The following is a 72089-nucleotide window of genomic DNA, read 5'->3' as shown; positions in this document are numbered from 1 at the left end:
AAATGAACAAAAAAAACCCTCTTTATTTCTTTGTAAGTCCTCCAGCCATTTTCTTAAAATGGTATTTATTGTAAACAGAAGAGTAACTTTGTTTTTGTTTTTAAATGTCCAATAACAGGTTTTAAAATATCTGATACTTAGGTTTTACTGGAAGTTTTCTCAATGACATTTTCCACTGAAGTCAGTGGAGTATTCGTGCAAGTGTCTATCTTCATATGTTAGGTTGGTCTCATAAAGTTTGTTCTGGGCAACTGAACATGTATGTGAACTTCCCTTGAGAAGAGTAGAAGCTGAAACATCTGGAACACAAAACTGATTAGCTCAGAATGGAAAGATGCAACTAGAAGACGTAAGTTCTGTAAAACTATGAATTGGAAAAAAAAACCAAAAACTTAGTTAAATCCTGTGATCTTTGACTATCCTAAGAACAGTATATGCTTCTGATACCTTGGAAGTCTGTCACAGGAATATGGATACAGTAGCTAAATTAAACACTGTAAACTTAAAATTTCTACTTTATTTAGAATAATATACCCTGAAAGTTTATAATTAAGATAAATCAACTTGGTAAGTTTCTGCTGTCAACAGGGATAACTCACATAACCTCATTCTTAAATTCATAATTTAATAATGTACAAATCACTTTAACAAATTATTTCACCTGTTAAGAGAAATTAAAAAGATAGTTGGTTATTAACCTTCAAAATTTTATGAGAGTAAAATAAATGTGCATAAAATTTTACCGTTTCTACTTTTTGAGTATCCAGATCAGTGGCTGTTCTAAGAATGTATACGTGTATGTTGAATGTGGTTTGGTAGAGTTGGGGTGGCCACAGGAGGAGATGAGAAGCAGGGCCGGAAGGAACAAGTTGATGAATACCAGGTTGCAGAGTTACCACATCCCTCCTGGGGTCACAGGGCAAAGTACTGCTGTGGTCAGGAGGTAGAAGACAGGAGTGAAGGGAAAGTCTAACTGAAGCCATGCCTTGATTGGGGTTCCTGTGGAAAAGACAATGCTAGTAACAAGTTCTTTGCTTGATCAAACTTTAGTCTGACTCTCGAACCCTCTCCTAGGGTCCTTTATGTACTTTCTTGTCAAATCCAATTTTGTCAAGAATCCTGATAAGCAGTTTAGAAAGATTCCCTCATCTTCCCTCTCTGAGCATTCTCAATATTTCATCAGGTTCCTCCTTTTCCACCATCCTAGAGGTGATGTCTGATCACCCTTGTCTGTCTTCAAGAATTCTGGTAGGTCAGGTTAGCAGGAACATCCCTGAGCCTGGATATTTCCTCTTAGTGATTTTTCATTCACTACCCCACCCTGTTCCTTGGCTATAAATGCCCACTTGCCCATGCTGCATTCGGGGTTGAGTCTAGTCTCTCTCTCCCACTGTAAAATCCCATTTTGGTGGTCCCAGTCCCTATTGTGATGATCCTGAATAAAGTCTGCTTTATGGTACTTTAATGAGTTTCACTGAATAATTTTTTTCTTTACCATTGGACAAGATAAACAGTTTGAAATTTGCTAGCTGTAATAATTTTGGTGGGCTTTGGAGTATAACAATAGTCTCCAATTTTCTGGTACCTGGCTTTAGGATGATTGAGACAGATAGAGAAGGTTATCTTTCTGCACTGGTTAGTTTACATATAAAAGACGGGCTTCCCCCTGAGCCTTTTGTTATCTCTAGAATTGGCTAGTCCTGGAAGGGGTAGGCTCTCACAGAGAGGCTCTCCCCACATGACAGAGCATATAAATAAAGAAAATAGAAAACCTAGTTAATAAAATTGGCCCTGTGCTGAATGGTTGTCAAATAAGACAATTACACAATAAGAAAATACAGAACAATGGCATTTAGTACATTGACAGCGTGCAACACTCAATACTGTCCATCCCCAGGCCTTTCATCTTCCTAAACTGGAGCTCCAGACCCATTAAACAATAACTCTCCATTCTCTACTCCCCCGAGGCCCTGGCAACTACCTTCCTACGCTGTATTAATGTGACTACTCTAGCTACCACATATAAGGGAAATCATATATTCTTTTGGCACTGGCTTACTTCACTTTAGATAATGTTTTCAAAGTTGACCCATGTTGCAGCATGTGTCAAAATCTTCTTCTTCTTCTTCTTTTTCTTTTTTTTTTTTTTTATAAGATTTTGTTTATTTATTTGAGAGAGAGAGAACACAAGTAGGCAGAGAGTCGGGCAGAGAGAGGGGGAAGCAGGCTCCCCGCCGAGCAGAGAGCCCCATGTGGGGCTCGATCTCAGGACCCTGAGATCATGACCTGAGCTGAAGGCAGAGGCTTAACCCACTGAGCCACCCAGGCACCCCCCCAAACCTTTTTAATGACTTTACATATATATCACATTTCGTTTATCCCCACTTTCATAAATGGACACTTAGAATGCTTCTACCTTTTGGCTGTTGTGAATAATGTTGCTCTGAAGATGGGTGTGCAAATATATCTCCTTGAGACTCTGCCTTCAACTGTTCTAGATGCATGCACAGAAGTGGAATTGCTGGATTTTATGGTAATTCTAGGTTTTTGTTTTTGTTTTTAAAGATTTTATTTATTTATTTGAGAGAGAGACAGTGAAAGAGAGCATGAGTGAGGAGAAGGTCAGAGGGAGAAGCAGACTCCCCGTGGAGCTGGGAGCCTGATGCGAGACTCGATACCGGACTCCGGGATCATGACCTGAGCCAAAGGCAGTTGTCCAACCAACTGAGCCACCCAGGAGTCCCATAGGTTTTTGTTTTTAAAGATTTTATTAGAGTGAGAAAGCATGCACACAAGTCGGGGTGGGGGTGGTTGAAGGGCAGAGGTAGAGGGAGAAGTAGGCTTCCTACTGAGCAGGGAGCCAGCCTGATTCAGGATTTGATCCTAGGACACAGGGATCATCTAACCAACTGAGTCACCAGGGCACCCTATGTTTAATTTTTTGAGGAACCAATAGTGAAGTGTTGTATTTCATTGAGGTTTTAATTTTCATTTCCTTACTGATCAGTGATATTGAGCATCTCTTTATGTGCATACTGGTGATTTGTATATCTTCTTTTAAGAAATGTCTAAGCCTTTGCCCATCTTTTAACGGGGTTGGGTTTTGTTTTGTTGTATAATTGTTAGGTATTTTTACATATTCTAGATATTAGTCCTTTATTGGATAAATGATTTGCAAATATATATACCATTTTCATTTTGGGGGTTGCCTTTACACTTTTTTGATTGTGTCCTTTTTTTAAAAAATATTTTATTTATTTATTTGACAGACAGAGATCACAAGTAGGCAGAGAGGCAGGCAGAGAGAGAGGAGGAAGCAGGCTCCCCACTGAGCAGAGACCCCCAGTACCAGGCTCTCTCCCCGGACCCTGGGATCATGACCTGAGCCGAAGGCAGAAGCTTTAACTCACTGAACCACCCAGGTGCCCCTACCTTTGTGTCCTTTGATTTTAATGAGCACCAATTTATTTTTGTTACTATTATCATATGCAAGAAATCATTACCACATCCAATGTCATGAATCTTAACCCCGTGTTTTCTTCTAAGAGTTTTATAGTTTTATGGAGGCACCATGATTCCAGATTTCAAGCTCTATTACAAAGCTGTAGTCATTAGCATAATATGATAGGGGCACAAAAAACAGACACATAGATCAGTGGAAAAGAATAGAGAACCCAGATGGACCCACAGCTATATAGTCAAGTAATCCTCAACAAAGCAGGAAAGAAGAGGCTGTGGAAACAGACAGTGTCTTTAACAAATGGTGTTGGGAAAACTGGACAGCCACATGTGGAAGAATGAAACTGGACCATTTCCTTACACCACACACAAAAATAAATTCAAAATGCATGAAAGACCTAAAACTTTGAGTCTTGAAATTATGTGTCCCAAATTGGTAAAATTTCTTAACAGATAATTGATGGAACCATGATATTTGAATAAGATTTCTATTTCTCACCCTCTTCTTCTTCTTCTCTCTCTCTCTCTATTTTCTTGTCTGTGCTTTCTCCATAAGACAAAAGTTCAAGTTAACAGCAACAGCCTTGGAATATATAAACTCCTACTTTCCACTTTTAGCATCTTATGCCCATTTCTTTACATAATAACTCTCCTTGAGCCTAATTGTAATAATTATCTTTTGGAATTTTACTATATGAAAACTTTTTATTACAAAAATGTAAGACTATTTCCCATCTGCTGATGCTAGATTGTTTTCTTCCTTGGGTTCTGATAATCTTCACTGCAACAATTCCTTTCTAGCTACGTACTTAACAAAAAGTCTCCCCAGATCTTAGTAAGTAACTTTTAGAGAGACTCTTGGGTAACTTCCATTGTAAGGTTGAGTAGGAGATTAGAAGAACTCCCTTAAGGCAGGCAGAGATGCCATTCTTTGGAAGGAAGGAAAACTTCAGAAAAATTCTGTGTGTATGAAAGGACTCTTTCACCAAACTACTGGCTCTAAAAAGGTGAATTTCTAAATAGTAACTCATGGTAATTCTGAGTCAGAGATCATGAAGAATCCAGTCACAGCAGTTTGGCCTTTACCCTGAGGGAACTGAGAAACCACTTGAGGGCTCTGAGTTAAGGTGGGACATAAATGACTTGAGTTTAAAAATCAGATCCCTCTTGCTGCTGTGTTGACAAGAGCAGGAAGAAAAGCACCTGTTAGAAATCTAGACTAGTAATCTAGGTAAGAAATTTTCATGGCTTAGACCAGGGATGTTGAGAGAAGGTGGTGAAAATTGACCAGATGCTACACATATGTCGAAGGCAAAGCCAGAAAGATTATTTTTGGTGAGGGGTGGGAAGAGAAGCTGGTTTGGGAAACAAAACACGTTAAAGTTGACTGTGATGTTTCTGCCTTGAAGGCTTGGAAGGAAAGGCTTGGCATCATTTGAAATGGACAAGACTGGGTAGATCAAGTTTGGAGGAGGAAAGCTAGGAGTCCAGTTTGGGACGTGTTAAGATTTAGATACCTGTTAGTCACCACAGTGGAAACGTCAAGTTTCAACATTAGGAAATATGAATCAGGGTTTCAGAAAAGAGGCTAGCAGTGTATATAGAAGTTTGGGACTCACACACACACACACACACACACACACACACACACACACACACAAGAAAGTAAAAGGAGCATATGGAATTGGATAAAAGGAAAAAGATTGAGTCCTGAGGTAACCTAACATTAAAAGTTCTAGGAAAAAATAGAATCCATTAAGGTTACTGAGAAGACACAACAATGTAAGTAAGAGGAAAACAACGAGGATATGTCACTTTGAAAGCTAAGTGAAGAAAGCATATTTGGGAGATAGCATTGATTGACATTTTCAAATATTGAGAGGTCAAAAAGGATGTGAACTAAGAATTACTTGCTGCACTTAGCAATGAGGGGTAATTGGTGACCTTGGCAAGAGAAATTTTATGATGCTGGAGGTTAAATCCAGATTGTGTGGAGAATAGGAATTGAAAAGAAGTGCAGACAACACTTCTTAAAGTATTTTGCTGCAAAGAGGAACCAAAAAACCCAAAAATTAGATAGGAAGGTAGTTTAGAAAAACAGAACCAAAAGAATGTATTGAAGTAAATATCCATGTATTTGGATGTTGATGATGTAGTAGAGCAAAACTGCCACCCCAAAATGCGTCTCTTTGGCATAAAATTATTTTAAAGTGTTATTTTTAAGAAAGAGAAGACTCAAGAATTTTTTTAAACTTTCTCCTTCACTGCCCCCCAAAATTTAGATAGGGTGACTGCACCAAGAAGGCAGCTCTCACCAAAGGTACCTTTGTTTTCAGACTTTTCCCTAAAGAATAACAAATATTTTTTACTAAACAGTTGCTTTTCCTATCTCCTTGTGAATTGTTTTCCTCCTCTTTGAAGTGCCAACCTCCTACTCCCTTCTTAGCGGAGGGTAGCGTGTAAGCCTCATTTGCCTGACTGCCTAAGTCTCGTCTTATGAGCGCTCATATGTAAGTAATACAATTTGTTTTTCTCCTGCTAATCTGTCCTATGTCAATTTGATTGTTAGATCAGCCAGAAGTACCTAGAAAAACAGTAATATTTTTACCTCCCTGAAAAGTAGGATTGTAGTGTGAGGAAGAAGTTGATGCAGAAAGTAGAAAACAATTACTGAAGTTGTATCCTTAAGTGAGAAGTTGTTCGTGAAGTCAAGGGATAGGTTTTAGATATGAAGAGAGAATTCACCTATACTAGCAGGAAGTATGCTCAGAGTATAGAAGTACAGATGCTGGTATGTGCATTGATGTAGAGGCGGGCTTCCCTTTGCTGCATATTTTCAAAGAATTAGGAAACAGGGTAATAAACTTACATTAAGAGCAGGGGAGGAAATATTTGAGAAGTAAAAGGTACACTATAATAGCCCAGGAAAGTAAATGGACTAGAGAAATGGAGAATAGCAGTAAGATATTTCACTGGTCTCCAAAACATCCTCTAGATTTCATGATTTGCAGAAGACTGACAGGACTCAGCAAATAGCTGTGCTTAACACTGATTTATTATAGCAAAAGGTACAAAGCAAAATCAGCAGGGGAAAAGACAAATGAGGCCAAGTCCATAGGTGACCAGGTATAAACTTCTATGAGCATGTTCTTGGTATAGTTATATAGGACATGTTCATTTGTGGAGCAACCAGTTGTGACAACACATGTGAAATGCTCTCCACCAAGGAAGCTCACTAGAGTCTCATTGGCCATGGTTTTATTGTGGGCTGGTCATATAGGCATCCTCTGTGTAGCACATACTAAAATTTCAGACTTCCAGAAGGAAACTAGCTAGTTCAGGATAAACTATATTCCTTGCACAAATACTTGAAGCCCAATGAACCATTCTTACCAGGGAATGGTTAGAACTTCCGAAATTCAGGTACTCAGATACAAGCCAAGGACTAGCTTTGCCAGCAGGCCTTTCTAAGGACAGCAGTGTCAGGTCTGCTATGTTGACTCTCCTGTACACCAATGTTGTAATCATCATTTTAATGAGAGATGATAGCTGAAAGACCAGCACAGATGTGGTTTTCTCCAGCCACTGTCAGACATAGAAAACGAGAGCTGGCCTTAACCTTCATATCCGTGTCACAAGTGAGCACAATGAATCGATAGAAATGCAAGGGAGTTAAGAGTGTGTAAAAGGAAATAGTTATAAATCTGCTATGAAATGTAGGCTTGAGGAGGAGAACAAGAACGTTGGTAAGTTGAACAGTGAGGGGATAGAAAAATCGAGCATGCGGTCAAAGGATGGCTGAAGAATGGAGACCTACGACGTCAGAAAGAAGATTGTGGGGTGATCAGAAATAAGGCATGGCACTAAGATTGTGAAGGAGGTGTAGCTGTTGACGAAGACCAGGTCTGGGGTTGACCCACTGGCAGTAGTGACTGAGGTAGTGTGAATCGCAGGATCAGTGGAGGAGAAGAGGTCAAGAAACTTACAAGGCAAGGTATGGAAAGCTGACCCATGTAGATATCACAATCCACCAAGAATTAACACAGGAGTCATATTGGAGAGAATGATAATGAGCAGGGAACTGACACCACTGAGAAATGTAACACAAAGAATTGGAAATAAGTTGATAAATGAACAAATGAGTATAGGGAGTAAATACATCTGATAACATGCAATTAAAAAGTGGGGCTTGAAAGAATGAGCCAGGGAGGAGAAGAGCAAGGAGGATACATGTCCCACTTAGAAGTGCAATCCAGCAAAGCTGAAAATAAATAAATTTAATTAATAAAAGAAGTGCAATCCAGGAGAGAGAGACAACCATAGTTTACAGAGCTGGGTGGGAACCAGAGTCTTCAGGGAAAGGCAGACTTTAGATCTAGGGAGCCAGAAAGTGAACTAAATGCTAACAGAAGGTATTGAGAATAGACTTGTGCAGGTGGTAGGCTTTGATTCCAGGAAGCTCAAAGGAGAAGTTTTGCAGGTAGGTTTAGGTTGCCTGAAGATAGGAGACGATGAAAAGAAATCATTGGATAGCCTTATGATAGTTAAATTATGGGAAATGAGTAGTGACCTGAGCCTCTGAGGGTTCTCGTGTTTACTGGTATAAATAGGGAAAAATGACATGATGAGATTGGTTCTGGCAGACTGAAGGAAGATGTGAGCTGTGGCCAGTATAGGTTAATGAGGGGTTGTTATCTAGCCTTTTCTTGAGGCCCTTCAACAGAACTGATGAAATCTGCTATAGCCTTGAGCTGACAACCTGGTTGATAATGGAGGCAGAAAGCTTGGAGTGGGAGAGATCATTGTCTTGGGTGAGGTGTTCATTTCATTCTTGACCTTTCTTGGTGACAAGGTGACCTTAAATGGATGAGATGATCTTTGATGAGTCTCCCAGTCTGGGAATACTAAGTTGTAACTTGGATCGTTATTATTTGTTCCTTAAACCTTTTTTTTTTTTTTTTTTTTGGGAATTAAGATAGAATGTATTATTTGATTCAGGGGTATAGACCTGTGATTCATCAGTCTTACATAATTCACAACATTCACCATTGCACATACCCTCCCCAGTGTCGAGCACCCAACCACCCCATCCCTCCCACCCCTTCCACTCCAGCAGCTCTCAGTTTGTTTCCTGAGATAGAGTCTCTTACGGTTTGTCTCCCTCTCTGGTTTTGTCTTGTTTCATTTTCCCCCTCCTTCCCCTATGATTCTGTCTTGTTTCTCAAATTCCTCATATAAGTGAGATCATATGATAATTGCCTTTCTCTGATTGACTTGTTTCACTTAGCAAAATACCCTCAAGTTCCATCCACTTCATTGCAAAAGGAAAGATTTCATTTACTGCTGGCTGAATAGTATTAAATTGTATGTATGTATGTATGTGTGTGTGTGTGTGTGTGTGTGTATGTGTATATATATGTATATATACACATATATTTATATATTACATCTTCTTTATTCATTCTTCTGTTGGTGGACATCTAGGCTCTTTCCACAGTTTAGCTATTGTGGACATTGCTTCTATAAACATTGCGGTGTATGTGCCCCTTTGGATCACTACATTTGTATCTTCAGGGTAAGTACCCAGTAGTGCAGGGTTGTATGGTAGCTCCAATTTCAACAGTTTGAGGAACTTCCATACTGTTTCTCCAGAGTGGCTGCACCAGCTTGCACTCCTACCAGCAATGTAGGAGGGTTCCCCTTTCTCTGCATCGTTGCCAACATCTGTCATTTCCTGATGGGTTAATTTTAGCTTTTCTGACTGGTGTGAGCTGATATCTCATTGTGGTTTTGATTTGTTATTTCCCTGATGCCAAGTGATTGTTGGGCACTTCTTCATGTGTCTGTTGGCCATTTTGATGTCTTTGGAGAAGTATCTATTCATGTCTTCTGTGCATTTCTTGATTGGATTCTTTGTTCTTTGGGTGTTGAGTTTGATAAGTTTTTTATAGATTTTGAATACTAGCCCTTTATTTGATATGTCATTTGCAAATATCTTCTACCTTTCTGCTCTTTGTCTTTTGGTTTTGTTGACTGCATCCTTTGGTGTGAAAAAGCTTTTTATGCCAATGAGGTCTCAATAATTCATTTTTGCCCTTGTTTCCCTTGTCTTGGGCAGTGTTTCTAGGAAAAATTTGCTGTGGCTAAGGTCGAGGAGGTTGCTGCCTGTGTTCTTCTCAAGCATTTTAATAGATTCCTGTCTCACATTGAGGTCTTTCATCCATTTTGAGTCTATTTTTATGTGTGATATAAATAAATGGTCCAGTTTCATTCTGTGTGTAGCTATCCAATTTTCCCAACACCTTGTGGCTGTCCAATTTTCCCAACACTTTGTTGAAGAGACTTTTTTTTTTCCCCCCATTGGACATTCTTTCCTGTCTTGTTAAAGATTAGTTGATCATAGAGTTAAGGGTCCATTTCTGGGTTCTCTATTCTGTTCCATTTATCTATGTGTCTGTTTTTGTGCCAGTACCCTACTGTCTTGATGATTATAGCTTTGTAAAAAGCTATAAGTCTGGAATTGTGATGCCACCAGGTTTGGTTTTCTTTTTCAACATTCCTTTGGCTATTTGGGGTCTTTTCTGGTTCTATACAAATTTTAGGATGATTTGTTCTAGCTCTGTGAAAAAAGTTGATGGTATTTTTGATAGGGATTGGATTAAATGTGTAGATTTAGGTAACATAGACATTTTTGTGGTATTTGTTCTTCCAACCCATGAGTATGGAAAATTTTCCCATTTCTTTGTATCTTCCTCAATTTCTTTATCAGGATTTTATAGTTTTCTGAGTACAGATTCTTTGACTCTTTGGTTAGATTTATTCCTAGATATCTTATGGTTTTGGGTATAATTGTAGATGGGATCAACTCTTTAATTTCTCTTTCTTCTGTCTTATTGTTGGTGTATAAAAATGCAACTGATTTCTGTGCATTGATTTTATAACCTAACACTTTATTGAATTCTTGTATGAGTTCTAGCAGTTTGGAGATTGGCAAAGAGTGAGAGTTTGACTTCTTCTTTGCTGATTCAGGTGCATTTTATTTCTTTTTGTTGTTTGATTGCTGAAGCTAAGACTTCTGGTATTATGTTGAATAGCAGTGGTGATAGTGGACATCCCTGCCATGTTCCTGACTTTAGGGGAAAAGGTCTCAGTTTTCCCCATTGAGAATAATATTGGCTGTGTGTTTTTCATAGATGGCTTTATGATATTAAGGTATGTGCCCTCTATCCCTACAGTGTGAAGAGTTTTGATCAAAAAAGGATGCTGTACTTTGTCAAATGCTTTTTCTGCATCTATTTAGAGTATCATATGGTTCTTGTTATTTGTTTTATTAATGTATTGTATCACATTGATTGATTTGCAGATTTTGAACCAACCTTGCAGCCCAGGAATAAATCCCACTTGGTCATGGTGAATAATCCTTTTAATGAACTGTTGGATCCTATTGGTTAGTATTTTGCTGAGAAATTTTGCATTTGTGTTCATCAGGGATATTGGTCTGTGATTCTCCTTTTTGATGGGGTCTTGTCTGGTTGGGGGATCCAGGTAATGCTGGCCTCATAAGATGAGTTTGGGAGTTTTCCTTCTGTTTCTATTTTTGGAATAGTTTCAGGTGAATAGGTATTAATTTTTCTTTAAATGTTTGGTAGAATTCCTCTGGGAAGCCTTCTGGCCCTGGGCTCTTGTTTGTTGGGAGATTTTTGATTACTGCTTCAATTTCCTTACTGGTCTGTTTTCTGTTTCTTCCTGGTTCAATTTTCATAGTTTATACATCTCTAGGAATGCATTGATTTCTTCCAGATTGTCTAATTTGCTGGCATATAGTTGCTCATAATATGTTCTTATAATTGTTTGTATTCTTTGGTGATGGTTGTTATCTCTCCTCTTTCATTCATGATTTTATTAATTTGGGCCCTTTCTCTTTTCTTTTTGATAAGTCTGGCCATGGGTTTATGAATCTTATTAATTCTTTCAAAGAACCAGGTCCTAGTTTCGTTGATGTCTTCTACTATTCTTTTGGTTCCTATTTTGTTGATTTCTGCTCTGATCTTTATTACTTCTCTTCTCCTGCTGGGTTTAGGATTTCTTTGCTGTTCCTTTTCCAGCTCCTTTAGATGTAGGGTTAGGTTATGTATTTGAGACCTTTCCTGTTTCTTGAGAAAGTCTTATATTGCTTTATACTTTCCTCTTAGGACCACCTTTGCTGTGTCCCAAAGATTTTGAACAGTTGTGTTTTCATTTGTTTCCATGAATTTTTAAACTTCTTTAATTTTCTGGTTGACACGTTCATTTTTAGTGGGATGCTCTTTAGCTTCCAGGTATTTGAGTTCTTTCCAACTTTCCTCTTATGATTGAGTTCTCGTTTCAAAGCACTGTGGTCTGAAAATATGCAGGGAATGATCCCAATCTTTTGGTACTGGTTGAGACCTGATTTGTGACCCAGAATGTGATCTATTCTGGAGAATGTTCCATGTGCCTTAGAGAAGCACATGTATTCTGTTGCTTTGGAATGGAATGTTCTGAATATATCTGTGATGTCCATCTGGTCCAGTGTGTCATTGAAAGCCTCTATTTCCTTGTTCTTCTTGTGTTTAGATGATCTGTCCATTTCAGTGAGGGGGGGTGTTAAAGTCCCCCACTTTTATATTATTGTCTATGTGTTTCTTTGATTTTATTATTATTATTATTATTATTTTAAGATTTTATTTATTTATTTGATAGACAGAGATCACAAGTGGGCAGAGAGGCAGGCAGAGACAGAGAGAGGGGGAAGCAGGCTCCTCGCTAAGCAGAGAGCCCAATGCAGGGCTCTATCCCAGGACCCTGGGATCATGACCTGAGCCGAAGGCAGAGGCTTTAACCCACTGAGCCACCCAGGCGCCCCTCTTTGATTTTATTATTAATTGGCTTATATAATTGGCTGCTCCCATGTTAGGGGCATAGATATTTAAAACTGTTAGATATTCTTGTTGGACAGATCCTATAAGTATGATGTAGGGTCAGTCTTTCCTCATATCTTATTGCAGTCTTTGGTTTAAAATCTAATTTGTCCGATAAAAGGATTGCCACGCCAGCTTTCTTTTGATGTCCATTAGCATGGTAAATTGTTTTCCATGGTAAATTGTTTTCCATGCCCTCACTTTAAATCTGGAGGTATCTTTGGATCTAAAATGGGTCTCTTGCAGACAGCATATTGGTGGGTCTTATTTTTTTATCCATTCTGACACCCTGTGTATTTTAATTTGGGCATTTAGGCCATTTACATTCAGGGTAACAATTGAAAGATTTGAATTTAGTGCCATGTATTGCCTGTGAGGTGACTCTTATTGTTCTTTGTTACTGACTCTTACTGTCTCTGTTCCTTTCTGGTCTATGTTACTTTAAGGCTGTCTTTGCTGAGAAGACCCCTTTCAATATTTTGGTTTGGTTTGCTTTGGTGTTCATAAATTCTTTAAGTTTCTGTTTGTCCTGGAAGTGACAGCCTAGCTGGGTATAGTGTTCTTGGGGATATATTTTTCTCATTTAGTACCCTGAATGTATTATGCCAGTCCTTTCTGGCCTGGCAAGGCTTTGCTACCAATCTAATATTTCTACCATTATAAGTTAAAGACTTCTTGTTCTGAGCTGTTTTCAGGATTTTCTCTTTGTCTCTGATATTTGTAAGTTTTACTATTAAGTTATGGGGTGTTAACCTATTTTCATTGATCTTGAGGGGGGTTCTCTGTGCCACCTGGATTTTGATGCCTGTTTCTTTCCCCAAAGTAGGAAAATTCTCTGCTATTATTTCCTTCAGTATACCCTCCACTCCTGTCTGTCTTTTTTCTTCTGGGATCTTAATTATTCTAATATTGTTTCATGTTATGGTATTACTTATCTGTTGAATTCTCCCCCTCATGATCCACTGGTTGTTTATCTATCTTTTTCTCAGCTTCTTTATTCTCCATCATTTGGTCTTCTGTATCACTAATTCTCTCTTCTGCCTCACTTATCCTAACAGTAAGAGCCTCCATTTCTTAATTGCACCTCATTAATAGCCTTTTTTTATTTCAACTTGGTCAGATTTTAGTTCTTTTGTTTCTCCAGAAAGGAATTCTCTAGTATCTTCTATGCTTTTTTTCAAGCCCAGCTAGTATCTTTATTATTGTCATTCTGAACTCTAGTTCCCACATCTTACTAATGTCTGTATTGATTAGGTCCCTGGAAGTCAGTAATGCCTCTTGTTCTTTTTTTTTTTTTGAGGTGAGTTTTCCATTTTGTAATTTTGTCCAGAGAAGAATAGATGAATGAGAGAATAAAATGCTAAAAGGATAGCAACAACCCAAGAAAAATGTGCATTAAACAAATCAGAAGAGACCCATAACCCAGGGGAAAAAAAAGAAAGAAAGAAAGAAAGGAAGAAAGAAAGAAAAAAAAGAATATAATCAGGCTGGTGAATAGGAAGAACAGAACCACACCAGATTTTGCATTTATTTTGGTCTGTTAGAGGAAACTGCCTCCCAAATTTTTAAAGAAAGAAAAACTTAAACACACACACACACACACACACACACACACACACAATAAGGGTAAATATGATGAAGGAATAGAATATGACTGTAAAGATGAAAATTAAGAAAGATTTTTAAAAAGGAATTGATAAGTTGGTTGAAAAAAGAAAAAAATTTTTAAAGAGAGAGGATATGATCAGGCTGGAGACTAGAACAAAACCATATACTAGATTAAGGGTATATTTTGGTTTGTTACAAGAAACTATATCAAAAATTTTAAAGAAAGAAAGAAAAAAAAATATATATACACAAAAATAAGATTAAATACAATGAAGGGATAGTATATGACTGTAAAAATGAAAATTAAAAAAGATTTTTAAACAATATTGATAAGATGGTTAAAATAGGAAAGAGGAAAAATATAAAAACAATAGAAAAAGAAAAAATAAAGAAAATTAAAAAAATTTAACTTTGAAAGACTAAAGAATCATGGGGAAAGGGCCATGAATTCTGTATATTCCCCTAGCATGGTAAACTTGGTCTTTGATGGATGTTCTTGCAAATCTTCTGTGGGAGGGGCTTGTTGCAGTGATTCTCAAAAGTCTTTGTCAGAGCTAGAATTGCACTGCCCTTGCCAGGAGCCAAATTTAGTAATCTTCTCAGGTTTGTTCTCAATAGCTTTAGTCCCATGAGAGATTTCCATACAGCTTTGGAGGTTGAGAATGAAAATGGCCATCTCCCAATCTCTGGCCCAAGAGGAGTCAAGAACTCACCCCCGGCCCCCACACTTCAGTAAGCCATCACAGAAAAGCAGTCAATCTCTCCTGTCTCCCTGGTCTCTGGCCACACTTTGTGCTCACCCAGCCTGTGATTGAGCATTTCTATATCTGGCACATGACCCTGTCTGGAGTTTCCAAACCCAGCAGATTCCTGTGGTGTGCTTCCATGCCACTCCTCCCAGGGGGAGAAGGGCCGTCTCCGTGGGTATGATGCTTGGTGGGTCCCTGCTCGAAGAGGGCCCAACTACCATGGACCACAGTTCATGGCAACTCCAAGCTGAGAGACCACTCCTTGGCTCTATCTCTGCAGCTGGCTTCCCTTCTCTGATACCTGGGAGGCTCTACCCCCCTCAGGCATCCTCAGTCTTTCTGTGACCCTGAGGATGCCGAGACCACACTGTCCCTGTGAGGGTTCCACCCCTGCTTAGCCGCTGGAGCAATATCCCTCAGTGGAGCAGACTTCTAAAAGTTCCGATTTTGTGCTCCATTGCTCTGTCACTTGCCAGGAGCCGGCTCCCCCCACCCAAACCCTGCAGTCTATCTTCCCATATATCACCTTGGATTCACTTCCCTGCAAGACCTACTTTCCAGAAAGTGGTCACTTTTCTGTTCATAGAATTACTGCTATTCTTCTCTTCAATCTCCTGTTGAGTTTGTAGGTGTTCAAAATGTCCGGATAATTACCTAGCTGAATTCCTGAGACCAGACAAAATTTAGATCTTGTACTCCCCTGCCATCTTATTCCTCCTCTACCACCTTTTTATTTTCTTTAATTACAATACCTGATTTAGAAAACAGTGACAGTTCAGGTCTGTGTCATAAGTAGTTTTAGAGCTGATTTTGAAAGCCTGAAATACAGAAGGTGGACAGCAAATGAGAAAGAGAACCGTGTCTGTTTTCCTGTTTTCAGCTCCTTGATTTTATTGGAGAAACAGAATCATGAAAGAAATGTAAAAGCTTGAAAGGAAAAGAGGAAAAAAGTTACTTCCTCAGAGTAACTTGGTAGAGAGATTTTATGTTCAATTGTAAGGTGTTCATATATAATTGAAAGAGAAGATATAATGACTGCAGTGACCAGACCAGGTAAAATAATTATATGAGAGTTATAAACAATTAAAGCAATATAAGTGGGCTTTTGGATTTTTCTTTTTGTGGTCAGTCTTACACATTCTCTTCAGAGAAAAAGGAAGTTGACATTATTTGGTAGATGAAGATATTTTTCTCAAGTTTTAACTAAATCTCCACTATAAAACATATGTTTCTGTATTAAGATTTGTTTATATTTTGTATCTACATATATTAGTCTGCCATAAAGTTTGGTGTATCTTCAGCATATCCCATTCTATTTTACATGCCATGGAAATGGGATCTCAATGCAACTTCCAGATGAGGTAAACCTTTTATTTCATACAAGGCAACCTGTATATTACTCCTCTATCCTATAATAGCTTCATGTTATACCCAGTCATAGAAATACTAAAAGAACCCTTTTTAGGAAACAAAAAATAATGTTGACCCTGTTCATTTGGTCTGTCTCCAAATGTATTTTCTTCCCACTGGAAAACTCATTCCTGAGTAACTTTGAGCATTTTCCTGTGGAGAGTTGTGTGGCTTTGCAGTTGGTCAGCTCTACTGGAGGGTATGGACTGGCTTCTTAATTAAAATGGAATATATAGTTGGTCCTTTGGCATTGGTGCTATGGTTTGCTTTCCCCATAAATTACTTCACAGTTGCTTTTGAGAATTCCCTTTGGCCCAAGACTCCAGAAGACACTTGGATCTGAGGTTCAAAGGTACTAAGAAAATACAGGATGCTTGAGAAAGAATGCTAGACTGAGAAGCTGAACAATGGGATTGGACATTCATTAGATACACTTGGATTTAAATTCTGGCTCTGCCTCTTACTAGCTGTGTGATCATGGGCATATTACTTACTGATTCTGAGCCTCAGTTTACATGCTATCACATAGTTGGGAGAATTAGAGATATTTCTTAAGAGATTCTAGCTCTACAGTTAAGTATATATAACATTCGACAGTGTACCAAATTTCTTCTCAAGCTGTGAAATTTTCCTGTTCCATTTTCCTTTTTTTCCTTAAGAAAAAAAGCACTAATCTCTCTTCTCTGTTTAAACCTTGAGCATAGACAATTATATCCTCTAGAGTATACCTTGCTTGTGCAATTGGCCGACTTTGGATTCAAGCCCCTGTTTTGGATGCATCTGAGCTTCTTTCCTGTTTGTGGTTATCACCTGGAGGTTAGTCAGCGTGGCTGCCCTAATATGATATAGCAATCTGTTTGGTTTAAAGCCAAAGCTGTCATTTGATGGCAGTGCCACATTTATGAACACTCTCATTTCTTCTCTGGTCAAGACATGTGATAGTTAATTTCATGTTTATTCATCTTAAAAAAATTGTTTACAGTTTGTAATGAACTGACCTTAAGTTTCTATCTAAAGTAAAAACTGGATGCTATTAGTTTTGAGATTTATTTTTTTTCAAGTTGCATATGTAAAAGGATCAAAAATAGTGATTTTTTTTTAACTACAAAAGTACAGTAATTTCATTGTCCTTTTTTTTTTTTTTTTTTTTTTTTAAATTTCATTGTCCTTTTGTGAGAAATGTAGAGAAAGGTTGCCAGGAGACTAAACGGATCTCAAGGTACTCAAGGAAAAAAAAAATCTCTCACTAACTGCAAAAACAAAACCTGCAAATAGAAAATATTCACAGCAGCATTCCCCAATGGCTGGAGCTTTTCACTTGGTTGGACACACCAATAAAACCTGTCGAGAAAATAAAGCTAGATATTTTATGCCCACACATATTTTGAGGATAAAGGACAGTGAAGCTCCATCTTTCAAACTTAGTTTAAACCAAAAAAAGAAAATCTTCAGATTATTTAAAACTGCAGCTTAACTATCTAGGTTGTTTGACATCTCGAAGTTTTTATTTTGCCTTTGGGTATCCTTACTGTTTATTGTTTATATTTCCTTGTTTTTCTTTGTGACTACTGATGCTCTTTGACGATGGATTGAGGGGCTGGTTAACAATCCTGTTCACAGCTGGAGTCTTCATTCTGCTGATGATTTCCTATTGTTCTTAATTTCCCTTGGTCTATACATGGACTGTAGTGTGGTAGCTGCCACTTCATCAATCTTGTTTATTTTTTTTTCTTTTTCACAGAACTTAATAAATTCTGAGTAATGCTTCAAGTCTTTCTCTGCATATGAAAAGAAACTGTTCCTTCGCAAAAAATACATTGGTTTTCAAGGAAATTTTACCTTCATGTTCACTAAAGACAACATATGTATTGAATATTTTTCAGGAATCAAACCCAAATGCCTTCATGGATTAGACACATAAAAAATACACGAAGGAAGGGGAAGGCAAGAATATAGAGGAGAATAAAGAGTAGAATCTGAGGTAACAAAATACTATAACTTCTGTAAATGTATGCAAGTTAATTTTTCTCAAACATTGTCTAACCTAACCGTTGTCATCTCCATACTGTCAGATTGTTGATGATATGTGTTGTTTCCACTGAATTCTTATAGTATCTAATTGGAAAAAAAAAATTTATTTCCATTTTACAGATTAGAAAACCGAGGCTCAGAGAATTTAGACAATTTAAGGCCACAGTGAAGTTTAGAAGGCTGAGATTTGAAATCCTATCCCTGGAATCAAATTTAAGATTAATTCTTACTGAATGGTGTTCCTTCTATAGCCTTGAATACACCCAGAAGTTGATAAAACAATTTATTCATCCAAAAATTATGTGTCTGGGAATATTTTAAGCATTGGAAAGGAAGCACAAAATCAAGCACAGAAACTTCTGCCTTCATGGAGCTTATATCTAAGCAAGGGGGAAATCAAGAAATAAAATGTCAGTGTGCAATATTATCTTTCACTATTAAATGATACAGAGAAAAATAAAACCAGGAAAGAGAATGGAGAATGATGGGGGAGTCAACTTTTATTTTATTTATTTATTTTTAAATATTTTATTTTTATTTATTTGACAGAGAAATCACAAGTAGGCAGAGAGGCAGGCAAAGAGAGGGGGAAGCAGAGAGCAGAGAGCCCGATGCAGGGCTCGATCCCAGGGCCCTGAGATCATGAACTGAGCCGAACGCAGAGGCTTAACCCACTGAGCCACCCAGGCTCCCCAGGAGTCAACTTTTTTTTTTTTTTTTTGCATTTTTTTAAAATTTATTTTTTATTTTCAGCATAACAGTATTCATTATTTTTGAACCGCACCCAGAGCTCCATGCAATCCGTGCCTCTATAATACCCACCACCTGGTACCCCGAACTCCCACCCCCAGCCCCTTCAAAACCCTCAGATTGTTTTTCAGAGTCCACAGTCTCTCATGGTTCGTCTCCCCTTCCAATTTCCCCCAACTCCCTTCTCCTCTCTATCTCCCCATGTCCTCCATGCTATTTGTTATGCTCCACAAATAAGTGAAACTAAATGATAATTGACTCTCTCTGCTTGACTTATTTCACTCAGCATAATCTCTTCCAGTCCTGCCCATGTTGCTACAAAAGTTGGGTATTCATCCTTTCTGATGGAGGCATAATACTCCATAGTGTATATGGACCACATCTTCCTTATCCATTCGTCCGTTGAAGGGCATCTTGGTTCTTTCCACAGTTTGGCGACCGTGGCCATTGCTGCTATAAACATTGGGGTATAGATGGCCCTTCTTTTCACTACATCTGTATCTTTGGGGTAAATACCCAGGAGTGCAATGGCAGAGTCATAGGGAAGCTCTATTTTTAATTTCTTGAGGAATCTCCACACTGTTCTCCAAAGAGGCTGCACCAACTTGCATTCCCACCAACAGTGTAAGAGGGTTCCCCTTTCTCCACATCCCCTCCAACACATGTTGTTTCCTGTCTTGCTAATTTTGGCCATTCTAACTGGTGTAAGGACCAGTTAGGAGTCAACTTTTAAAAGGTGGGTTGGGAATGGCCTCCTTGAGAATGTGACATTTGAGAAAAGGCCTGAAGAAGATGAGGGAACGAGTCCTATGAATGTCTGTGGTTGGTGTGTTCCAGGCTGAGGGAACAAGTGCAAAGGTCCTGAGGTAAAAATGTGACAGTTATGTATTTGAATCCTGGAAATGGAGGGAAATCAGAGGATAATAAATATCCTCATGAATACGAGGAACATCAAAGAGGCCTCTGGGACTGGAGTAGAATACTAAGGCAGGGAGCAGAGTGCTAATGGGGAGATTGGGTAGGGCCAGATAAATCACTGAGAAGGCTTGGGTTTTTAGTCTGAAGAGATGGGAGATGGGAAGGCACTAGAGGATTTTGGATTTTATTTATTTAAGAGTGAGTGAGTACATGCACAAGCTGGTGGAGGGGCAGGATTCCTGCTGAGCAAGGACTCAATCCTAGGACCCGGTGATCATGACCTGAGCTAAAGGCAGATGCTTAACTGATTGAACCACCCAGGTGCCCCAAAACGGGAGGATTTTGAGCAGAGGAGTGACACAATCTGACTTAAGTTTTATACGGATCTCTTTCATTGCCATGTTTAGACTGGACTATGGTGGCAATTGGACAATGAGTTTAGAGACAATGTTGGCTTGGACCCTAGTGATAAAAATGAAGTGAATGAGAAGCGATGAGAATCTGTATTTGTTTTAAAGATAGAATTGAAATAATTTATAGACTAAATATGGGATTTGAGAGACCAAGGGGCATCATTGACAACTCAAAGATTTTGGCTTGAGCACCTGAGAGAATGGCCTTGCCATTGGCAGTGGTGTGGAATGCTGAGGTGGAGCAGGGATGGAAAGACCAGGTATGGAACTTCAGTTCCAAGCATGTTAGGTTTGAGAGATCTATTAGATTTTGGAACATAAGTGACAATTGGATATATGCATGTGGACTTGAGAGAGATGGGCTGGAAATACATATTTGAGAGCATCAGCTAACATAAATGGTATTTAAAGTCATGAAACTGGATGAGATTATGTGTGTTGATAGGCAAGCGCAGAGGTCCAAGGCCTGAGTCTGGGGTGCTCCCACACAAATCTGTCAGCTTTTGCTTTAATGTATAGTCTGAGGTGATAACACCTGTGTTTGGTCTGTGGATTTCTAGAATCTCTTGGTGAAGGAGATTCGCTTCTATAATTGTGTTAGGACTTTCTTCATCCCCAATGCTCGTGTGTGTGTGTGTGTGTGTGTGTGTGTGTGTTTTGCCTTAATCTCTATTTTTTCGCAATATTAATTCTTCTCTTTGAGCTTACTTTGAGTTAGTATTTGATGGTATAACTTTAAAAAAATTTTTTTCTGCACTTTTCAGAAACTATGCTTTAGGTTTTGTTTTAAAAACACAGTATAGCTACATTAAAAATATCTTACTAGTTTGTTAATTAATGTTTGTTTTCTTCTAATCAATTTACTTTGGGATTGGAATCCAGTCCAGCTGCTCTGGTGAGAAATGGAACTTCTGTCAGTCTTAGAGATTTGCCCTCCCTTCCAAGTCTCATTTTGTTAATTTTGTGGAGTTTGATGCACTGCATCCTCGAGTGCCACAAAGTTGACCTATTTCTTCAATTTGGGGAGAACTTCTCTTCATCCCAATGATTTTCTTTCTCTCTGGGGCTGGGGCTTCTGGAAACCAACTGTGTAGAATTCTGGAAGGCTACTATAACCTTTTTCCTCACCATGCATGTGCCTCCCTGAGAAGGAATGAGAATGGAAACTGCTACCTACATAAGTTCAGGAAATTAAAGGAAAATAGAATAAATGCCTTTAATAACATGCCTAAATATTACCTACCCACAAATGAGAAGTAGTCCTTTGAAGCGAATTTTAGACTTCACATCTTGAGTTTAGATCTTAGGTTCATGGAGTCTAAAAACAAATAAGCGGAAGGAAAGGAGAGAGGAAAGGAAAGAAAAGGAGAAAGAAGGAAAGTACCAGATTTATAGAATCAGGAATTCTTAGGCTAGTTTTGGACTTCATTAAAACTAGGGACTCCCTGAAATTGTATAGAGAAATAAGTTGGTTATGTATGTTTGAATATTTGTGGGGAGCTACAATGTTGGGTAAAATTTTACAGTGTTAATAAGATTTTTTTTAAAGATATTATTTAGTTATATAAGAGGGAGAGAGATTGACAGTGAGAGGAGAGTGGTCAGTGGGAGAAGCAGCCTCCCTGCTGAGCAGGGAGCCCAATGTGGGACTCGATCCTGAGACTCCAGGATCAAGACTGGAGTCGAAGACAGTAGCTTCACCAACTGAGGCACCCAGGCACCCTGTTAATAAGATTTTTTTTTTGAAGATTTTACTTATTTATTTGACAGAGAACGAGATCACCAGTAGGTAGAGAGGCAGGCAGGGAAAGAGGGGGAGGCAGGCAGGGAAAGAGGGGGAAGCAGGCTTCCTGCTGAGCAGAGAGTCTGATGCGGGCTTGATCTCAGGGTCCTGAGATCATGACCTGAGCTGAAGGCAGAGCCTTAACCTCTGAGCCACCTAGATGCCCCTGTTAATAAGATTTTTAAAAGCAACTGTAGTATTCATATTTAGGGGGGAAGAATTTAAAATTACTGGTTTTAAAATGGTTTTGTTTGTTTTGTCTAATAGCATGAGAGGAGCTACTGACCCCAATTTCATATAAAACACAGATTATCTATAAATTTAAAACTCAGGATGAATGGTCATTTTAAAAGCTTCAAAATCATGTGCTTTCATAAATTTTCAAACCATACATTTAAATTGTTATAATGGATATTTAAATGAAAACTTTAATTTTCATGGTTAAAATTTTCTATAACATGACATCTATTTCAAAAGGCTGTTAACATTGTGTTTTCTTGATTGTTTCTCACCTTAATGTATTTCTATTTCTACAGAAATTTGTAGAAATATATCTATTCATTCCCGGTTATTTTTTTTTTTTCAATAAAATACATGTTGAAAGGGAAGTGATAACCATGACTTTTTTGTTAAGTGTATTTATAAATGTATATTTAAATAGATTTATCAGATTATTTTAATGAAGGTATTCACTGGCAACTCAAAATTTAACTTGGAACATTACTCTTGTTTTAAAAAGATTTTATTTAGTTGAAAGAGCATGGGAGATTGGAGGGGGTATGGGAAAGGAGCAGAGGGGGAGGGACAAGCAGACTCTACGCTGAGCACAGAACCCAACAGGGGGTCTATTCCACGACCTCGAGATTGTGACTTGAGCAAAAATCAGGAGGTGGATGCTTAACTGACTGAGCCACCCAGGGGCCCCTGGAACATTACTCTTAAAATCTGAATTAAATGGACATATACCATATAAATGAAGTTATTATCTCTGGGACGCTATTTTTCTTGTTGAACAATTAAAAGAAAAAAATTCCTTAAATACAAAAATATTTGTTCCCAGTGAACAATTACTTATTTAAAAATATCCTAATGTGCTTTGGTGAGTGCTGTGAAGTGTGTAAACCTGGTGATTCACAGACCTGTACCCCTGGGGATAAAAATATATGTTTATAAAAAATAAAAAATTAAAAAAAATTAAAAATATCCTAAAGGAAGAAGACTCTTTCCTGTAAAACATACTGTAGTAGGTTGACATGGTACACATTGCAATTGTTGGAAGCTATCCAAATCCTCTGGTTGGATATTACAATTCAAAGTTAATGAATAGATTCAAATGTATTTGTATTCCTAACTACTCATAGACCTTCTAAATATTCTGAGCACAGCCTGTGTACTATTTTTTGCTTCCTCAGAGCAAAGGTAATAATCGTCACAAGGTGAATATCTTTAAACTGCCTCAAAATAAATAAAAGCGTCATGATATGGAATTAACTTCTATGATCCTTGAAATGCTACTGGATACATGGGATTTGCTAATGCTTTAAATGTCCAGGATTTTATCGTTCTTCCTGCTTCTTTTTAAACTTGGCCATGATTATCAAAATTGTCCCTAGCTTTCTACCTGGCTCTTGTCTTTCCCTGTACTTAAAACAGCCAGTTAGACGTGTCTTTGATCTTCTTTGGTTGACGTTCCCCCCCCCCGTGAATTCTCAAAAATTAACAACCAACTAAAGAGCTGGCTACTAATAAAAGCTTCCCCATTCAGTGTACTTATTAGATTTTATTCCTCTCTTTTTAGTGATATAATCAATTTTATGCATTTCTTTTTGTGTACCCAAAATATGTTTATGTCTTTTTAGTCTTTTAACTTATTGGCCTAACTCTTAATTCATGACCTAATTGTAGGAAAAATCCTCATATTACGTACTGCCTAATTATCCCAAGGGATCCCCTCTTAATTTATTTTCTACTTTACCTTTGCTGTCAGGAAGCTCAAATAACATAATGTTTTTTATTTGTTTTTGTTTTTGCCGTAGTTTAAGATTAGATTACTCTCCTCCCCTTTTACCTGACACATATTTTCACTTAGCATATATGATTGCTCTTTAAAAATTGTTCAAAAAATATAAGGACCTCTGTTACTTTGGGACAGAAGTTGTAATGATAACCTCTCTTTACGAAACACCATCTCTAGCATTGACTAGAGAAGACACTCTTGGAACTCTGGCCCTAGAAATGTGCTTCCACACAGGGCTCTACATGTGGCTTACAGAAGGATGAATATGGAGTGCCAGGAGTCCAGTTCCAGAGCATTCTGATTTCCCTCCCTCTCAATCCTGAGATTTAAAGGGAGTGTTGTCTGAAATTAGCAAGGGCCCAGAAGGAAAGGCAGACAGAAAACTCCTAATCTGCCCCTGCCTGAAAGGAACAAAGATTCATGGCATTTTGGGGTGAATTTGTAGATAGCCTTCCTGTTTTATTATCTTTTCCACTTCGTATAGAATCTAGGAAGTCTTTGCTGGCCTGTTTTTTTAACTAATGCTTTTGTGGTTCTGTGGGAGCTTTCCCCTTCTCTCTTCTTCCTTCCTGTTCCAATCTTTATTCTGTACTTAGGACCTGAGAGTGTAGACCTTAACTGACATGGTAGGTTACCTGGGTCTATAAAAATGATTCTAACTCTTGACTGCTTTGAGCCAGAACTGGAGAAACATCCAGTCCTTCTCTATCTCTACTATTTTTGATTTTCCTGCTCTGAGAATTCCTAGCATGTTCCAGTAATTGGTTAAGTTCTGTACTTCAGTTCACTTTGATAAAACTCCTAGCTCTATGCTGTGGCTTGCACCCTGGCCTTTACTTACTTGAATCCGTTTTCTGTCAGAAGTGAGACGAGGTGAAACTGCTCCCAGCCATTTTGACTAATTATTAGGCTCTCCGGTAAAAGGTTAGATTGCAGAAAGTTTGAATTTGTTGGGTAAAATAAGGTTGGGATTTATATGTGGATTTCCAGTTCCATGCATTCTGTATTCTCCATTATGGAGGATAATTGCAAACTGGCAGTAAGAACACTAATGAGGTGTATGAGATATAATAGGATGAAATTAAGCCAGGTCTCCTTTGCCAAATGATGTCTTTTTGGTGTTTCAGTTAAGACTAGTGCAACCCAGATACTGTTTTTTTCAAGGAGGGCATAAAAACCTGACTAGAGTAAAAGATGCTTGGTAGGGAGAAAGAAATGAAAGATATTTGGGGGGGGGGTTAATAGAAAAACATTTCCTTGAATGTTAAAATCATGGACAAATTGTTGCTTGTTATTTTAGAGGACTCAACGAATTGTTCATTATTGAGGAGAAATGAAAGCATAACTCAGTGTATTTCTGAATAAATCTGACTGGCTTTATGTAGCAGGAACAGAGATTTTAAATAAGTCTGTGCAAGGGGAGGTATTTCTTCCAGTAATCTTAGACAGAGAGTGGGAGCAGAAAATGTTTTCATGGGGTATATTATTTCTCACTCCTAGGAAAATATGATTTACTAACCTAGGACATAGGTTGGGGACAAAGGTCTCCAAATTTAAATGAAAGGAAGAAAGTGTTCATTGGAAAGGGAAATTTTAAAGGCTTGGTGCATCAGTGGTCAACTGTGAAGTTTAAACTGCTGTTTTAACCTTGCATTGCAAGTTTCCTAGGTGGTATTTACTCCTAAGTGGCTGTAACTTTAATGCAGATGTGTCTTTGAAATGAATGAAGCAAACTTTTAATGACTGATCTGTTTGTTCTATGACCCATGCTTTTCTTTGCTGCTAAGTAGTAGAGACTTTCCATAAAGCTGGGAAGAACGCAGAACTGAGTATTTCAGAGTGTACTTGAGCATGCTGATTTGTTCATGTACCTAAGGAGAAAAAAATAACTTTTTACTATATCAGTAAGAAGATTAATTTAAATTCATCGCTTCCCACCATGGGGATGCATATGTATGATCTAATGATCAGGTCACAAGTGTTGTGAATTGATTCTTCTTTTAGTGAAGGAAGACAGTAGCTTTTATAAGTTTTTTACTTTCTTTTTAAAAGAAATCTCACATTCTCCCTCAAACAACAGTGTTGCTTATCTCTTTGACAAATGCAGTCCTGTGGCTTTAGAATAGATATTCAGACTGATAGAAGAAAAGAAAATGGGAAGAGTGAAAAATGATTTAATAATAGTATTCCCAGAAGCACAGACATTTTTAGAAACAGGACTCTGATCAACAGACTCCAGATAGGAAAATGCATTAGAAGAGCCAGACCTGGTGGCTTGATCTTGTCCTCTGCTGTGGGCATGTCCTTGATTTGATCAGTCTTTCTCTGTGAGATTTCCCCAGGAACAAAGTCTCCAGGCTTTCATGTGTTCCCTTTCAAGTGACAGCCACAGGTGGGACTCATTTTGAAAGCTGTGTTAGTAAACAGACTTCTGCTTAGAGGATGAGTAAAGACACGAAGCCAAACTTTGAGGTGGTTTTCTGTCAAACTGCAATAGTTAGTCACACCAGCAACACAGAGAACCATCTTGAAAATCTCATACTCGATAGGATGGGGAAATTTCTTGCAGGGGAACTAAATTACAATATTGACAAGAATATCACTGCAATGAAAGACTCAGGAAGGCAGCGGCTAACCTGTTCTCTTGGACCCCATGCATGGCATACAGTAGACAATTATATTAAGGTTTGCTGAATGAATAAAAGGAGATCAGTGATATACCAATTGTATTTTTATATTATTTTTGATAAGTCTTGCTGTTTTGCTTTTTTCTAGTTCTCGGAACTCATGTATGAATTGGAAGTAAATGAGTAGATCTTTTAAAATGCATCAACGTGGGACATTTGGGTGGCTCACTTGGCTTAAGCATCTACCTTCTGCTCAGATCATGATCTCAGAGTTCTGGGATCGAGCCCCAAGTCAGGCTCACTGTGCATCAGGGAGTCTGCTTCTCCGTCTGTCTCCCCCAACCCAGTGCTTATGCTTGTTCTCTCTCTCTCTCTCTCTCTAATCAATCAATTAATTAATTAATTACAGGCATAAATGTTATAAACTGTGGGTAAGGACTCCTGTTTTCTGTTAGATTTATAGGTATCTTTAGAATAGTTAGAACTCAAAGCTGTTACATACTCCTATGTATAAAGGATATAATTATGACTGTCTTTTAGGGCAATAGTATAATACATTGTTGTGTAGACACTCCGTGTTCAGTGAGGCAAAAGGAAAAAAATCCACACTTCCTTAGGTAATATAGGTGCTTGAAAAGAGCTTTACATAAAAGTGCCATATAATTCAATCAAAGGCAATGTGCTGACTTGGTCTATCCACGTAATTGCTCCATTTCCTTTTTCCTTATTGTGATGTGAGGCATAAACAGAATGGTTTTTGATTATCATGAAGAGTATTATGAAACAGAACAATGAGGTCATTATGCATGCCAAAGTTTTGCATTCCACTCAGCACATTTCTTCTAAGTTTCTTTTTTCTGTTTCAGAGAATTTGAGTGGTTGAAAAAGATATTACTGATTGTGCATCTCCTTTAAATGTTCTTGTAGTCTTTGGGTTAACAGTTCAATACATGTCACTTGCAGGGTTTTGTTGATGGTTATGGTGATTCACACTGATCCCTACTTGCTCATACTTACATGGGGTCATGGTGAAGAGCGTCAACTGGTTTCTATCCCATAGGTAGAACAAGGTAGTCATTTGCTACTTACAAAACCTGGGGTGGCTTTACTTTTAAACTTCATGTTTATCATACCAACTTGAGAGTACATACTCAGCAAAGTCAATTTGATAATTAAATAAGGGAATATATTAAGTGGCCTTAGCCTGAAGCTGAGTCTATAAATAGTCTTATTTTTTCCCTCTTGTTTTTAGAAGTATTGATACACATATTTCTGTTACAATTTTTTTAAACTAATGGGTATAGGCACCTATTTCAGGGTGTAACTGTAATTCCTTTGATGAAAATGTCTTTGTACAATTTTTCTAGAACCTATAAATAATAAACAGATTTATTTCATGCTATCTTCTCTAAAATATTGTATGAACACATTTCCCATGAAACATCATGATGTATTAGAGTGCAGAATTTGGACGCACATAATTCTTAACGTACATACTCAGTGATAGTGTAAATCACAGAACATCGCACAGGCCCAGTTTCTGTAGATGTGAAGTAGGGTTAGCAACTTCTACTCACGTAGGGTAGGTGTGAGGAAGAGGAAAGAGATGGGAAACTGTACATTCATCTCCAAGGTGTAGAACAAATGTAATGACATAAAAGAACAGATTATCTCATGCCTACCACAGAAAAATAAGACATCATGCTCAAAATACTATCTTGTCTGAGATGTTATTCAAGTGGTATTTGGTAAAAGGATCTTTTACCACTTACCAATTGTTACTGTTAAGGAAAAAAAAGGTAATAAGAAAATAAAAATTGCTGGCATTATTATCATTTGGATTTTAAAACATACACATGAATGTATGAGAGGTTTTTTTGCTTTGTTTTGTTTTAGGAAGATGTTTTGATTTTTCCACAAACATCTTTTCTTGTGATAATATATCCTTTGATAATCCTTCTTAAAAGGTACACACAATTTTGTTGAATAGATCTACTGTAATTTGTTACTAAATTTTCATTATGGTTTTTTTTTTGCAATGATTATCAACACTGGCGGGCATTCTTACAGTTAAATTATGAACATATTAAGTTTTTTTTTATAGTAGAAGTTGAGAAATTAAGTTGCTGGGGAAAAGCTTATGTATATGAGTAAAACTTTTGATAAACAATCAAATTTCCCTCCAGGACAAATAAATATATATGTATTTTTAAATTTACATTAACTGAAGAGTTCCCTTATATTTCTGTTAATTTTTTGCCACTTATCCCATTTTTCAGTAGAGTAACTTTCCTCATTAAAAAGATGCTAAAGGGGTGCCTGGGTGGCTCAGTGGGTTAAGCCGCTGCCTTCGGCTTAGGTCATGATCTCAGTCCTGGGATCAAGTCCCGCATCGGGCTCTCTGCTCAGCAGGGAGCCTGCTTCCATCTCTCTCTCTCTCTGCCTGCCTCTCTGTCTACTTGTGGTTTCTCTCTGTCAAATAAATAAAATCTTAAAAAAAAAAAGATGCTAAAGAGACAGAAAAAGAATTTCTTGTTTTAGAATCTGAAAATATTAAAAGCCTAAGCTTGGGTATTGTCAAAAAACATTGAAGAATGCATAATTTATAAATGATTACTATGACTCCTCTATAGGGTATAGATTCCTGTTCCGATGGGACTGTAATTGGAAGGAAAACCATTGTTAGATGTTCATGAGTGTCCCTGAGAGAAGAACCCTCTTTCTTGCCTTTAATGCTGAATGACCCTTCTTTGGGTAAAGGGGTGACAGAAACCTCCAGTAGCCTGGGGAATCAGGTGTAATGGGCCATGTTCCTCACTTTGCACAAGGAATCTGAAGTGGTTGACAGTCAGGTTTCCTTGCTGTGCAATGTGTCACAGGGATAGCAGAATAGAAGTGACTGCAAGATGTGTCTAGGTGAATGGGTTAACAACATATGCGTAGAGCCTCCTTTTTCCCCAGTGAGTTATAGGAGTAAATGCAAATTCCCCATGGGTCCAAATGGACTCCTGCTAGATAAAAAACAGTCTGGAGAGTTCTTGAGTTAGGGAACAAGTGAAAACAAAGTAGGATCCTTTGTGGAGTAACACAAAGGATGACATTTATCTCCATATCTACAAGCCTGGGTAGCTACAATCTAGCAGAAAAGTCTGGTAATGGGGCACCTGGGTGGCTCAGTAGGTTAAGCCTCTGGCTTCAGCTCAGGTCATGATCCCGGGGTCCTGGGATTGAGCCCTGAATTGGGCTCTCTGCTTAGCGGGGAGCCTGCTTCTCCCCTCCTATTCTCTGCCTACTGTGATCTCTCTCTGTCTGTCAAATAAATAAATAAAATCTTAAAACAAACAAACAATCAAACTCTGGTAACAGGTAATTTGACACAACTCTAGGACAGGAAACAATGGTGTGTTTCAGAGCTGGTTCGTTAGGATTGTTTCCACTCTGTGCATCTCTTTGTTAAATGAAGATCAGGTTAGGTGCTTGTTACTGGTCAAGGAGGAGTATTTATGCCATAAAAACTGAGGATTGCTACAAATCAGGGCTTGCTTTGTACTGTACCTCTCCCAGACACCATGATTAAAAATTTACTAGTACACTAGTGAGAAAAGAAGCAACTGTATTTTTACTAACAGAGTTCAGTGGAAAAGGGGCTTAAAAGATCAAAATTAAATTATGTTATGTTCCTCACACACCTGCATTTTTTAGGCCTGAAATTCATATTTGCTACATTCAGTTGATGTTTGATGAATGCCTACTTGTTTCTTAGACGATAGTCATACATCAAGAAATCATAAGCCATATCCTTTGACTAATCAATTGCTACTTCTGAAAACTCCGTTAATAGAGGAGTATCAAAATTGATAGGTAAAATTAGCAAGGGGAATATATATATATTTGTATACAGTTATTAGATACATAAAACCAGTAATTTAAAAAATTACTGACAAAATATGCTCCTTATTGTGGGTTTTTTCCCATGGATTAGCCTAGTTGAAGCTCTTGAAAAATGTGTTGACCAAAGCTCAGACAGGAGGAAAAAAAAAACTAGAAGATTACCCTGTAACAATAATTGACAAACTTTTTTTTTTTTTTTTTTTTTTAACCATTGGCCTTTTGAACTGTGCTGAGCTTAATATAAAATGTGTCAAAATAGTCTGGATATGACTTATTATGCATGGAGCCTCAGAATGACCAATGGCGACATGGAGCATTTTTCACAGTGAGTTTGTCTGTGATTCTTGCCTTCTTGATATATGGAGATGAAGCCTAGTTTTCTCCTAAAATTTCACATCTTTTTAGGAAAATTCTCTGATGCTTCTTCAGCCAGAGTTCAAATTTCAATATTATGCCAAATAATTTTTTTCGTATCCATAGACTCTCCATTTCTCTCGGTAACAACATTTTAATGTATGCTTACTTAGTTGTTATGAAAAGGGACAATAAGTGTCTGAAATCATCTCTTGATTTGAAGGTGTGTTTACATTTGACTTTGCATTCAGACAGTTGAATACTTTTTCAATTTAGGATCACCTTACTGTATTTCCTTTTAAAAATTCTTTTTCCCTAACTTTAGATAGGCACAAAAGTTGCATGGAGAGTAGAAAGAATTCCCAGAAATCGCACCAAGTTTACCCAAATGTTAATTCTTAGTGTATTTTCTTCCTCTGTCTTTGTCTCTCTCTTCATTAAGTAGTCAGAAATAAAATACAAAAATACAGGAATTAAATAATTATATATTTTGATTAGATTGATTCTAAGTGTTTACCTCAAGACAGAATTTATATGTCTAAAGCATATTTGTAAAAATTGATTATATATTAAAAAATGTGAGAATCATAAAAAGAGTCGCCAAATGAAAATCTTTGATTGAAAATATGTAGAATTAGAAATTACTAGTAAAGAAATAACAAAGCAATGTTTCTTTTGTATTAATTTGTCAAAGAGGAAAAGCACAACTACAATTATAAACAACTTGGAAAGAATGATTGTGAAAACTCATTATATTAAAACCAAAGCCTAATAGGAACAAGGGATTAAAACAGAGAAAACCAAAAAATAATGAAGCAGAAAATACAACTCTAGAATCTATTAATAAACAGAAAAACAGTTTTAGAGAAAAAGAAAACCAAAACAGATAAATCACTGTCTGGCAATCCAATTAAAGTAGAAGGCATTCCTGTTCAATATTAACAGGTTCAATATCCCAAATTAGATAAAAATCACAGTAGCAGAGGATATAAGCAAATAGGCCAACTGTGTCAGGTAATTTCTGTGAAACCCCTCTTAAAGTGAACAACTTTCAAAAATTAGTGACTATTAAAATTGAAAAATACTAGAAATTAAGTAATAGGCAATAAAAAGAATGGATAAACCCAAGATTAGTGTGATTAGTATTTGCTATTTTAAAGACTCTAGTGGTGGGGGGTGGTATTTTAGGACCAATTTAGAGATACCAAAACCCTTTCATGAATGTGCATACTTAAACCCAAGAGTTTCACTTTCAGAATTTATTCTCAGAAAGAAAGCAAATGAACTTGTCAAGAAGATGGCACATGATCATTGCATGTAGCTATTTTATCAGTTTTGTGACTCCCTGCTACCCACACACCATGAGAACCATTTATCCAATGATGGAGGATGAAGGAATTCCCCATATATCCATAACTGAATTCTGTGCAATCATTGAAAACGTGGGCCTGAATTCATAGACATGAAAAATGAGTATGTGATGCAATCATGTGCCCCCAAAGGTAGCCAGCCTCCCTCTCATCTTCTATGTCTTTCACTCTCTTTGGGTAAATTCTCTTGCATACTTGATGCTTCTTTAAATAGACTGCTTACAAAGTCCTTGTTCATCAGAAGCTTGGCCATTCTCTTGGCTTCCCCTCTCTCATGCTTCCTCTGACACAGGTGTCCTTACCACCTACTCTCATCATCAGCGTAGTTTGTGTCCACTCATTTGTGAAGGTTTAAAGAAAAAATTTTTTTAACTAATTTTACTGTAGATGTTTTCCATGTTAATGTGTTTTTGTTTTTCCATCCTAGTAGTTTTGTTGATTTTTGTGTGATACATCTTATGGTTCAGATGGCCTCATTTTCCTCCTCTCTCTGGGCTTGCTTTTTCAGTGATCTCACTCACTTACACAGATTTAGATAGGACGTTAATGATCATGAATTCCAAATTCCAAACGTGAATCTCCTCCAAACCTCGGAACTCCAGACTTGGATATCTCAACTTGGACATCTCCAGACGTGGATATCTCAATTTGAGACATCTCAAATTTAGTATGTCAAAACTGAACATATTTCCCCTCTCAGAGGGGGAGAGTACTAGCTAATATTTCAAGCAAGATATGTAGGGACCATCTTCAAGGCTATCTTCTCCTTGCCCACTGTCTCTAAGTTCTATCAACTTTATCTCAGGGATAAATCCATCTCCTTCTCTGCACACCCACAGTGACCAACTTAGCAGCCATGATCTTTGTCCCAGACCAGTAAAAAAAAGCAAAAAAAAAAAAACAAAACACAACCTTCTAACTGGTCTCCCTCTTAGTATACTTGTCCATTTCTACTTCATTCTCTCCTTCAGCAAGTAGTGTAATGTCCTTAAAGCTTATGTTGGATAATGTCCCTCACCTTTGAAAGTAAAGCCATGCTTTTATTTAATCATCTGATAGTATTCAGTTATTATTCTGTGGCATACTAGATCTTGCATGATTTGGATTCTGGTTATCTGTTAATTCATCTTGTGCCACTCTCCCTCTTGCTCATTGGAATCCAGCCGTACTTCTTCGGCCGCCTTGCACACATATCCCTCATGCCTAGATTTGAACCATAGCTCAACACCAGTCGAGTATGGAATGTGTAAACCAAGTAGTCCCAAAGGCAGGCACTTTCCTGCAGCTGAAGCTTCAGTTCCCAGGTAGAGTTTCTTCTTCTAGAAAACTTCACTTCTGCTCTTAAGAACTTTCAGTGATTGAATGAGCCCTGCCAAGATGATAAAGGATAATATCTTTTACTTAAACTCAACTGATCATGAGTGTTGGCCATGTCAATGATGTATCTTCACAGAAACATATAGATTAATGTTTGATGGAATAACTGGACATCTTAGCTTAACCATCTGGACAGATCATATTGACCATTACAGGGGCTTTGAAATTGATAGTCCCTCTGTTTGGGAATGCTCCATATATCAGTCTTTCCAAGATTAGCTTTTCACATTCTTGAGTCTTAGTTTAAATACTCTTTATTATGAGGATTACAAACTACATAAAGTAATGCTCCCAGGAGTACTTTGTACCTCAGCCCTTTGAACCTTGTTTATAGTATTTTTTATAATGCAGTTAGTTTTTCTGTTTTGATGTTAGTTGACTGCGTCCTTCCCTAGAAGGGGCTCTCAAGGCCACCATATCATTCTTACTTATTCCAAGTGCCCAGCATGGAACCTAAAACATGATAGTTACTAAAGGCACATTTATTGAATTAATGTAAGAAGTAATATGCAGTGGAATAATTAAGATGTGGAGAAAAGTGTGTGTTTGTACAAGTGTGTACACATACATACCACACATGCAAGGATACAACACACAAAGAGATAATGGTTATTATTTTTTTCCTTCCTTTTTAAAAAGATTTTATTATTTTTTAAAAATTTCTTTTCAGTGTTCCAGAATTCATTCCATGCACCACACCCAGGGCTCCATGCAATACGTACCCTCCATAAAACCCACCACTAGACTCACCCAGCCTCCCTCCCCACCCCCAACAAAATGCTCAGTTTGTTTCTCAGAGTCCACAGTCTCTCATGGTTCTTCTTCCCCTCCATTTTCCCCCAATTCACTTCTCCTCTCCTTCTCCCAGTATCCTCCATGTTATTCCTCATACTCCACAAGTAGGTGAAACCATATGGTACTTGACTCTCTCTGCTTGATTCTTATTTCACTCAGCATAATCTCCTCCAGTCCCATCCATGTTGATACAAAAGTATTCATCCTTTCTGATGGAGGCAAAATACTCCATAGTATATATGGACCATATGTTCTTTATCCACTCGTCCATTGAAGGGCATCTTGGATCTTTTAACAGTTTGACTGTGGCCATTGCTGTTATGAACATTGGGGTATAGATGGCCCTTCTTTTCACTACATCTGTATCATTGGGGTAAATACCCAGTAATGCAATTGAAGGGTCATAGGGTAGCTCTATTTTTAATTTCTTAAGGAATCTCCACACTGTTTTCCAGGGTGGTGCACCAACTTGCATTCACTTATTTATGTATGGTAAGAATGTCAGTAATTATTATTTACTTTATTTTTGCTTATTTTTGTTTTCCTATCTTTCTATATAGACATGGATTACTTATGTTTTTATTTTTTAAACACAGTATTTATAAAGATAACTATAGTAAAGGAAAAGGGCCAATGGACCACTGGGTCCTATTTAGAAGAGAGGCCATTTCTTTCTGTTCGCCATAAGCATTAAATGATTCTAAAGGAGGAATTCTTTGTGAGCTCCAGAAACTAAAAGTTTCATGGATGAAGAAATGCTGTGGAGAGAGATGACAAGCAGAAGTTAAAGAAATTTGAAAGCTGTTAATATGTAGCATTTGGTAAATCCAAAGTGATGGTATAATGATCTAGTTACCACTGTTGGTAATGATTTTTTCATGGTAAAAACTGTAATAAAGTGCCTATCAAGAGTGTACTTATAAAGGTATTAGAGTGAAAACTTGGTGATGAAGGATGTATTTTAATGTCACCCAGTTATTGATTTCTACCCTCTTTTGTAGAGAAATAGAACTGAATGTATTTGACAGAGAAACACATTGGAGTACCAGTAGGCATAATAGTACAGTTAAAAAAAAAAAAAAGGAGGAGGAAACATAGAATGGGCACATGTCTAGAATATATGTGAATGCAAAATGTTTCCTATAGAATGAGGATCCTCAATTCTTTTTCCTTAAGTAACATTCTAGCCCCAAATGTTCTATTTTGGGGGCTTAGAAAAGATGCTTCCTAAAGCATACATACACATATATTTCATACACACACACACACACACACACACACACACATTTAACATGGAGCTTGAGCCCAACTCTGAGACCAAGACCTGAGCTGAGATCAAGAATCAGATGCTTAACTGACTGAGCCACCCAGCTGCCCCTTAAAGCCCACGCATATTAAATAAGTGGATAAGATAAAAGGAAAATGATTTTGCACAAATGTGTTTGTTAAACAATTAAAAACTCAACTAGGTTATTGAGAGAAGAAAAGCTTTCCCTGAAATTTTTTTTTTAACATACGATGATTGTACAAAACCTTGTTGGAATCTGGGCTGCTGAGGTAGGTTTGACTGGGTCCTCAAGGAATACGAAAGAACATGTGAGAAGAAGAGGAAGAAAGATGTGGAGAGAACCTTTCTCTCTAAATGAGAACCAAAATGGTGCTAGGCCAAACTTGGATGGACCAGTTTTTTAAACAGCTTTACTGAGGTAAAATCCTTTCACTTAACCAACTTAAAGTATATAGTTCAATGGTTTTTAGTATATTTGGAACATTGTATAACCATCACCTTAGCCTAATTTTGAAAAAAGAAGTTTCTATAACTAAATGCATTAAACTCCATTTTTGTTACATTTTTAAGTAGTTGAGGTTTTCTCCTTTAGGACTTCATAAAAATGAGGCAATGGTTCAGTACTTTGTCCTGTGAGATGTGTGAAATTAGGTAAAAAGTGTTTCAGATGAGAGTTGGCTCTGTTAGTAAGTTTACACGATGACAAATGATGACAAACCATCACATATAACTCTCTAAGAAATATGACAGTGGAATTTAATGTGAAGCATATAAAATAAATAACCCACAAATAATCGTATCAGTGAGAGACCTACATGAAACCTGATGATCTACAGTGTGAAGTCATGAGCCAAGGGAACATTTATTACCCCCTCAAATCCGTTCATTTAATAAGGCCATCTAGAGTTATAGCACTTGACCTTAAAAGTGCTCAAGTGGCAAGCTCCATATTTTATTTGTTCCTTTATTTTTCTGTACAAATTCACCCCATATGTGTCTGTACGCTCTGTATTCCCAAGGGGAATGTTAGATCATTATAGGTCAATGGCAACACTTGTACTTCAAACAAGCCCACAGATGGCAGAGTCCTAGTCTAATTCCCTAGTACTGCCAATGCCGCGAGTGAAGACCAAACAAGTTTCTCCACTATATTCTTTCTGATTTAATATTTGATGAGTCTCAGAGCACTGTGCTAACAACTTCCCATGGTCTCTTTAAGGAAGCCAGTTTTGTAGATTATACTAGTTTCTCATGTTACTATGCACACAGCTGGCAGCCACAAGAAGGCACAGCTTAGTGAATATTTTTCTTTATTTAATTCCTTCTGCAGGTGTCATTTCTGTGTTGCGGCCATCTGGTGTTCTCCAGAATAGAATCTCACTAGCGAAGTCTTGCTCAGATATATAATCTGAATAAAAATTTCCTCAAAGTAAAAAAGCAGTATTACTTTGGAGCAGAATTTGGCTGTGAAAGATACGTATGAAATAATGTTTATGGTGGGATATTTTTCTTACTGCATAACTGCTATGAGAAATGGCCTGTTCCAAAGGAGTATGTATGTGATCTAGGAGTCAAAGATAATGCCCTTCTTTTGTATTCTTCTGAAAAAGGACTTTGGGTGGGAACAAGAGCTAAAAACCTTTTGATACAATAAGGTATAATAACATATTGCTTGAAATAAGTGAACAGTTTATTTTTTCCTTTTTTGAAATAAAAAAAAATTCAGTGTGAAATTGGTTCATATGGAAGCATGGCAAAGGGAGTAACAAAAATCAGTAAGATTATCAAAATATGTGAGAAATAATCTGTTCTAAGCCTCTTAGTTTTTTTTTTAAAGATTTTATTTATTTATTTGACAGAGAGAGATCACAAGTAGGCAGAGAGGCAGGCAGAGAGAGAGAGAGAGAGAGAGAGGAGGAAGCAGGCTCCCTGCTGAGCAGAGAGCCTGATGCGGGACTCGATCCCAGGACCCTGAGATCATGACCTGAGCCGAAGGCAGCGGCTTAACCCACTGAGCCACCCAGGCGCCCCTAAGCCTCTTAGTTTTAATATTCTGTTCAGCAAAAACTGATACTAGAGAAATTTATTTGTAAACTTCAATTTTCTCAGTTATAATGATCTTACACCCTACTGTGATTTCATTAGGGTCCCCCAAATTTCTGTCTATCTGGCAACTCATAATATGACATTATTTGGAGATAGTGTTTACAGAAATAAATAAGGAAAGGATTGAAGTGAAATTTTACTGGCTTTGGATGGGTCCCAAATCCAGTGAGAGTTTCTTCTATGAGGTTTAAAAAAAAAAGAGAGAGAGAACACCATAGAGACAAAAAGACAAAGAGAAGGAGATACAGTGAAAGTAGAGACAGACACTGGAATGATGTACTGAAAAGCCAAGGAATGTTGTCCAGTCACTAGAAAGGTGTGGATCTGATCCTTTCTCAGAGTCTTCCAAAGAAATTCTTTTTGCCAATACCTGGATTTCTGACTTCTGGCCTCCAGAACTGTAATAGAATACATTTCTGTACTGTAAGCCACCAAGTTTGTGGTAATTTGTTATTACCCACGGAAATAATACATATGCCCCTGAACTTATATAAGCATTAAAGAGTGTATGACTAGCAGATAGGTTAGTTCCTGGCATGTAAAAATCCTCAATAAATTTTGTTACTATTGACATAATGAACATTCTTTTATGAAGTCCTTTTTTAAAACTATGAATACTCTTCCTATCTCAGTTCCCAGCACTGTGCCTGAAACAAAGATAAGCCATAAATGTACTTTAAAATAAATACATGACTGAGAAGTATGTTTGGGGTAAAGCTGAATGCTTCAAAGATTTCTGGAAGAGGAGTGTGGTAGTCTTCTAAGAATGCCATGGTCTTTTGCAACTCTCTAGAAGCAGCTCTTTGGGCACTGAGAGCCTCTCCCAGAAGTCATTTCTTTTTATTGATTTATTTTTTAAGATTTTTTTTTTTTTTTAAATTTGAGAATGAGAGAGTGACAGCAAGAGAGAGCAAGCGTGGGGAAGAGAGGGAGAAGCAGGCTCCCCACTAAACAGGAAGCCCAACATGGGGCTCAATTCCAGGATCCTGGGATCATGATCTAAGCCCAAGGCAGATGCTTAACTGACTGAGCCAGCCAGGCGCCCCTCCCAGAAGACACTTCTGCTACAGTGTGGATCTATGGCTATCCTACATCTCCACATCTGTAATCTCCACCAAGGGAGGTCAGGGAGGAGGCAAAAAGGGAAAGAGATGGAGAGCAGTGGAGAATCCTATGTTAAGAAAAAAATGTAGGAAGGTTACTTTTTAAGACAGTTCATCCCCCATTAGGTTTTGGCCTTGAAGACGGAGTTATTCAGGACTGTGTACATAAAATATTTTCGAGATGGACTGACTCCCTATCTTCCCAAAAAGAACCTCATTTCTCCCTTTTGGAGCATCCGCAAAGACGAGACGAGCCTGCTTCTCATACGCAATGAGAGCCAGACTATCAAAGGCAGGACTGTCGTTTTCTTTAGGATAGGGGCTGATGATTGCACAATTCAATCATGTTAGCTCATAGAAATTCATAGGACTTATTTTTGCCACAGGTCAGAAGTACCAGGTAATATATAGATAACGTACTAGAAGCTGTTGCGTGTGCATTTTATCCCATTTTTTTCTTTGGCTTGGCAACCAATTGGGGAGTAGTAGTTTGTGTCCGTCACCTCTTTCTTTCCTAAGCTATTACCAGCAACAGTGAGAAAATGTGGAATATATTTGGATTAGCATTTATATAAGATTTTGTATTTACTAAGCACTTTAGTAAAGTTTGTATTAGTTTTCCTTCTCTTAGTGTGGTATGTTAGCTTGTATTACAGTATTTGTATTCTGCAGCTGGGGACACTAAAACAGAAGAAGGTTAAATAAGCGGCCTGAGTTCACACTGAAAATTAATGGCAGAGCTGAGATAAATTCTAATTGTACTTTAGGATTGGTTACAGAACATAGTATCAACAAATCAACTAGACTAAACCTATCACCACTAAAAGGAAGGGGAGCTTATCAAATTCCTGGAAAATTGAGAAGCTTATTTTTAAACAAGCAGTCAGTGAGGCTAAGATTAAAAAAAAAAAAAAGCATAACCACATTATTCAACAGATCAAGTGCAGCCTGGACAAGCATTTAGAGTATTAGATCTTTCTTCTGAGCTTTAGACTCAAATTCTTGCAGCCTACCAGACATCCCCAGTTGGGTGTCTGCTAGAATTCCTAAAATCAATCTATCCTAAATTGTATCTCTTCCCCTTAAACTGGACTATTCTCCTGGGGCACCAGGGTGGCTCAGTCGTTAACTGTCCGCCTTCAGCTCAGGTCATGATTCCAGGGTCCTGGGTTCAAGCCCCACATCAGGTTCCCTGCCAGGTGGGAAGCCTGCTTCTCTCTCTCCCGTTCCCTCTGCTTGTGTTTCCTCTCTGTGTTTCTGTCGAATAAATAAAATCTTTAAACAAACAATTTCCTCTCTGTGTTTCTGTCGAATAAATAAAATCTTTAAACAAACAAACAAACAAACCCAACTATTCTTCTATATTCCTTATGCACATAAAATACTGCTAAAGTATCCCAGTCTAAACGAGATTCCTCCAGATTCCTTTTCTCCCAATCCTAAATATGTGTGGTGATTAGCGCTGACAATGATACCTCATTACTAACTCCTGTCTCTCCTCTTTAACTCCACTGGTAGTGGCTTAAATGCGGATCTTTTCATTTGCCACTGGACCACTGAAATATTTTATAACTGGTTTCTCTGCCTTCAAAAATCCACATATCTGTTCTTCACATTGCCACAAAAAGATCATCTAAAACACAAACCTCACCACGTTACTCCTTTGCTTACAATACCTCAAAGACCACTGTAAGGAGGCTCAATTACTTAACACAGTGTAAACAGTCTTTCATGACCTCATCTCTACTTATCTTTTGAAACTACTCCTAGCCATAAAGAAAACCTACAAAACGACTGCAGTTCCCTAGTATACCATGTTCCATAATTCGCTCATGTCCTTGATCTTGCCGCTTCTTTCATTTTATCTACCAACTTAGATATACTCTACACAAACAACGTTTCCTCTCTAAAGTCTGACCTCACAGAAAGAATGGATGTTTATTCCCTCTTTGACTGGACTCTTCCCTGCCAATAATTGTATCTAAGCTCTGTAACATATTACGCACACAGATATGCACACCACTCTTCTCTTTGTGCTAGGCTCCAAGCTCTGCAAAGACAGAAACTATGCATTATTAATCTTTTTTCTGGACCCTCGAATAGAAATTGGTTTCAGGTTTATTCAGTAAATTGTGAGCTGAAAAGAAGAATAAATATCCAATGAAGAAAAATTCCACAAGTCCCTGCTGGAAATTCTTTTAGAAATTAATCTTGATGGGAATCTAAAGATGTAACTTAGTCTATAAACAAAAATATAGGTGGGACATGGGAACTTGACTCTACTAAAGAGCTAAATAAGCAAAGACAAAGTGTTCACACTTGGTGCATTCTAGTTAACTCATGTTTAATGGGGGAATAGTAGTGACAACCTTGCAGTCCTAGTACAGCTACCTTGTACTAAGGTAGCATTTCAATAATGCATATAAAACACTAGCACAAAATAGGTAGTCAGAAGTGAATGTTTTAGATTTTCTTTTGGGAGGAAAGAAGCAACTTAAACATAGCTGCTCCTCCTGAAACTATCCAATCTCAAAGAGAGAAGTGGTGCTCATTTCTATTTTCGCCACACTGACTAAGATGTGTGGTAAGGAGGACAAGACCTTTGGCCTGGTTTGTTCACTTGTGGGCCTTCAGCAACAAACACCACCAAAAACCACAGAGTGATATAGGTTTATCACACATTTACGAATGATAGAGAACTTGTGGTATTAAATACTTAGCACTGTTTCAGTAATTTGATCACATGTGGTTTGTAGTATTAATTTGTTTTGCAAGTACTTAACCATATGCATTAGGTAGTCCTTGTCTTATGTTAACACAAATCCAAAATCAACAGGATCCCAATGACACAGTTTTCTTTTCATTTGAAGACAAAAAATATTTTAACAGGTAACATTGTTTTTGAAAGTATCTGGCCATGGTCACAAATAGATACTGGGTATTCAGCTTTAGAAATTAAATAAGAGAATATTTAAAAAATTGTAAGTCTTTAATAGAGAATATTTTTCCTTTCTTTAAATTTTTTATTTTTTTTCAGTGTTCCAAGATTCATTGTTTATGCACCATACCCAGTGCTCCATGCAATATGTAAAGAATATTGTTTTTCAATACAAGAAATAAGTCAATACATTTTTAAAGCATTTTACTTGTCATAAAATAGCAGAGAATGGTGAGACTATTTAGTTTTTCTACAGAGAAACATTCATCTTAGAAAATCTGATAGAAAATTACATGCTTTAGGGCACCTGGGTGGCTCAGTGGGTTAAAGCCTCTGCCTTTGGCTCAGGTCATGACCCCAGGGTCCTCGATCGAGCCCCACATCGGGCTCTCTGCTCAGCAGGGAGCCTGCTTCCCTCTCTCTCTCTGCCTTCCTCTCTGCCTACTTGTGATCTCTGTCAAATAAATAAATAAAATCTTAAAAAAAATTACATGTTTGAGTTTTGACGTGTTTTGGGCACAGAGAATATATTGTTTGGGAGATAGCTTTTTATTTACCCAAGAGATTTTGCAGTTATGAATTGCTGCTGGGGTGGGGATGATTCTCTTATGTTAAGTAAATTGGTAAAAATAAATAAGGAAAGTACAGAATATTGAATATTTTCATCAGCAATACGTGCTATTTCTATTATATACGAGCTAAAAAGTCTTAGACTATCTTGAATATACTTTGTTGGGAGTCCAGACTTTTATAGTCTGAGATAAAGGAGGAAATCATATCCCTCATTGCACATCTAAAATGTTACACAGACAGAATTTCAGAAGACTAATAAATGAAACAAAATACTGCTTAAACCAAGTAGGAAAAAAAGACGGGGTTCTTGGCATGTGTTAACCCTGAAAGGTATTATTCCAATGCACACGTATTTATTGAACATCTCTGTGTTGGGAACCCTTTAAGGTACTTGAGATAAAGCAGTAAATAAGTAGATCACATAACAGAAAAGATCAAGCCATTAAAATATAAGACAATCATCGGTGAATCAATACTAACTATCCAAGAGTCAGGTAATAAGGCCTGCAAATGATACATAAAAATCCATATATTTCGGGTCACAGAACTCAGGAAAAAAAGCCTTGAGTAATTATTGAAGTTTCTATTTACTTAAATCAGAGATAAATACCACTTGTACTGGCTTAAGCCAAATCATAATTTATTAAATGTAAGCAAGTTCTTCCCAGAAGTTATTTGTGGATTTATGGTATGTTTAAAATGGTATAAATGGAGTCCTGGCATTGATCACTGTGGGTGAAGTGCGTCTTAGGTAAAAGCTCTTGTGGGGAAAACTGGGAAGTCTCCACCTCGTAGATGTGTGCGACTGTTTTCATATGAGGACGACTGCTTCAAGCCCAGCACTGTGCTTTTGTGTGTTCTGCACTAGGGCATTCTGTTCATTTTGTCCACAATAGACATCCTGTATCTTGACAGTTGTGATATTTTTATACTTTAACCAAGACCTGTGACATGTAAATAACCATTTGTCAAAGTGGGAGTCAGTGGCTCCTTGATTGAAAACTGTTTCAGTTCTATTTTTCCCCTCCTTTTTCTAAAATTTTATTTAACTCTTATAACATTCCAGAACCTGGGATAGATGTTTTTATAAATAAGTCACTTAATCTCACAGTAACACTGTGAGCACGTGTCCTCTATCTAACTCATATGAAAAGAGTGAATGTTTCAGTAATTTGTACAGGTTAATGAAGGTAGTAAGAGTAAGAACTGATAATTTATTTGTAAGACCCAGATGCTCCTATCTGTGCCTACTCCTGGATACATTGGTAACACATTCTCTAACATTTATCAACAACTTTTTTTTTTAATTTTTTATTTTTTATAAACATATATTTTTTTTCTTTTTCTTTTTTTTTATAAACATTTATTTTTATCCCCAGGGGTACAGGTCTGTGAATCACCAGGTTTACACACTTCACAGCACTCCCCAAAGCACATACCCTCCCCAATGTCCATAATCCCACCCCCTTCTCCCAAACCCCCTCCCCCCAGCAACCCTCAGTTTGTTTTGTGAGATTAAGAGTCACTTATGGTTTGTCTCCCTATCAACAACTTTTATTAACAACTCCAATATGGTTCTAGTGAATGGTTTAAAACAAAGTTTGTTTCATTTTTTGTGTATCTTATTTTCTGCTGTCAGACTGGGAGCTCCTTAAAGATATGAATCTTGTTATATATTAATGTGTATAAAGGCTTGGTCTCTGTCCATAGATGTCAATAGGATATATTGCTTGATTGATTAAATCCCACATTATAAACCAGTTATTTCCCAGATCATCACAAATCTAATGGGTGAATTTATTTTAATAATAGATATGGAAAAGAGGTCTTTCATTACTTAAATTCCCTAATTCCTTTTTGGGGAATAGGTCAGTAGAAAACCTCCAACTGAAGCTTCCATCAGCTTATTGGCTCACATAAGCTGAGAAGGAAAAGCAAATACATGGCCAGCATTCCACATATGTGCAGACAAAGAGGTACACTGGGAAGATTCTTAGTGTTCATCCAGTAAGGGAAATAAAAGATAAAATGTAACTAAATATTAGTATCTCCAACTCAGCTCTAAATATATAGATCACCCTAGGTCACAGGTTTGTTTGTTTTTTTTTTCTGGTGGGACTGATTTAATATTTTTATTTATGTATTTTTATTGATTTATTTTTGAGATGTAATTAACATATAACACAGTCAGTTTAAGGATTACATGTTGATTTGGTACATATATATTGCAATGAGAGTATCCCTGCAGTTAAGGAAACACCTGTCATGTCACAGAAGCATATATCTGTTAAAGATCTATAAAGAACTGTATTATGTATAATGAACTCATACAACAAATAATAAGATTGAAAAATGGACAGAGGGACTAAGTGGACATTTTTCCTTTTTAAAATATTTCATTTATTTATTTATTTATTTATTTATTTATTTATTTATTTGAGAGAGAGCATGAGAGGCGAGAAGGTCAGAGGGAGAAGCAGACTCCCCATGGGGCTGGGAGCCTGATGCGGGACTCGATTCCGGGACTCCGGGACCGTGACCTGAGCCGAAGGCAGTTGCCCAACCAAATGAGCCACCCCGGTGCCCAGACATTTTTCCAAAGAAGACCTAGAAACAGCCAACAGGTACATGAAAATGTGCTCAACATCACTAATCATTATGGAAATACAAATCAGAACCACAAGGAAATATCAACTTGTATCTGTTAACATAGCTACCACCGAAAAGATAATACGAAATAGAAGTTGGTAAGGATGTGGAGAAAAGGAAACTTTGGGCACTGTGGGTAGGAATGTAAATTGGTACAGTCAATAAGAAAAGTGGTAAGGAGTTTGGTCAAAAATAAATAAGTAAAGACAGCACCGCCATATCCCGTAATCCCACCTCCGAGTATATACCCAAGGGAAACGAAAACAGAATATTGAAAAGATAGTAGCACTCATAGGTTTATTACAGTATTATTCATAATAGCCAAGATATTGTCTGTCTCTAAGTGTCTGTCAAGGGATGAATGAATAAAAGAAGACTATATATATATATTATATATATTATAATATATATATCATATAATACTGTATGTATTATATACACAGATGATGAAATATTACTCAGCCATGGGAAAGAAAGAAACCCAGCCTTTTGAAACAACATGAATGAACCTTGAGAGAATTATGTTAAGTGAAATAAGTTAATAAAGAATGCTATATGATATCATTGGCATGTGGAATCTATAAAAGCTGCACTTAGAGAAAGAGTAGAAGAGTGTAATGGTTAAGGAGCTTGGAGGGTGGGGAAGTGGGGAGATGTTGGTTAAAAGGGTATCAGCTTGTGAATAGAGGTTGAGTAAGTTCTTGAGATCTAAGGCAGAGCATTGTACTTGCAGCCAACATTACCATATTATATACTGCAAAGTTGGTGAAGGAGTAGATCTTAAACATTCTAACCACAAAAAAGAAATGATAATTATGTGGTGAAAATCACTATATATATATATTTTTTGTTGTTGTTTTAATACACAATGCTGCATGTGGTCAAATTGTGCACACATTTATCTTCTAAGACTTTTTTTGGCCACTTAGATATAAGTATTGCTTTTGGTTACTGTTATAAGGTGAAAAGCTTAGTTTTAGGAATAAGTAAAGTATTATGTATATATAAATATATATATCATATATATATAATCATCCCTGTGAAACTTTATGTACTTGATGTGAACTCTTTAGTTCTAGCCCTGGAGAGATGACACTTCAAGAAGACTTATTTACCTGGAGATCATTATTTCCCTATGAATTAGATGTACAAAAATTGGGTGTATATTTAGAGGTCTGAAGTCAATAAGTTTGCTACACATTTGTAAATATACATCATACCCTCCTAAACTTTTCTGCTAGTATCTTTTTCTTTCTGGGGCTCATTTTGCTATTCTTGAGCAAGTCTAATAGAAAGTGAAAATACCAAGTATTTTTTTCCTTTTTTTTTCATTTATTTATTTTCAGCATAACAGTATCATTATTTTTTCACTAACAAGAAAGAAATGGCAGCTAAATAAATGAAATTTCTGGTTTTCAGGTATATTGGGAAAAAAGAAGTCTGGGATAGATAACATAAAATGTATATGTCTGCCTTACCTTAGGATCAGAAGATCTTAATATATTTGGCTTGAGTTCCTTTCAGTTAACAGCTGGCTAGAGGTGAAAATCACCTCTTCCTGTAAAATAGGGCTTGTGCTCTACATTTTAGCACAGGTCCTTACAGTCATCTCCCTGACTCTGAATTGTGGTGGAAATTAGAATCATAAGTGCTCAGGTTTTTTTTTCTCATAAGGTAGAGCATTTTTTTCCCTTCATGTTAAAGCAAATGCTTTCTTGTGATGGCAAAATTTGCTTCAGGTTCACGACTCTATTAAAGTTAGGTAAATAACCTGAGAAGGCAGTGTGCTCCAAAAAAAAAAAAAAATTGAAAAATTACGGATTTATTTCCCTGCATCTGACTCAGTTTGACTGTTTGAATTACATAGCGGGACACTGTTAGCTTTTGGTCATCCAGCTCTGATCCTGAAATTGCCTTTAGTATTTTTTAACCCCAAGATCAATTAATTTCCATGTTCTGCAGGAACTTTTCCTGTTACTCACGTGTCTCTCTTCTAATTCCACTATCACCACTTTAACCTTAAAGATTGCCACTTTGATCCAGACTCCCTTGAATGTATTCGAAACCATTTACACTTGAGTGCTACTCTGCCTATCCAGCCACATCACACCTACTAACGAGGTGATCCCATTACTGCATTTTGTCACATCATCCTTATTTTGGGCTTTGCTAGCTCAGTGCTCTTCAAATGCCCGTAACCTGACTGGAAGCCTTCTGCAGTATTCTCACCCAAGTGTACTGTATTCTCTCAGTCCAGTTACGCTTCTATAAAACAATCTTTATGTAGCCTAATTGTTAATACTCTTTTTTTAACTTTTTTGTCTTAATTTTTCTCTAAAAGTTAATTGCTTGTGGATCATTTAATTCATGTCATTATTGCTTAACTTTTCTGATTCCTTTATTCACTAATAACATAAATATATTGAAGCTATAAATCATGTCAAATACTTCTTTTCTTTAATGCTACCATAGGAGATTTGGAGACAATGATGACTCGTAGATGTTCACCACTTGTGTGAGATAATGATGGAGGTGGAGATGTTATGGGAAAATTTCAGGTAACTTGCTCATGGTAATTTAAACCTCCCATAGGTTGACAGTGTACCAGGTTTTTATTCTTAAAGGAACTATGGACATAAATAGCTACATGATCAGTTGTTAAGGTATCCAAGGTCACATGATTACATATGCAAATTCCACTCCCCCCTTTATGTTTTTAAGATCTCACTCATTTATTTGTCAGGGAAAGAAAGGAGAGAGAACACAAGCAGGGGGAGCAGCAGGCTCCCTGCTGAGCAAGGAGCTGGATGCCAGACTGGATCCCAGGATCCTGGGACATGACCAGAGCCCAAGGCAGACGCCCAACCTACTGAGCCACCCAGGTGTCCCTCCATGCCTTCTAATAGAGTTCCTGGTGTTAGTTTTTGGAATATATTCTTCATCTATTATGGGTCATCTGTACCCTTAAGATCTAGAAGAATTAAGTTGGGTAAGTGTCCTCCTTAAGGTCTAAAGAATTAGGGTAGCCATTTAAATTATTGTCTAAATTGGGATACTTTAGGAATGAAAAGTTGCCTAACCAGATGGAATACTGGGGTAATGGTTATAAACTGTGGATATTTAGATAAATATGGATAAATGTGGATATGTGGCCACTGTCAATAAAGCTTGACAAGGTGAAGAGGATTTCATGTTTAGCTCTAAGGTCACTACTGTGCCCCAGGAAAAATTAAGGGAATGCATTTTCTTTGTATACCTGTAACTAGTTGATTCTAAAATGACACTCAGTGGTTTCTGCTTTAGTGATTTCTACTTCCTGGTATTCATGAGTTTCTGAAATCCTCTTCCACTTGAGGTCTGAAGCTAGGGGTTTGCTTCTAAAAAATGGATTATGGCAGAAGAGATTGGATGTCATTTAGAGGATTAGGTTACAAAAGACTGTGCCACAAGAGAAAAAAGATGCTGGGTGTTGTTTCTGAGGATTATTTCATCATGTCAATTACATTTCTTTATTTCTTAATTTATTAGGAGCATTTAAAAAAATAAAGAATAAATGTTTATTGTCCTTTTAGACTCTGCCATTTGTTTTGTCTTTGCTTGCATTCTCTGGTGTTCTCTAGCATTATCTTTTTGATGAAGCCCATGTGTTAAGAAGCCAAGAGAGACCTCTAGCCAATAGTCAGCCAGCACCAGAGTTTGAATTTATCATCTTACTGAAGAGAATTCTTTTGAGTTTTAATAATTTGTCTGTAAATTCCCTTAAGTTTTGTTTTTCTTTCTTCTTTAGTTTTTCGAGAGGGCAAGAGAGTGGGGGTGGGGTGCAGGGGAAAGGGAGAGAAAGAATCTTAAGCAAGCTCTACACCCAGTGTGGAGCCTGATGCAAGGTTTGATCTCACAAAACTGAGATCATGACATGAGCTGAACTCAAGAGTCATGTGTGTGACCAACTGACTTACCCAGGCACCCATGTAAATTCCCTTAAGTTTTATATCAAATCTTAATATTAAGCATATCTGCAAAAAAGTAATTTTTTTCTAATTCAGTTTTCATAGATTGTATTATTTCTTTTCAATCTGCAAGGATCTCTACAATGTTGAAAGAAGTAATATTTAATATTCTTGTCTTACCCATGACTTAAAGGAAAAGGCTACCAAATTTTATATTTAAGGGTGGATTCCTACAAATTATAATGGATGTAAAATTTTAATGCATTGAGGAACTAGCTTTCTATTTCCTGTGTTCCAGGAATCATTTTTTTTTAAATTTTATTTTTATTTATTTCTCAGAGAGATAGAGAGAGAGTGTACCCAAGCAGGCAGAGGCAGAGGGAGAAGCAGGCTCCCTGCCAAGCAAGGAGCCCAATGTGGGACTCGATCCCAGGACACTGGGATCATTACCCAAGCCAAAGGAAGCCGCTTAAGTGACTGAGCCACCCAGGCATCCCTAGGAATCATTTTTATAATACTGAAGTTGACCAGATGTGTCTCCTGAGACTAAGATGACTGTTTCTTTTAATAATAAATTTTATTTAAGTTAAAAAAATGCATATTTTCTCTTACTTTAAATCCTACAATTCAGAGGATATATTGTATAAAATGCATAGATTGATCAATGATTATCTGCAAAGAGAAAGAAAGAACATTCTCTTTGTGTAAAGCACCGGATTATAGAAACCCATCCCTCAAGATAATTGAATCATCAACTATTGGCTTCCTTACCAATATCTGAGGTTCCAAAAACTCTCAAAAACAAGGTAACCAGTATTATACTCACTGGGGGTTTTATAGAAAAGCATTTGCTTCTCATCACTGCTATGTAATGATTAAATGTCTTGTCTTTAGTATTTAAAAAATTTTTTCCTGCAGATGAAAGTTGACCTAGACCGAGTCATGTTTGTATTTGTTAAAACTAACTTGGTTTAAATATGGAAAATTACACAGCTAAAGATCATAATGCAGTTAATCCACTTATTAAAAGATAGCTCTTCAAGTTTATACAGTAGCTTGGATTCAACTTCTTCATTTCATTAGCAGAAGACAAAGCTATTTTCTTCTACCATTAGCACTTATTACTTATTCACTCAGCATTGCTCTAAATAAATGGCTTAAAACCTTCCTGGGGGATAGCACTCTGTCCTATCTGCTAGGCCACACAATAGCTAGCTGCTTTTTAAACTGGTGACTTCCTAATCATTTTGTAGAACTGATCTTCTCCTGAGGAGAGAGAGGTTATATCTAGGTAGATGTGGCCATAGCCATAAAATTTCATACTCTGGCTAATTTTACAACCTAAAAAATGTCACTAAAAATTTGTACCAAAAAAAAAAAAATCTCTTAAAATGGGTAGAGAAGCAATTAGGGAATAAAATTGTTGGTGAACTTTCTTGGTTTTACAAACTCTTTATAGTGCTCAAAAGATGGCAATAAACTTCTAAATATTTACTGTTTTTAATACTAACATTAATTACATAAAACTCTAAGAAGGCTAGAAATGTTTGTTCTTATCATGATTAGATTGTGTAGTTAGAAGGAGTGAAAAGTGAATCTGACTTTTCATTAAAGAGAGAAGTGATGCATGCTTTTTTCCTTTTGAGAATACATTTAACTATCAATTATCCTTTATTTTCAAATAGATCCACAGAGGTACCAAAAATGCCTGTACTTATATTGCAACAACTTGTTTATTTTGGGGGATAATGATATGCTACTAATTCTGATGCCACCCAGGGAATAACCTGGAAATGTAAGAGGAAAGCCTCAGATAAGATAAAAAATGGATAACTGATTTAAGAGGAAAAAGAAGATATTGTACTGGATTCAGTGTTTATTTTCTAGTCTCTTCTGTTGTGATACTTTGTAAGAAAATGGAAGATGATAATCTGGGGTTCTCTACTACCTTGCTGTTCAATCGAACAAATAATTTTTTTTTTTTTTTAGAATGAGTATAGTTTTTTTTTTTTTTAAGATTTTATTTATTTATCAGATAGAGATCACAAGTAGGCAGAGAGGCAGGTAGAGAGAGAGGGGGAAGCGGGTTCCCTGCTGAGCAGAGAGCCCGATGCGGGGCTTGATCCCAGGGCCCTGGGATCATGACCTGAGCGGAAGGCAGAGGCTTAACCCACTGAGCCACCCAGGCACCCCCGTACTATGAATTTTTTAAGGTACAAAATGTGATTTAATCCATCTACACATTAGTGGGAATCTAATGTGTAGCATGGTGATTATAGTTGATAATTGTATGTTATGCATTTCAAATTTATTAAGAAAGTAAATCTTGAGGGTTCTTAGCACAAAAAAGTAGTGATATGTTATTTACAGGAGGGAATATAAGGCCATGGAGTCCTAGGTACAAGTGCTGTAACTATGTTTCTCTATCTCAACCGAATTTCTATTTCAAGTCCTAATTCTTCCTGATAAATGTATTGTCATTCAGTCATGGGTTCTCCAGCTCATCCATGTTCAATTCACGTAGCAGAGTTTTCCCTTCTCCTGCCGTCTCTTAGGGACTGGCCTATGAACTCAAGCAGCTACAGGCAGTCATAGTATTGGGTTTAGGGAGGCAGCTGGTTTTTTGTTGAGGCCTCTTCGGTTGCTTCTGTCTTACTATGTTCTTGTCTGGGGCCACAGTTAATGCTGTGTTTTAGTGGGAAGTCTTCTCCATGATTATGATACTCCTCCAAGTCCTCTGCTTCTCGTGTTATGCACGATTCTCAGCAACATGAGAAGGTATGTGGCTGTTTCTCAAGCTGTGTGTGGACTTGCATGGGCTGACTGAGCCTGACACAGCCCTACCTGCTTATGCATTTTATCCAACCAACCTTTGCTTGATTGCTTGCCTTGCCATGGAAGAGGGGATTCTCTGCAGGGCAACTAAGAGACACATGAAAAAAGATTGTGCATAGTTTTGGGTCTTCATATTTACCTGGGTTCATTTTTTTTCCTCCCTTGCTTTTGACATCAAGAATTGAACAGTTTTGTTCTCTGGTTCTGCTAACATTTGTTACAAGGGTGATCTTATCTCAAGTGGGGGGAAAAAAAGGTAAAATTAGAGGATAAAGAACAGTATGATAGAAATATGAAGAACACATTCACTAATACTTTTTAAAAATTAACATATAATGTATTATTAGACCCAGGGGTATAGGTCTGTGAATCGCCAGGTTTACACACTTCACAGCACTCACCATAGCACATACCCTCCCCAGTGTCCATAACCCCACCACCCTCTCCCTTCTCCCCTCCCCCCAGCAACCCTCAATTTGTTTTGTGACATTAAGAGTCTCTTATGGTTTGTCTCCCTCCCAATCCCATCTTGTTTCATTTAGTCTCTTCCTAACCCCCAAACCCCCACATGGCCTCTCAACTTCCTCATATCAGGGAGATCATATGATAATTGTCACTAATACTTTTTAATATGACCTGGCTGCACTGAGGTCATTGAGCATAATGGTTAAACATGTGGACTTAGACACAAAGTGTTGACTTAGACCTTAGAGCTTAATGCAGCTTAGTCTCACTAGCCCTTTATTTTTATCTGGAAGATGTGAATAAGCATACCTATATTCTAGAACTGTGAAAAGGGGTTTTTATATCACATTAAAGCCCTTGGTACACAAAGGGTTTGTTCATGCCATGGTGTAGCAGTGAGCCTACCCAGTTAACCCATTATAATTAGACCCTTTAAAATTTATTTTTTATTTTTTTTAAGATTTATTTATTTGACAGAGATTATAAGCAGGTAGAGAGGCAGGCAGAAAGAGAGGGGGAAGCAGGCTCCCCTCTGGGCAGAGAGCCAGATGTGGGGCTCGATCCCAGGATCCTGGGATCCTGACCTGAGCTGAAGGCAGAGGCTTTAACCCACTGAGCCACCCAGGTGCCCCATATGAGACCCTTTTGATACAATATTTTTTCCATTACTATTAATTTTCATTCTAATTTTCCCTACCATTTTGCACAATAGAGACCAATATTATTTTAACAACTTGTTTTTCATCTTCATTGTCAATACACTATAGAGATCTACTTTATGATATATTATGATATATTGTGATACACAGTTGAATAGGTTGGCAACACAGTTGCCATTTTAGACCCTAGTATCTAAAATTAACATGGTCTGATAGCAATGAATTGTGTGCCACAATTCCTTCCTAACTAAAACTACATAGTATTTTTGCATTAATAGAATTTTGATGACCCAGGGTAACAAAAATTTCAGAACTTAGAAACCCTTGAAAGAGATCAACTAGTATAAGTAAGAAAATAGCTATACTCAGAACCCAACCACCTAGTTTTTAAGGTATTTCATCAAAATCATCTGGCTGGAAGATGAAAAGCAGCTCAAAAGTATGAACAGTGACAAGCTTTACAAACCTCTACAGTCACATTAAAGGTTAAATTATTTCTAATTTGAAATTTAGCCAATCTGTCATGCTCAGTGTTGGGGAAGAGAGCTTTTTGTTAAGCAAGGTGGCCTAAGTTTGCCCTGGCTGCTGTAGCACCAAAAAAAGATCACGTGGGTAATGGGTCAAATGTGAGGATTTATTTTTCATGCAGTAAAGAACAAAATAGATGTTTCTGATGGGAGGGTGGCTCTTTGCAAAGCAGTGATGTAGGCGCTCAGACTCATCTCTAAAGCCCACGTCTTCAACCTGCGGGTTCCATGATTGCTGTGTCCTATGCTTCCCGAGGAAGGCTGTCACTGTTAATACAGCTGTTGGTGTCCCCGAAGGAAAAATAAGACTGATAGCTACAATTTCAAAGAAGAGCTTATATTTTTTTTATATAATAATATGATGTATTCACACAGGTTGTATGTGTGTTTTGTCTTTTTCTGGAGATCTTTTACTAATTTTTCTGCTCTTTTACCTTTGCAAGATTCTTAGGTATTTGCGCCTCTAATTCATCATTGACAACTGGTCTGTAGCTATATTCTTACCAAATGACCTGGTGGAATAATGCATATTTGAATTGCTTATTTTACTAAAAATACTTGCTAGAAGGATCTAAAATGACTAGCAAGTTCAAGGGTTTCCAATCTTGAAAATGTCCAAAGATTCTATTTAGAAAAATATTTTCTCATCTTTTGGTACTAGATATTGAAGAAATGTAAGATCACATTTAAAATTTATTAGGCTTAGACATCTTTAACTGGAAGGAAAACACCCAGGAGCGAGGAAGCATTCTCTGTCACACAATAAAACAAAGAGGTTTGCTTGGAATGCTGCAGCTAAATAAATTGTCTCTGCCATGAGTATGGTTAAAATAAATCTTAGGAATAAGGAAATGTGTTGATGGTAAAGTAGGAATCTCTGGAAAATATGGAGGAAATAAGGAATATGGAAATCATCTGGAGGCACAGAACAGAAACTTTATTTTATGTGAGTAGTGGATATGTTTCAATTCAAACTGTTAAGTATATAATCACGTTATTTACTTACTAGAAGTAAATTTCTAATTAAAGCAAATCTCATGTTGATATATCATCTTGCTTGAAAATTGCCTTGGGCCATAGCAATGCTTACAAATAAGTTTTGGTAATTTAATCTTAGCCATTTTGGTAGTAGTCTCTGTCATTCCTTTCTTCCTCTTCTTTATCTTTGTCCTTAGAATGAGAGTTGTTAACCTGATTGCTTTATTTATACTCCAAGAAGAAATCAGTCCCTACAATAGTGTTTGACTTATGCAGTGTGATCGCCTCTGGGAAAGTGAGTTTGACTCCTAACATATTAGGCAACACACAATCTCCTGAATCGATATTGAACACCCTGAAGTATCTTATATTAGAGAAAGTACATTATGGAACTGCTCCTGTCCCCTGTAGATAGGACTTGTCCAGTGCCATACATAAGTCCACATTTTATTTTTGGATAGTTCATTGTTTAAAGAATTTTCCCTATTTTTAATTTACAGCAAGATAGGGGAACTGAGTGCTGTCATGTGATGTCTTAAACAAATGTTGCCTTTTATTTATTTATTTATTTTTTCCTGAAATGAGCACAGATAATGATGGACATCTCATGTTACAACACTTCCCAAGCTGTTAGAACAAGAATCACCAAGTCAGTAAATGTTACAGATACTTTTCTCGGTGTTGGGAAGATAGTAGTGGAAAACATCTTAAAAGTAAGGCAGAGGGGCGCCTGGGTGGTTCCGTGGGTTGAAGCCCCTGCCTTTGGCTCGGGTCATGATCCCAGGATCCTGGGATCAAGCCCCGCATCGGGCTTTCTGCTCAGCGGGGAGCCTGCTTCCCCCTTTCTCTCTGCCTGACTCTCTGCCTACTTGTGATCTCTGTCTGTCAAATAAAAAGAATTAAAAATATTAAAAAAAAAAAAAAAGTAAGGCAGAGAGAGCCTTCTACCACCTGGACACCAAAAAGGAATTTTAGTTTATATATGGTGAAGCCAATAGAGCTGGATCTCCAGCTATAAACCTTAAACCCCCAAACAGTTTACCTTCAACTGCTCACAGTAAGTTCTCATAATCCATTGAGGTTGCTCATGTCCATCGTTCAGTATTATTGCTCCCCTTTGTTCTCCCAGATACAATGTTGACATGCCCTCAAACAGCCTTAGCCACTAGAGTAGACTTCATTTGGATCCTGGCCCTGACAATCTGTGCTTTAGGACATTGTTTTCTATTATTATGGCCCATAATATTCTTGGACATAATTGTCTCTCTCTCTCTCTCTCTCTCATTTTGTTTGTTTGGGACAAAACATCTTTCTAAAGTAAAATAATACCTTGGAAAATGTCAAAAAATAATAAGTGGGTTTCTTAATGCTTAAAAAAAAAAAAAAGCCTCTTTGGGATACAGGGACATTATCAGACAGAATGCAAAGTTATAAATGTGAAATGTTTTGTCGGCCAAAGTAATATTTCTGTGTCTTCTGAACAGTAATGGGTTTCATAGTCTGGAATGGAAAGGTTGGGAGGTCAATGTCATTATGACAGATTTTAGAATATAAGTAATAGGAAGCAAAGAAAATCTAAATGACAGGCTCTAAAACTGTATGTTGTGTCCCTGAGTTACAGTCGCCGTTAGTGGTTATTTCTTTTCTTTTCTTTTTTTTTTTTTTTTTTAAAGATTTTATTTATTTATTTGACAGGCAGAAATCACAAGTAGGCAGAGAGGCAGACAGAGAAGGAGAAGCAGGCTCCCCGTTGAACAGAGAACCCGATGCGGGGCTCAATCCCAGGACCCTGAGATCATGACCTGAGCAGAAGGCAGAGGCTTTAACCCACTGAGCCACCCAGGCGCCGCTTAGTGGTAATTTCTTAAACTGTACGCAGCAAGACACAGAAGGAAAATTGGAGCAGAAGCACCTAAGGAAATCAAGGGAATGCTATTATATACATTAAGACAGAATTAAGGAATGAAGAAAGAGGAGGGAGAAATAAGAAATGTGATGTGATTAGCGGGAGAATATTTCTGACTGTGAAAGTGAAGATAAGAAACTGACCTAAGGGACTCACAGCCTTCCCGAGGGATGCCATATTGTGCTTTTGCTGAAGTACAACACTCATAAACAGGTCAGCTCGTGTGTATGCAACCAGATGGAAGTGGTGATGGAACATTCAAAGTCTCAGTCACCTAAGAAAGGTTTGAAATCAAGGTGTCTGGCAGCCCCCGGCCAGGTGGTGATATCTTGTGGGTCCAGGCTGCAAGTGGAACAAGGCAGCCTCTGAAATGTGCCCCCGGATCTGTGATGAGGCAGTGATAATTTGTTAAATGTACTGCACTAAAAGGAAACTCAGGGTTTTAAAAATAGATTAGAAATTAAACTGATATTTTTTAATGTGACTTGATCAGCATTAGCACTTTTCAAAAACCAAATGAGTAAAATTCATTTCTGCAAGTCATGAGTGCAAGGTGTTGTGAGTATGTGAGTCACCGGTCTGTTTGAGATAAAACATGAGCAAAGCTATGCACCGAACATTTTTATTTATTTAGTTTAAAGATCTTGTTCTTATGTTATTTCCACATCCAATATGGGGCTTGAACTCACAACTCCAAGATCAGAAGTCAAATGCTCTACCAGCAAGGCACACCCACACTCAACATTTTTAATAGAAAAAAAACACATTTTAGGTAATCAGGGTAAGCAGCACATATACATATGTATTATACATATATTTTTTGTTATTGGTTCCATGTGACTTTATATTCCTAAATATAGTACAGGTTATATAATGGTTGGTTATTAATAAAAAAAATCATAATGGAAAATTAGATATTCCTAAGGAAAATAAAATTTAGAGGTTACAACTGGGTTTACTAATTTCATATATTGAGCATCTTTTCATATCAAGTACATATGTATACCTTTCTATTTACTGGTAGTACAGTTGTAGGTAAAGTATAATTCAGTTTAAGATTTCTTCATAAATGGATATATTGTTTCCATGTTAACAGCAGTGACTCAGTTTTATACCTGTCCTGGAAATCTTCTAGTATGGCCATAGGCTCTATCCAATGAGGTTGTAAAAATGTATGTGTGAAGGCAGAGTATAGATAGATAAGATCTCGTTACCTATGGAACTTGAAGTTACAGTAAATATTGAAGGAGAAATAAATAGAAAAAAATCAATTAGAAATTATAGTAATTGTTTGGAGAAAAGACAAAATTGTATATTTTATTTTTTGCTAGATTTAACCAAGTGTTCTTCCTAGAAAGAGCATACCAGTTTACCATTCCCCAAATAGTTGTAGGAAACTGCCTTTTTCTCCATATGCTATCAGTGATTATTATCAGTTTTACTCATCTAATTGCAACATTTGACCATTTATTCATGTTTTAAGTCATTTGAATTTCTATACAATTGCTTGTTAATAGATTTTTGTCCATGCTTCTACTGTTTCAGGTCTGAATTATTTATAAGTGGTGCTTATTTATTATGGATATTAATCTCTTTTATTTTATTTATTTTTATTTTTTATTGTTATTGTTATGGTAGTCACCATGCAGTGTGTCATTAGTTTTTGACGTAGATTTTTTTTTATTTATTAAACAGAGTGAGCACAAGCAGGTGGGGTGGCAGACAGAGGGAGAAGCAGGCAGAAGAAGGCTCCCTGCTGAGCAGAGAATCTACAAAGGACAGATCCTAGGACCCTGAGATCATGATCTGAGCTGAAAGCAGACGCTTAACTGACTGAGGCACCCAGGCATCCCAGTCCCTTTTGTTTTATATGTGACAAATCTTTTTTCACGGAGCCAACCAGGCGCCCCAATCCTTTTTGTTTTCTATGTGACCAATCTTTTTTTGTTATTTAAAGAAAAGGTTTTTGTTTTTCCCTCTTCATATGACCTCTGTGAGCTATCTTCTGTATTTTTAGCTTACTTAATCAATCCCTATGCTAGCCATGTGTTTCTACTGAATTTAACACTGGACATTTATAAAAGAAAGATAGACATCAGTAGATATGTGGACAAAGTGAAATACACACATTCTCGGTGACTCAATCTTTCATTTCATATCCTAGCCTCATTGCAAAAGATCCCTGTGCAGATGTTTGCTCCCTCTCAAGAATATGGGTGTATTATGGGAAACCTGATCCTGGTGATTTTCCTAAGACATTGATAGCTGTTCTCTACATGTCAAGAAAGTTATAGAAATAGAAGTCCTCATTCTCATCTTTCTGGAAGGATGGATATGAGTCTAGTTTTCCAAGCTAAAGGCTCTGATGCCTTTGTGCTTACTTCTGCTTTCCCTCTAACTTATTTTTATCTATCACAGTATTACTGTTGGCAGACCTGTCTTTCAAACATTGTTGCATTAGAGCATGGGAGTCTTAGCTTTAATTGGATTTTTCTTTGGGGTTGAATGAAAGAGGATACTCAACTACTAACATAAATATTGGCTAGTGTTGAGATACTGAGCTTATATTGGCTCAAAGCGTAAATCAAAAGACTTTTGTATAGGTTACTAAAACTCAGCTAGAGGAATGTTCTTCTGTATTAAACCTCTTCTATATAAGGCAAGAAATTTAGTCTATAATAGACTCCTACTTTATGACAAGAAGCTCCTAAAATTACATTAGATTTAGTTGGTTGGCTCATTCATGACATAGATGAGCACAAAGAATCAAGCTTTTCCTGTAACGAGAAAGACGAGGAGTTTGGGAGCTTCACTGTTCTATCCTGTGATTTTCTATTAACACTTCTTTGCTCTTCTCTTTGCCTTTCCTTGGTCAACTGCAGACAGAGAAAATTTAGGTTGCCATTACATTGTTACATTATATTATTGTAACACATTTAACAATAAAATTTTTACTTGCAATATTTATTGAACTCTCCTGCAAATAATACTCATGTCATCTGAAAAGTATTCAATGAAAAACCCAGTGTATCAGGGATAGGCAGGCTGATGTTTGATATTTTCTTAATATAACTGTTTTAACTATTTATAACTATTTTATCATCTATATAAATATTTTACATCCAAACATGTTAAATGTCTTCTATTTCATATTCCAAACAGTGGATTAGATATACTTTGCCCTTCTAAAGCACATAATAATCTGTTGCAATCATAAAAATTTGGGAGAGATTTTTAAATGCTCTTTTTATTCAGTACATAAAATAAGCCTGGTAATTTTATAAAAATCAAGTTTAGCCAATACAAAACATAGTCAGAAGCCCAAGTTAAGGGTACCTGGGTGGCTTAGTTGGTTAGTTGACTGCCTTTGACTCGGGTCATGATCCCAGAGTTCTGGGATCAAGTCCCGCATAGGGCTCCCAGCTCCATGGGGAGTCTGCTTCTCCCTCTGACCTTCTCCCTTCTCATGCTCTCTCCCACTCTCTCTTTCAAATAAATTAAAAAAAAAAAAAAAGCCCAAGTTAATGTGGTGCACACTAGGAACAATATAATATGCAGAATTGTTGAGAACCCCTCAAAACTATATGAGTTAGCTGTAGGTCAAGAAGAAGTTACCAAGATCAAAGGTTAAAATGTTATTATGAAAACTTACTGGCATTAATGTATAGGAACGAGTTCCAATTTTGTTTGATGCTTATCAAACTGTACTTGTTGCTTTCTTTGCATTCAGTTACCCCGTGAAACTGTTGACCCTCTTGGTAGTGATATTTTCATTGAGCTTTTGAGCATTAGATTCCCAACATTTTCAGATCACATGCAATGCCTTCTAGTAATGCTCATGTAAATAAAGATGCTATTTGAAGAGGATATCTCTAATACATTCTGAATGCTGGCAAAAGACACCGTTTTTTGTGGGGGGGAACCCAAGTTTAGTAGTTCACACACTCATGTTTTCTCCAGAAATGGTTATTTTATCAGTATCAACAAATCTCTCAGCAAGAGAATATTTATAGAGCTAAGAACATTTAAAGAATGATTCTGTTTTAGTCTTCCATAGTTTTATTTCCAGGAAGATGAAAGGATGAGTATCAGTTGGTTAAATAAATAAATGAGTGAATGAAAGGCCTTGCATCAGCGCGCACCCTAGAGAGAGTCAACGCCCGTATCACACATTTAGCAAATGATGATTAGGTGATTAGGCATGGTCTGTGCAAGCATAATCGTGGGGGCCCTTGCTTTCTACATACATACTAAGTCGGGGTTTATTAACAGCAATTAAGGTGCTTCAAACCATAGAAAAGAGAAAACGTGAAAAGAAAACAATAAATTGGGACAAATGGTATTAGAGTTATAGAATGAAAAGTACGTCTTGTGACCTTACTTTGATCAGCTACATTACGATTCTAAAGATCCACGTGCACCAATTAAGATAGACTGGTTTTTGTTTTTCGAATCTGAAGATGAGTTTACTTGATTGAAACATGCTTCCCTTACTATCCCAGAGCTAGGAGAGTCCTAGTTAATGATAGACTGTGTTCTGTTCAGGAGCTCCGTGTATCAGTGATCCCATGGCTATGTTCCCCAGATGAGTAGAGATGCTGCTTACACTGTTTTGTAGTTCCAGAAATCATCAGGAAACCAGTGAAAGTGATTCAGGTGCATTACATAATAATGTAATAATGAGTTGAGAGTGAAGGAAAAATTATTTCAGTGTATTTTTGAGACTTTTTTTTGCAAATTCATTTATAAAAAATTTTTTGAACATTAAAAAGATGATGTGATGAAAATTTAAAAAAAATTAAAAGATGATGTGAGTTGAGGTACCACTTGCTTTACTCTGTTATTTCACTTACCTTAATAATAGTCCTGTGAGATAGGTACATTGTTAGCTCCATTTTACAGATGGCTAAACTGAGACTCAGAAGATGAAGTGATTTCCTCAAGGTTACCTGTTGATTAAATAAATAGTAGAGTTGTAGTTGAATCCAAGGTCTCCTTACACTGAAGCCTGTGCTCCAAACCACCATAATGTCTGGTCTCCCTGTCATTCTGTTTAGCATGCAGAAGCCCATTTTCTACAAAAGGCAATTAATTGTTCATAAGCATAATGCTGTTTTCTTTTTTTGTTAATGGAACATTTTTGCTATTAAATGTGAATTTCAGATTGACAGGAATCTCAGCTGCTCTGTGATGCTTCCTCGGGGTAGAGAGGAGGGAGCTGCTGCAGGTTGTAATGCAGAACTCCTCAGCTCTTTCCTGAGATAGAGATGGAGGCCATGTGGCATTAGTCACATGCTGGAGGAACCAGAAGACAGGCACTCAACAAACATCCGTTCAGTCTGTGTGTCCTAAGCCACTCTCTTCCATAGCAACATTGATTCTTATCTTCATTTTAAATGTAATTTTGTTTAATCAGGACTTTCATGATAATTACACAGGATTGTGGTTGTGGACGATTTGGACAAATTTTAATTGAAAAATACCGGTCAGAAAGCAATCTTTTACTCAGGGAGGAAAAAAATTCATGAAAGAAATAATTTCCTAAATTGAGGAAGGCGCAGGCCAACAACTCTGCGGGTCAGCCGGGATATGAGGGGCGACAGACCTTAGAGAAAGACTGATAGTGAGAAAGAGACAGACTGTGGTGGGGAGGTGCGCTGATGAGGAGGGGAGGGGTGCAGTGGGTGAGAGAATTAAGCAAGAGGAATCTGGAAAAGGAGTACTGTAACTTAGATTCTTTCAAGTAAATAGTGAAGACAAAGGAGAACCTGTAGTAGTATGTTGGAAAACAGTTAAAGCCCAAGTTGCCCTCCCCATAGCTGACTGGCTACTCTTCTTGAGCAAAGGAACCTTAGTTTATTGTAATGGTATTATAATTCATAAAACCGGGTTCAAATGAGAGAAAATGTGGTACCAGCTAGGTCGTCAATCATCCCACTAGTGACACTTTTGTGAGAGGGGTGGTGCCTTCTAGGGTGGCATTCATAAAAGTTTTATGTCACATGAAAAAAAAAATGATGGTTGAAAGCAGAAGAATGTGAATAAAAGGGGTAACTTGAACTTCTACACCTGAGGGCTTAAGGCTTACTTGGCCCCTTGTTCTCCTGACTGTAGTCATGGTGATGTTATCAACATGGTCATAGTGAGGAAATGTGTAAGTTTCGTGACTACACTTGCACTGTCTTGTTGGGCCAGTGGGTCACCATCACCGTTTGGAAAGACAACCAGAATTCCCTGGACTGGAAGAGGCCCGTTTTCCCGTACGTGTGTGAAGGTTGCAAACAGTGTAAGCTTGCAGCTTTAACCAACGGTGAGAGGTCGGCCTGTAAGACGCGTCTCCTTGGTGACATCTGCCTTTCTGCTGAACATGCGGCATGTCCTTTGTCTTCTCTTTGTAGTTTAATTTATGTTACAAAAAGACATTTAGGAAATTCAGGGGGAATAAAAGTGTAACCAAATATGTGACAAAATTAGAAAGTAAATTAAATTCTCATTAAGAGACTTGAATTGTAAACAAATGCTTTTGTACTCAGGGATCCTGCCTGGTTTGTCTTCCCTAATGAGACTTTTTTGCCACACTTGTCGTTCCCTCTCTCTCCTTCCTTGCACAAGATAGGACACTCATTTCCATTTCAGTTACTTGTGGTTGTGGCTTTGTCTTTATTTTCTTGGCTACAGGGCACAGCAGGTCTCAGGGCAGATTAATTCCCTTGGTGTAGAAAGGGAGCATCTAAAAGTAATGTTACTTTGTATACAAAATAAATTACAGCATTTGCTGCTACTTGGGAGTAAAAAAGCCCCCCCCCCCTCCGCAAGATTGTAGAATACTGTGGCTCATGAAAGCTTGTGAGTGCTTCACCTTGATATCTGGGAGAGCCCTATATATCCACAAACCCTGAACGAACAAATGTGCTTAATTTGATTTCTTCTCTTAGTAAAGAAATTGTGGTGCTTGGTAGAAAGTTGGCCTCCTGTTGTTCTTTCAACTGGTAGAAAAAAATACGAGGCTCCTTCTTCCTACGTGCTTCTGCGGCTGTCTTGTCCCTTCTGCTCTCAGCAGGATAATTTTTAGGTATGGAATTGTTGTTGATTAAAGGGTAAAAACTCTGTCAGCCACAGACTGAGGGATAGCGAGAGATGAGGAGATGAGAGAGACAGAGAATGTTTTAGCCAGATGAAAAAGGAATGTTTAGTTGGACGGGAAGTTGAAATGGAAGTGAATGAATACAGGAGAAACAAGCAAAACACGAGTTCTCCGACTGCCCCGTGCACTTGTGGTAATTACAGTAGTCCGCAGTAGTCTGCAAAGATAAAGGGAAATGTCTGCCAGAAAGTTTAGGTCCTTTGAATTGAGGATGAAGAATGGCCTTTGGGGAATACATAAAGTTATTCAAAGGCTGTTCAGTTCTGAGTGCCAAACAGGCACACCAGATAGATTCCCTTCAGAAGTACTCAGAAAAGATGAAGTCGGCAACGGTCAATGTAGATGTCTGGGAAAACAGTGCTGACTAATGCATGATTCATCTCAACTAATTCTGCCTGTAATATCTACCTTCCTTCAGTTCTGGTTGAGGAAGGTGAAGATGGCAAAACTCACATACGTAAATTCCCAAAACTTAATTTTTGCCCTAGATGGTAAGGCCTGTGCTTCGAACCAATGCCTAGTCAATTAATCCCTCCTGCCCTTTACCTGGGTGTTGCTACCTTCTGTCTTTTAAGATGCCTCACGAACATCCCAGAATTCTATTATCGCCGTTTATGGATTGAATGCTCTCAGGCATAAACTCTTTTAAATGAAGTCACTTGGGTTGAAAAATAAATTACTTGTTATTAGAACTCATTTTCCCCTAGTGTTTTTTTTTCCGAAGGTTGTCACATTTTGCCTTATACTTACTTATTTTACTCATAGCAATTATAAAGTGTACCTTTTGCTGGAGCACACTCTAATTCACCAATTAAACACATTTCTAGGTCAATTAATACTATTTTAAATCCCTAAGCCACGGAACACCCAGCCCAACTATTTAGGTGGTTTAAGGGATTCGTAGGAAATAGTGACAATGAAGGTTTGACTGTTGTCTGCTTTATCGGTTATTACCAGTATTACTTTAATGATTGGAAATGCTAAGCAGGAGCACCTGCCATCACTTGACTAATGCTGTGGAAATTGGTAATGCTTTTTGGTGCTTTTATGTTTGTTTATAAGTAAAACTATATGATAAAAAATGTCACGAAAGTAAGAATTAGATGAGAGCACACTATTTATTATTTCTTAGCAAATATTATTATTTACTAAGTAAATAGTATTATTTCTTAGTAAACTCTGTATTATTAAGCTTGTGGTTTAATGCTTAAAAATTAAAAAAAATTTGTAGGTGAGTGTCGTCATTTTGTTTGAGAAGTAAAAGTCTTACACTGCTGAGAAACCTGATTCCCCTCTCCTTGCATGTGTATTAATTTGGTGGAAACTCAGATGTCCTTAAATGTGGAAAGGAGATGGTGAGGCTGATTATATAGGGATAATGCTGGTTTATAAAAAGTAAACATGCTAGAGTTGACATATCCAGCATAATTTTTTTTAAAGATTTGATTTATTTATTGGACAGAGAGAGAGATCATACGTAGGCAGAGGAGGAGAGAGCCCAATGTGGGGGTCTATTCCAGGACCCTGAGATCATGACCGGAGCCAAAGGCAGAGGCTTAGCCCACTGAGCCACCCAGGCGCCCTACCCAGAATAATTTTATCTTTGGAGGCAATATACAGAGTTACTAGTATTGTTCAGAGACTGTAATCTATTGTCATCATGTATTAACTGTTTAAAAATTATCTTGTGTCTGGGTGGCTCAGGTGGCTTAGTATCTGACTCCTGATTTCAGTTCAGGTCTTGATCTCAGGGTCCTAGAATTAAGCACCCACCAGGTACCACACTCTGTGGGGAGTCTGCCTGAAGATTCTCTCCTTTTCTCCTTCTCCCTCTGCCCCCAGCCCTTGCAAGCACACTCTCTCTCTCTAAAATTAATTAGTTAATTAATTAATTGTCTTTTGAGCAAGAATATGTTCTACACAAGGAAACTATATTTAGTGCATCATAGGCATATCTGGTTTTTACCCACAGATAATTAGTGCCACGCTTACTGTTGAGCTTTGTTTCCAAATGTTTTGGCCATTTTAAAATATGGTTACTTTCAAAATGAAGGAAAGCACTGGAAAAGTAAAAAAGAGATTCCAAATGTACTTTGATCATGACCTTTTCGCGTACCAGTTACCATTAGGAACCAGGGTATCGGGTTTTTTTTGTAAGTCTCATTACTTAAGATTCACAGAGATTACACATGAGTTTTTCTGGCACTAAAGAGAAGCTGAATTCCAGAGTTTTTCTGTTGACTATTGAAATCCCAAATTTGAGTGAAGGTCATGTCTTTAAAACAAAACAAAACAGACCCACAGCCTCTTAGGAAAAAATAGAGCAAAATATCTTTTTATCTACATTTTATTTCCTTTCTATCTTCATAGTAGAATCTCCAGAGAGAATGTCTGGGGAGTAAAGATGGTGAGTTGGATATAGGGCTGGGTGGAGCCCTGAAGCTCTAAGAGATTTGTGAACAGAGCATAGTGTCTCACATCTAATTCCATGCAAAGCAGTATTGAGCTAAAAAGTTTGAGTCCAGATTTACTCAAGATAGTATATCAAAGTGTGGAATTACTTTAAGTCTTTCTTCCCATTTTGAGTACTTTTTTTTTTGGCTGCTGTGTTTTTGTTTTGTTTTGTTTTGTTTTCGACTTGTTTGCTCAGCCAGCTCCTTAGGACAGGATTTTGGGCAAAAGTAATGTGCTCCTCAGGATGAATGCTCAGATTCCTCACCATTGAGAAACAAAACAAACATACATGGACCTGGGAGAAAATTATTTTTTTAAGAATTGAAAAAGGACAAAGCATCTTCATATGCATTTTTTGAGGTATTTTCTGAGGTTTTGAAATACTACTGAACGGTTGATAGTATATAACCAAAAAGGGAGAGGCAAACAAGCCATAAGTGATAAGAGAACAAACTTAGGGTTGAAGGAAGAAGACTGTGGTGGATGGGGTAAATGCATATGAAAGAGAGAGCTTGAGGTGAGCGCTGGGTGTTTTATGTTAGCAATGAATCACTGAATTCTATTCCAGAAACCAATATTGTACAGTACGTTAACTAACAAAATTTAAATTTAAAAAATCATCAAAAAACTTAACATGAAATGGTACGTTTGTTCAAATACTAAAATATTTCTTGGGCGATGGCTTTAGAGGAAATCTGATTTTCGTTTACTATTTTACATTTAGAATATGGGGCACCTGGGTGGCTCAATCAGTTATGTGTCTGCCTTGGGGCTCAGGTCATGATCCCAGGGTCTTGGGATCAGGCCCCACATCTGACTCCCTGCTCAGTGGAGAGCCTTCTCTCTCTCTGCTCCCTCTGCTTATGTTTCCAATCTCTCTCTAATACATAAAATCTTAAAACAAAAAGAATATAAAATACCTTGGAATAACCTAACTGGTAACCTCAGAATAACCAATACAAATACTTTTTTGGGTTGTCAAAAGATTACTGCACAGAGTAAATTGCATTATGTTCATAAAACTTCACAATAAATGATTTGTGCTGATATGGAATTCAAGGCATATATTTTTTAAAACCTCTAAAGTAAACAAAGATAAAATTTCTCATTTCCCAGTTAACAGTGGAACAAACATGACCATCCAAAGAATCAATTTCATCAAGATAACTCGCTAAAACAATTACAAGCATATATTAGATTTGTATTTCTTAAAGTATCCTGGACAATATTTGTCCTTGGAAATACTTGGGAAATCTTGTGTCAATATATTGATTCTAGAAGAAAATATAATAAAACATTTTAAACATGCATCTCAAATTTGATTGATTTTTCACAGAAATTATTGAACATTTTAAATTACTTCTAAAGAGAAACTATGCATTAATCTTCCATATGAGATAATACATTATGAGGTTGTTGTTGGCTAATATAATTTTATGTTATTTGTGTCTTAATATTATTATTGGCTACATTTTACTTTTTTAAAGATGGACCTTTCATCTTTCTTATATTATCTTCTCACAAAATGTGACTTTAGGTTCAGTGAAATCCCTTATAAATCTTTTGTATAATTTTCAGCAAATGACTTGGTATTCTAGAATACACAGATTTTCTTAGGCGGTATGTTGGGGGTTCTTCACTTTATAGGCTTCAGGCTTAATGTAAAACATACAACTTTACTTGTTCTAGTATTTTTTTATTACAGCAAGGTTTATAGTATCATTTATATTTAACATGACATGACCTCTTCACCCATTAAAAATATATATATTTATTTATATGAGGGAGAGAAACAGAGAGCATGTGTACACATGAACAGGGGGAAAAGCAGAGGGACAAGTAGACTCCCCACTGAGCAGGGAGCCGGACTTGGGCCTTGATCCAGGACTCTGGGATCATGACATGAGATGAAGTCAAATGCTTAACCAACTGACCCACCCAGGTGCCCCCTCTTAAATATTTTTAAGAACACAGTATACTACTGTTAAATATAATCTGAATATTCTATAGCAGATCACTAGAACTTAATCATTTCATGTAACTGAAACTTCATATGCTTAAAACAGCAGCTCCCTGTTTTCCCCTCCCCGCTGACTCCTTGCCATCTCTGACAACCACCATTCCAACTTTGATTCTATAAGTTTGACTATTTGAGTGACCTCATGTATGTGGAATCATACATTATTTGTCTCTCGGTGACTTACTTAATTTAGCGTCATGTCCTCAAGGTTCGTCCACGTTGTTAGATATGGCAGAGTTTCCTTCCTTCCTTAAGGCTGAACAATACAATGAGTGTGTGTGTGTATCTGTGAGTATACACACTAGACTTTATTTATCCTTCCATTGATAAACATTTAGATTTATTCTATATGTTAGCTATTGCAAGTAACAGTGCCATGAACATGGTAGTGCATGTATCTCTTGATATATATATGTGTGTGTGTGTGTGTGTGTGTGTGTGTGTATGTATGTGTGTATATATAATATATATATCTTGATATATCTTGAGATCATCCTGTCAGTTTTTTTATATATATAGAGGTGGAATTGTTTGAGCATATGTTAATTCCATTTTTAATTTTTTGAGGAATTACCTTACTCTTCCATTGTGGTTGCACCAATTTATATCTCCATCAGCAATTCTACAAGTATTCCAATTTCTCCACATCTTGACCAATATCTTTTTTTTTTAAAAAAATAGCCAGTTTAACAGATATGAGGTAATATCTCATTGTGATTTTGGTTTGCATTTACATTTCCTTGATTACTAGTGATGCGGAGCATCTTTTCAGTTGGCCAGTTGTATGTCTTTCTTGGAGAAATGTCTACTCAAGTGCTTTGCCAGTTTTTAATGGGAGTAGTTCATGTTTGCTTTATCAACTCTATCAACTTTATTTTGAGTTGATTCTTGTGTACAGATAAGGATCGAGTTTCACCCATTTGCATGTGGATATCAACTTTTACCAGTACCACTTATTGAAAAGACTGTCCTTTCCTCATGGAGTGTTTTTTGCACATCTACTGTCAAAGACCAGTTGACAGTATATGTGTGGGTTGATTTCTGGACTCTCCTTTCTGTCCCATTGGTCTACATGTCTGCCTGTATGCCAGCACCATAACTGTTTTCATTATTGTAGCTTACTGTTTTGTTGTATGGTCATACACAAAAATGTCAGAATTGCTCAAAAGGAATCATTGAACCACAGAAGAACTGAAGACAATGATAGTGTAAATACTAAAACCTAGAATAACACTTATAATAAAATTAATGAAGAATCTATTGCAAATATAGATGGGAGTCTTTTTATTAGGGGAATCAAATGCAGTGTAAAATTTCTGGTATGTTACTTTTGTAAATCAAAAGATAAATATCAAGTGGTTAAGAAAATAGTACATTCTCGGATATTATATTTTGTTAGCTTGTGGTCTACTTGTCCCAAGTCCTGAGAATCTGTTATAAAATGTTGTTAAAAGAATAAAGTCTTATGAGCCACTAAAATTTTGCATCGTAGAAAGCACAGCCCATTTTGGTAAACCCATTAACTTGTCTTCTAGAACAAGTGCAAAATACTGCTTTCCTGTTTCCGACCTATGCTATCCTTCAAAGTTTCACTCTTCATATAAACAAGTTACAGTGTTTTCAAGAAGTTTATAAATATAGTCATCAATAAATAATAAACATTTTGCTCAGAGAGAAAGCAGAATGAGCTCTAGTTAATAAGAGAACATATATTTATGTCATTATCACATCTCCTATTTAGATATCACATCTAAGATGCATAAAATTGGTAATGTTCAGAATAATTTTGTTCCTCGCTTATGCAAAGAAAAAGCTTGTGACTCTTCTGTCATTCTCATGAAAAAATTACTATTGAGATTAGTATTAAAGGAGTTCAACTATATACTTAGTAGGAGTTCAACTTACATTACTACAAAAACTAGGTTGCCAAAGTATGCTTTTTATCTCCCTCTTTTCCTTATAGAATGTAGTGGCATGAAGACTATGGTTTACTTTTGGAATGTATTTGTAGCCCATCAACCTAAAAAAACAGACATGATCATCCTTGGTAAACTTCTCTCAAAAACTTTATTTCTCCATTGTTAAAAAAATAGAAAAAATGGTGTGATAAAAATAATACATTTCATGAACATTCTTTAAAGGTCAATTTGGATTCACCCAAAGACAAAAGGATAACTAGAACTCTTGACTTTTCATCTTACCTTCCTGAGTCTGCATGAAAAGTGGTGGTCGGGTGGTATGCTAGAAGACGGTTGTTAAAAACATAGTGCTGGGTGCAAAATGGGACTTCATGGCTTTTAAAAGCCATACAGGGCAGAATAGGTGTCATTCACAATGCATCTTTTGCTGATAATTCATTCTGGAAACAAAGAATGAAATTTGGGTGTATGATTTTAATGTAGTCTGATAGGATAGCTGTTCAATATGTTTATGGAGGAATGAGTAGTAAGAACATGGCTACCTTCCCATCCAGAGAAAAATAGCCAAAGGGCAAGGTGATCACATGAGTTGATGAATTGGCATATGATGGCTGATTTGCCTAACTCCAGTTGCCATTAGCCTTAACCACTGTGCATTGGAGTGACAGCAGTAAAACACACACAAAAAGGAGCAGCAGCAGAATAATTAAGTTCTATCTTGCCAAGGACACCAAAATTTAATTTTGGAGGAAAATACAAGTTCACAATGTTTTAAAAAATTGGAAAAGTTGTAGAATAAAGCCTGCATCCAGCCTGTCGTTGTGATGAAAAAGAAATGCTAAGCCAAAGAAGAGCTTGCTTTCGTATCTTACGATAGGAAGAAAAACTGATATCAGTACTTCCTTTCCTCTGTCTCACTTACATTCCTGTAGAGATTTTGTAGAACAATGAAGATATTATATAACACCATGACATTTTTTGAGTTATTTTTGAGTTTTTTCCAAATGATTAGGGAAATAATTTCAATGTAGAATTATTATGATTTGATGAGATAATAACATCTAAATACCATATTCTTTCAGTTGAGGAAAATATATTTTCTCCTTTTATTACTTTTTTTAAATAAAGATTTTATTTATTTGACAGACAGAGATCACAAGGAGGCAGAGAGGCAGGCAGAGAGAGAGGAGGAAGCAGGCTCCCTGCTGAGCAGAGAGCCTGATGTGGGGCTTGATTCCAGGACCCTGGGATCATGACCTGAGCCGAAGGCAGTGGCTTAACCCACTGAGCCACCCAGGTGCCCCTCCTTTTATTACTAAATATTTTTTGTAAAATTGAGAAATTGGAATGTGCTTTCTTAGGTAAAATAAGGAAAAGGAAAATAGAATCTCTATTTTATCAGAGATTCTTAATAAAAAATGCACATCTCAACTCTGAGTCCTGACCTGGAATCCTGATTTGGTAATTTGAGAAGGGCCAGGTCTGTTGTACACAGGAAAAAATTTCACTAAGATCTGTTTTAGTAATGAATCATTAGAGGAGATGATTCCAAAACTTCATTATAGCTATAATACTGCAATACTGTAACTTTCAGACCAGCTAGAGTTGTACATCTTAACATCTTCTTCTGTGGGGAACATATCTTTAAACCTATTCTTTACTCCCTATATCTATCCTTCAATTTTTTTAACCCCTTCGCCTTCTACTTCTAATTAAATTACATATTTGTTTACAACCATATGATTATATTAATAGAGCTTTTGTAACAAGTATGTGTGTATATATACCATATCCATATATAGATAATACACACATATATAAATATGTACATTCACTTACACAAGAAATCTTGTTTCTGTCATTCATATTATCATATTTATCCTTTGCTCTAATGACAAAATGACAAAGGGAAATGTTCGTTTGTTATACCGAAGGTCCTGAAAAATATATCAAGGTTGTTCAAGGGCTATGATGGAGAAAACCTTTGAGTCACATGTTCAAAATTGAAAATGTTATCTCTCTCTGGGCTTAACTAGTATGAACCCAAATTGAAATATTGCCATTTTTATTAAAATACTTCTCAACTA

This window comes from Mustela nivalis (genome assembly GCF_964662115.1).
Source record: "Mustela nivalis genome assembly, chromosome: 3".
Lineage (NCBI taxonomy): Eukaryota > Metazoa > Chordata > Mammalia > Carnivora > Mustelidae > Mustela > Mustela nivalis.
The sequence above is the reverse complement of the archived record's forward strand: the minus strand, read 5'-3'. Positions refer to the sequence as shown.